The 72,089-nt window shown below is 41.1% G+C and overlaps 1 protein-coding gene, 1 long non-coding RNA gene and 1 pseudogene across 4 annotated transcripts; 2 read left to right on the top strand and 1 right to left on the bottom strand.

Moving 5' to 3' along the window:
* LOC132530897 (parafibromin-like) overlaps positions 1 to 2,620 on the top strand; it is a 5,856-nt pseudogene extending 3,236 nt beyond the window's left edge.
* A 1,685-nt stretch (positions 2,621 to 4,305) lies between these two features.
* Positions 4,306 to 6,620, top strand: LOC132530359 (uncharacterized). The gene is made up of 3 exons (XR_009543774.1): positions 4,306 to 4,434; positions 4,542 to 4,667; positions 6,495 to 6,620. It is a non-coding gene; the product is annotated as an uncharacterized LOC132530359 (long non-coding RNA).
* Positions 6,621 to 25,025: 18,405 nt separating this feature from the next.
* On the bottom strand, positions 25,026 to 52,384 carry ELOVL4 (ELOVL fatty acid elongase 4). 3 transcript variants are annotated; one of them, XM_060167856.1, is made up of 7 exons: positions 41,951 to 42,079; positions 39,975 to 40,113; positions 35,615 to 35,802; positions 34,149 to 34,229; positions 30,813 to 30,984; positions 29,605 to 29,732; positions 25,026 to 27,108 (listed from the first exon to the last, which is right to left on the bottom strand). In XM_060167856.1, exons 2-7 carry the CDS (start codon positions 40,051 to 40,053, stop codon positions 26,833 to 26,835), a joined length of 924 nt encoding a protein of 307 aa, XP_060023839.1. In that variant the 5' UTR covers positions 40,054 to 40,113; positions 41,951 to 42,079; the 3' UTR covers positions 25,026 to 26,832. The 3 variants fall into 3 exon arrangements, with proteins under 3 accessions (XP_060023839.1, XP_060023838.1, XP_060023840.1); XM_060167857.1 differs by lacking the exon at positions 39,975 to 40,113 and adding an exon at positions 51,920 to 52,382 and having other exon boundaries at positions 25,027 to 27,108; positions 41,951 to 42,077; XM_060167855.1 differs by lacking the exons at positions 39,975 to 40,113; positions 41,951 to 42,079 and adding an exon at positions 51,920 to 52,384.
* Positions 52,385 to 72,089: the final 19,705 nt, after the last annotated feature.

Here is a 72,089-nt window from a genome sequence, read left to right as displayed (position 1 = left end):
ACCAGACCCTTAGGTGCATTTCTTTTTTAATTAAAAAAAATTGTTTTTTAAAAAATGTTTTGGCTATGCTGCACATCTTGCGGATCTTAGTTCCCTGACCAGGGATTGAACTCAGGCCCTGGCAGTGAAAGCACGGAGTCCTAACCACTGGACCGCCAGGGAAGTCCCTAAGTACATTTAAGAGTACATTAAGTACACTTAAGAGTAGGAGACCAGGTTGTACCAGTTTGGGTTCAGGGTCCCTCCTGGCAGTTAAAAGATTGGCTGTGGCTTTTGCCTGATGGTTCACTAATTGATACATTTGCTAAAGCTAAAGATTGTCTCAAGGATGACGAAGTTTGTCTGCACCCAAATGTTCAGCAGCGTGATATAACGGTATTAGAGCTATCACAAACATCCTGTGGATAGATCACTCTTCTTACAGCTCTGAGAAACCTTTACAGCTACACAGTAAAGCACACATCCCACCTGAGATTCTGAATTAGTTGGTTTCTCCTTTGTCTAGAAATTGGGATTAAGAAACATGGATATATTTTATACAGGGGATATATGTATACGTGTGGCTGATTCACTTTGCTGTATTGCAGAAACTAATACAACACTGTAAAGCAACCATACTCGAATAAAAATAATAATAAATGTTTAAAAATTAAAAATTTTTAAAAATTAAAAACACGGATATACCTTGACCTAAAGGCTAAGAGTCAAGTTTTATAAATTGACTAAAAACTTTAAAAAGGTGAAGTTCACAGATTGCTCTCTTACAAGACCTAATTTAACCCTTTGTGGAGAACCCTGATGAACATACTTAGGTTCTGTGACTTTTATCTTTTCCCGTTACCTCCCCCAACTTCTGATAGTCTTTATTTCTTCATCGTCCCAGAAGTCCCTCCTCTCCTCCCCCCTTGGGTTCCGGGCCTGGCACAGAGTAGACGCTTCTTCCAAACTACCACCACTGTGGCACAGGGAAGCGCAACTTGAGAAACAGGATATTGTTTGTTGTTCTTATTCCAAGTTTTGTGATGACCACGATTGCCATTTAGAACATGTTAGCCTCACCACTGGCCCATAGTCTAACCTCTGAATGATCTGCGTCTAATCACAGAGCGGAGTGGTAGGGCCGTAAATGTCACCCCACTCCATGGCTCTGATATGTGCCCTCGTTAAGGTCGAGGAGAGGAAAGTTAAATATCAGGGTTGAGCTCCTGAGCAATCATGTCATTTCTATTGATCATCTAATGAAAATTTATGGCATTTCACAGTGAAGAGATAAGTTTACCTGGGGCTGCCGGCTGCCACAGCTGTCCTCAGCTGGCTACAGCCAAGAAAGGCTTTCACCATAACTTTAATTTTAACTTTAAGATTCTCCTGTTACCAGGGGGAAGGCGGGCGGGGGAGGGATAAATTGGGAGATTGGGATTGACATACACACACTGCTGTATACAAAAAAAAAAAAAAAAGTGCTGAAAACCCTGCTTCTCTGGAGCAGTTTCTCAGAGTCATCTGGGAAGTGGGACTGCTCCTTGGTTTGGGTCAAATCTCTTTTCTATTCTTATTATTGATTGTTTATTGATTATTTTCGTCGACATTACTCAGCATGTTTTTTTTTTTTTTTTGCGGTACGCGGGCCTCTCACTGCTGTGGCCTCTCCTGTTGCGGAGCACAGGCTCCGGACGCGCAGGCTCAGCAGCCATGGCTCACGGGCCCAGCCGCTCTGCGGCATGTGGGATCTTCCCGGACCAGGGCACGAACCCGTGTCCCCTGCACTGGCAGGTGGACTCTCAACCACTGCGCCACCAGGGAAGCCCTCCACCTGCCTTTTGTCTGTAGAAAAACTTTAGTGAAAGAGTAAATTTAATCAGAGAAGTGAGAAAATGCAGAAAGAAAGGAAAACAGTCAAGCAAGACAAAATAATAATTGTTTAGTCATTAAACAAAGTCAAGGACCTTTAGTTCCTCCTCAAGGGCTATGGAGAAATATTCTGAGTCATATCTTTTGAGCTGCTTTGCAGATACTAAAACCTCCACCAGGTGGAAGAAGTTAACTGTATGCTGACCGACAGCACGTAGACCCCAGACTGGATGATGATGTTGACCCACAATTACCTCACCACCAGCCAATCAGAAGCATGCCCATGAGCTCATCACATCCCCCCCTCAAAACCCCTCCCTCACCCTTTTTAAAACTCTTTCCTTGAAAGCCTTCGGGGAGTTTGGGTCTTTTAGGCACTAGCTGCCCTGGACTCCTTGCTTGGCACCTGGGCCTGCAGTAAACGCTGTGCTTTCCTTCACCACAATCCGGTGTCAGTAGATTGGCCTTACTGTGTGTAGGCCAGGGGACCCCAGTTCGGTTCAGTAACAGTTTGGGTTAATTACTTTGCCTTCACCAGTACCACGGGGGTGGTGAGGTTCAGATCTTCAGTTCCCTTCCAACTCAAAGAGCATCTATTCCACTCTGCAGTAAAAAGCCCATCTTGTTTATCTCCCTGTGGATATCCAGGATGAGTCATATACAGACATCATAAATTCTACTTCAGGACATTAAGGTGATATGCTATGAAGACTTTGAATCACGAGTAGCAGTAACATCTCCCGATGTCGTAGGTGTGACAGATGAATAAGCGGTGCTAGTTAGGGTGAAAAATGAACAAGGCTTGTTACCTGTGCTCTGTTTTGGCAGTGATTTGAGCTTTTCTTTCGGGCATGAAGAGGCGATGGCTGTAGAAATGTTTCTTTTAAGGCTTGTTAAGATTGGAATGTCACATTTCAACATCTGTATGATTTATTTAAGAAATAAGAGTGAGACGAGCCAGTTTGTACGGCTGAGGATGAATTTGAACATGTCATAAGACACATCACTTCTGAAAGTCAGATGCAGAAAGTAGGTTGATACAGTGTGTTGGGGTTCTGTGATGTGCGCTGCTAATGTTTCGTCTGCACACACATGTTTGCGTACACACACACACACACACACACACACACACACACACACACACACTCTCAAGACCTTGGAATCAGTCCTTGCCAATGCCTGGGGATGTACTTCGACACTACCTTTGCATGCAGGGAAATGTCCTTGTAATTAGTCTTATGAGACACTGCGAAATATTTCAGCAAAAGATAAAACTCTAAACAGAATATATTATTCCTCTGAAAAACATGTGTCCTTTAACAAGCTTAAGTCCTTTTTCCCATGCTACCTTGGGATGAGAACTCTCTCGATCAGAAAGGCTTTTATCTGCAGTTTGTAGGAGGCCAGCTCTGCCGTGGTTCCCTCATGCCAGGTCCTCCCACAGGCCTCGGAGGCAAGGCCCAGCCGCAGCCTGACTTGTCTTGGTGAATGTCTGTCATCCTCTTAGGAACTCAGCAAGAGAGGCAGTTTTGACAGGAAATGTCACCAAGCTGTTTTCCATCCACTGCCCTACCTGTGGGAGATGCCACAGGCAGTTTCTCATCTGTTCCCCTGGTTCCCAGGAGGCACGGGACTTTCCACCTGTCCCCTGTCTTCAGAAACAGATGCAGACTCTAAAACTGCTTGGCTGTGGTCCTCAGGAACGGAGTGTCCCACTGCTCGTGTCACCAGCATCGTTGGGCCCTTTCTGTTTGGTGTAGTCCTGTGGGACTGGGACACAGGTAGCTGACGCACGCTGATCTTGTCTAAATCCACCTGGGCTCGATGTCTCCTTCAAAGTGCGGCAAGCCAACCTCATCACGTTCTAAGTGGCCACCACACTGCTGCTTGACCACTTGGTAGAAAACCTGATCAACAGTAGCTTAAGAGAGGGAGGATGTTTATTTTACTCACATGCTAAGAAGTCTAGACATAGGCAACTGCTATGTTCAGTTAGCAACATGATGTCAGGGCTGATGTCCCTGCAAAAATTCTGCAAGCTTCTTGGTCACAAGATGGCTGCTGCAGTGGCAGGCATCACACCTGCATTCAGGGCAGGAGGAAGCAGTGAAGGCAGGCACCAGCTATCTTGTCTTTTTTTTTTTTTTAGGAAGCAATAGCCTTCCCAGAAACCTGCCGGCAGACTTCCCCTTGTGCATTATTGGCCCTAACAGGGTCACACCACTCTGAACTTCAGTGGAGGCCAGAGATCCAGTTTTGCAAGAGAGGAACTCGATTGACATGATTGGCCTAGAGTAGACCAGATACAGTCAGAGTATACTGCTGAACGGGTCTCCTTGCCTCTCTGAACCAGACAGGAGCTCCATTGGTGAAACAGAGGGGAGAACGGGTTGGGTAGGCAACAACCGTGTTGCCACTTGAACCAGTGTGGTAAGTCCCAGCTTTCCCCACTCACGAAGACCAGTCAGCATCTGAGTCCACTCTCTCTCCCTGCTTGTGATTCAACTTTAGCTCACACTTGAACTGGCCAGTGAAGAGGTGATTTGGGGCCTTGTGAAGACAATTTCCAGTTCTGCAGAAACTGTGAGACTCACCTAAAAGAAAAAGCTATTAGAGTTGCCATGATCAAAGACTATAGACACACCAGCCCTAAATGCCTTTTCAGGCCTTTTTTCTTCTCTTAATTCTAGAGCTGAAATACCAGAGCTGACATCAGATGGTTAGAAGAGAGTGACATTAGGTAGACATCGAGAGTCTGAAGCCACCACAAGCTTACTCACCTTTGCAGAATTCTAACCATAGTAAGTTTCCTTCAGGTAAGAGTACTATATCACTTCTTATTTAGTTAAGAGATAGTTGGGATTATTACCTGTGTTTTGGCAAATTGATACAAGAAAAATCAAACTATCTTGCTACCAATGGACCTAATCCCTCAGGAGATAAGCTATGAGAACTTAACCTACCCTTACCTTCCCTTTCATTTGTCAAACTCCTACACATCCCTCAAGACCCTGCTTAAAAATAACTTCCTTTCACAAGTTTCTCAAATCAAACCATCTGTAATCTTATAGCCCCTTTTCATATTTCTCTTGTCACTCTTACCACTGGCACCCTGGAATAATTTACTTATCCAACCATCTCACCCACCAGATTAGGAACATTCCCAGGGGAGCAGTTTTGTCCCAAACATTTAGCACAAGGTGGGAAGCACAGTAGTAAGCTCTCAACGTATTTTTATTGAATAAATCTATTTAAACTTTGAATAATTACTAACTTATAACATTAAAATCCTAACTTTTTTAAACTGAAATGTAGCTGCTGTACATTATATGTTACAGGTGTACGATATAGTGATCCACAAGTTTTAAAGGTTATACTCCATTTATAGTTATTATAAAATACTGGCTATATTCCCGGTGTTGTACTATATATCCTTGTAGCTTATTTTATACATAACAGTTTGTACCTTTTAATCCCTTACCCCTGTGTTGCCCCACTTCCCTCTCCCCACTGGTAACCACAAGATTTTTCTCTATATCTGTGAGTCTGCTTCTTTTTGTTATATTCATTAGTCCGTTGTATATGTTAGATTCCCCATATGTGATATCATACAGTATTTATCTTTGTCTGATAAAGTCCTATACCTTAATTCAAAAACAGAAAAATTAAAAATGCACTCGCAATATCAAAATTAAAAGCAGGGGCTTCCCTGGTGGCGCAGTGGTTGAGAGCCCGCCTGCCGATGCAGGGGACGTGGGTTCATGCCCCAGCCCAGGAGGATCCCACGTGCCGCGGAGCGGCTGGGCCCGTGAGCCATGGCTGCTGAGCCTGCGCGTCCGGAGCCTGTGCTCTGCAACGGGAGAGGCCACAGCAGTGAGAGGCCTGCGTACCGCAAAAAAAAAAGCAAATGCAAAACAAGAAAAATATTTGCAACTCCTATCATGTAGAAATGGTTTATTTTTCTATGTATATAAACTTCTAGAAATTGAGATTAAAAAAGATCAACAAGCCAAAAGATAAACAGGCAAGGACATAGACAAATCACATAAAAAGAAGTATAAGTGGCCCTTAAGCCAATGAAAACATACTCAAACTTACCATAATTTTTAAAATGTTAATTTAAATTATGCTGAGATGCTGTTCTCACTTATATTGGCAAAAATCCAAAAGTTCAATAACATACCCTGTGAGTGAGACTGTTGGGAAACGAGCAATCTTAGCGTTTCTGGGGGCAGCGCAAATGGTACCATCTTGGGAGGGGACTGTGTGGCGATATCTATGCAATACATATCTCAAATACTGTCCCTCTTTAAACCAATTCTCCTCATTCTGGAAATTCATCTTACAGAAGTCTCTGCACAGTTACAAAAGGATACACATAAGGCACGTACGTGGAACTAATAGTGTAGAAGCCATTTCTGTAGGTGGAGGGAGGATGGTTAAATAAACTAGGGTAGGTTCTCACAATGGAACACTATACAGCTGAACGTGAAGGAGGTTGCCTTCTCTGTCGTGCTCGGGGAAGGTCTCAGGACAGATGGTTCAGTCGAAAAGCAAAGTTCAGAGTAGGGACCACAATTTTATGCCTTTGTTTCATGAAGGGGAGGATAAGATTTTGCATTTGTTTTTGTTTGTAACTGCAGAAAATACTGGATGTGTGTACTGCAAGGGAGAGAGCAGATGGCAGAACAGGGTGGATGCAGTGGAAGCAACACTTCTCACTGTGTACCATTTTTGCTTTTGAAACCTGTGAATTATTACTTATTCCAAAAATTAAAATTTTAAAATCCTACATCTTGCCCGTAGGTTTTAGAGCCAGATTGTGTGTCTTTGTATCTCTGCTGCACCTTTTACCACATCAGTGAATCTGGGCAAGTTTCTTAACCTCTCTGAAGAAGAATCTGATGAGTTGAAATATGCAAATAAACCAAGCCTGAAGCAGAGTAAGTTCTTTTCAAGTCTGGGCTGTTATTAGTACTGCATTTACTAATAATTTTAAAGAGCTCTTAGTAACCCTTTAGTGATGAGGTTTTTGGAATCTTTTCAATATTCTTGTGTGATAGGGATAAGCTGTTTCTGTTTGCGAAGAAAATAAAATTAACGCCAAGAGAAACAAGGTGATTAATTCAAGATAGCACTGAGTGCAGTACAAGTGCAGGAGCTGACAGCGGGGCACTGCATGCCACACATACGGGCACAGCTAGAGTCAAGTGCATAGATTCCTATTCTTCTTTAGCACATCAAAAAGAGAATATAGTCAACCTGATTTGGAGGTATTACAAATTTGCAAACTGTTTCGAAATGTGTAAGACAGCTGCAAAGCACAGCCCCTGCAAGTAACTGCTCCAAATCTTGACAAAATCAATCATTTGAAATCTTCCTCATAATTTTCTAGTGGCAAGGGGAGGTCACCATCAGGCTGGGAGTTTCTAGGGAGGAACTTGAAATAAATATGGGCAACAGATTCCCCTGCAGGGCTTTGCATGTACAGTCCTGAACATGCCCACTCAACAATTGTTTGTTTTTTAAAAATAAAGAATTACTGGGGCAGAAATAATATCATTAGCAGGGCACTGTCAGTACATTCACCTACCCCTTTTAGAGGGCTTAGTTTACCTTTTTCTGGGGAAAATGAATACGTGCGTGACATTTTGAGATTTGGATTATTTATCATCGGGTAGGGCCAATTCAAAACAGCACAAAGAAACAGCTTAGGTGTTTTTCTTTCGAATAAAACAACAACAAAACCCCCCAAGCCTAATACATTGTGAAGAAATTGTGCCCCCTGCTGATTTAATTTGGTATTAACGTCACCTTAATTTTTTTGGAAAAATCCTCACCGTCTAGGACTGCAGGAAGGTGCTGTGAATTCAAGGTCATTTAAATATCCTCTCAGACATAGCCTCTCTCAGCAATTAGGAACTCTGCTTGATACTGACCTTGGGAAAAAGGAAGCAAAGAAGAAATGCTGCCTTTTGTGACTCTTATAAAGATATTTGTCCTAAGAACCTCCTCGGCATTCCATGTACCTTTGTCGACTCTGAAGAGGAAACATGCGCAAAACGAAAAGCGTGTGTTCGCTGATGGTGAGCACAAAGCCCTTGTGTTTACTTTCAACTTTATTAGGACGCAAAGGACATTAGAACTCTGTTCCAACTACCCAGAGAAATTAAAATGCTCCTTGAGACTGACTGAGATGATTCAGTCTGAGAAGACTAATTACCGCCAATGACCAGTAATCATGGCCATGCATTCGGGGCCTCAGAAGTCACTGTTAACTTGCCATGAGCCACCGATTCAGATCCTAAATGCTAAATCCTCCAAAAGGGCTCCAGCCCTGGACAAAATGAGCAGCTGAAAATGTAGCAGTTGTAACACTGGCCCCCCTCTTCTTGGGGTCCTCATTTTTGTCTTGACGCCTCTCAATCTGGGCTTTTAAATCTATACCTTTTTCTGGTCTGGTACTGATTTCCCACGGGTTGCCAAGCACTCTTTCGGGAAGTTCATTGACAAAGCTTATATTCTTTTCCTCTGCTATGGACTAAATGTTTGTATTCTCCCCAGCTCCATACGTTGAAGGCCTAACCCCAACAGGATGGTATTTGGAAGTGGGTCTTTGGGAGGTGATTAGGTTTTGATAAGGTGATGAGGTGGGAGCCCCCATAATGGGCTTGGCAACTTTATAAGGGGACGTAGAGAACAGAGCTCTTTCTCCTCCATGTGAGGATACAATAAGAAGGTGGCCGTTGCAAACTGGGAAGAGAGCCCTCACCAAGAACCCACCCCGCTGACACCCTGATCTCTGACTTCCAACCTCCAGAACTGTGAGAAATATAGGTCGGTTGTTTAAGCCACTCAGTCTGTGGTATTTTGCTATGGCAGCCTGAGCTGAGACATTCTCCTAAGAAGATACTTACATCTTTTGGAGAAACGCTAAACATAGGAAGGACTTGAATGGTGCATTTGGCCTTGGGGAAGATAATGAAGGTGTTCCGGGGTACAGAACCGTTCCTCATGCCTTTCCTAGCCACGGCCACAGGCTGCATGCCTGCTTTTCTGCCAACAGCAGAGAGAACACGGCCTTCTAGTCTAAAGGATGCACAGCTTTGTTCTAGAGTCAAGTAACAAGAAGGTAGTAAAAACTGTCTTTTTTTCCGCATCCCCTAGAAAGGCTTTCATTCTTCCTAGGCCCCTTTGACCTTTGGAGGGTGTTGCCAGATTTAGCAGAGAGAAATATAAGGCACCCTGTTAAATGTGAATTTTAGATAAACAAGGGATGATTTAATATTCGTATTTGTTGTCTAAAATTCAGATTTAACTGGGGTCCTGTATTTTGTCTGGCAACCCTGTCTTTAACTGTCTTCATGGTTTCTGTTTCCAGGGCATTCTAAACACACATGAGTGACTCCTGAGCCGGGTCGGGGTAAGTGGGCCCTGGGCTCAGGTGGCCACAGGGGTCCCTCAAATGCTGCTGCTGTCCGGGAGCTGATCGCCCTCTAGCGGCCAACAGGGACATCAAACCCGCCGAGCGGGGAGCGGGTCTGGGGAAGGATGCTCAGCCCACATCCTCACGGTGGTCCTCGAGGGCTGGGGAAGGGGCCTGCTGAGCTCATAGCTGGCTAAACTGAGTTCTGTTTCCCCAAGAGCCTTTGCACAAGAAAGTCACCCTATTCCCAGTAGCAGAAAGGGAGATTCCCTTCTTTCGGTTAAAAGTACCCTGGAAGAGTACCCATCTGGAACAGCCTAAGCTAACGGTGATGATCTAACCTTGGACTGCACTCACTTCGTCACTGATGACTGTGGGATAGATGTCGTCACCACCTGCTGTGGAGAAGTCCAAGCCCTTCACCCCACTGACCCCAAGTGATTTGTCAAGGTGTGTTCTTTTAGACAGAAAGCTCCAGGAGACGCTTATCTGTAATATGCCTAGCGCTCAATAAATATGTTTAAATGAACTGATGTTGAAATCCACTAGCAGCTTTGAATTAAAAATAAAGAAGAAACCCACTCTTACCCTCAGAGAATGACTGCTGTATCAGGAGAAGAGAAGGCAGAAGTTCTTACCCTCAGCGATGACTGTGGAATTAGGCCTTAGAATTTCAGTTCCACTCTTCACATAGTGACTTGATGGCTGGAGTCGGGCCAGCACTGAAGGATTGATAAATGTGAGATGGTTTTACAGGACATGGCTTGTAATGTTTCATGAAACACGTGTGATGTCTAGGGTAGTGGAATTGAGCTAGAGCCTGGGTTCTAGAATCCAGAGGTGACTCCCCGATTATACCCTGAGCTCCTTGAAGGACAATTTCTTCAGTATAGATGCCCCATGATTGCTTGTTGAATGAATGAATGAAACTGTATCTACCACAACCTTCTCCACACCAAAGATTATCTGTCACGGAGCATGCTCACTGGCTTTAGCGGGGTCACGGCAAGGCAGGTATAGACTAGAATGACAGAAGTCTCGTGTCAGGAGCCCCGACCATCAGTGGCAGTACTAAGGGGTGACTGGGGACAAAGGTGACCTTTAGTCTCCATCAGTTTTCCTCAATCCCCCCAAAGAGCACAGAATCCAAGCAAAAGCAACCATCTTGCTTTGAATTTTCAAGACAAATCCCCTAAAAGGGAAATCTGGTTAAAACAATCATTACTATATTCTGGTTCCCAAATCATTCTTTTCATGAGGTTAACTATTCCTTGGAAGGTATGCAGGTTCAGAGCACTGAACTTTCCTAACTTCGTTAGGAAAGGAAAAGTTAAGGCACTTGGTGTTTGAACTGGTGTATTTCTAGAGAGCAGGACTGATACGTGGACATTCTGATGGCATTTTCTATGTCATTTCACCAGCATTTGGCTACTTACAGCCCCGATGAAGATATAAACCCCTTAAATCCAATAATTCCACTTGATACTCGATTATAAAAGGGGTAGAACCTGCATACCTTCCAAGGAATAGTTAACCTCATGAAAAGAATGACTTTGGAACCAAAATATAGTAATGACTGTTTTAACCAGATTTCCCTTTAGTCATTAGATGCTATATTCATTCCTTAAACACGCATTTTCTTTTAAGTGCTTACCATGCTTCAGGCTATTCTGAGAGCTGTGAATAGGATGAATAAGAGTCACTTGAGGGCTTCCCTGGTGGCGCAGTGGTTGGGAGTCCGACTGCCGATGCAGGGGACACGGGTTCGTGCCCCAGTCCGGGAAGATCCCACATGCCGCGGAGCGGCTGGGCCCGTGAGCCATGGCCGTTGAGCCTGCGCGTCCGGAACCTGTGCTCCGCAACGGGAGAGGCCACAACGGTGAGAGGCCCGCGTACCGCAAAAAAAAAAAAAAAAAAAAGAGTCACTTGATTTCATTAACCTTAGCATGTATCACACTTCCTCAAATTCTTCCAGAAAGGGTCTGAGTAAAATTAAGTCAATAAGTAAAAATTAAACAGATTATAGAGACGTTCCCACTATGAAAATGATCACTGTGCACGCTGGGGTTTACGTTAATGGACACATGAGTGGAAGTGGTGTCAGCAACACTCTTTTTGAATATCATCAGTTACAAGGAGTCCAGAATTTTTTGAAAGAAGATAAAGAGGCTGCCTTTGAACCCCATTTTGTTTAATCACGTAGTCATCTGGTTAGACTTACTATTAGAACCAAAATATATAGAATGGATAGACAACAAGGGCCTACTGTATAGCACAAGAAACTATATTCAATATCCTGGGATAAAATAAGTATATATATATATATATATATAAAAATATATATATAACTGAATCACTTTGCTGTACAGCAGAAATTAACAATATTGTAAATCAAACTATGCTTCAATTAAAAAATAAAAATTAAATTAAAAAATAGAACCAAAAAAGGATAGTTTCAAGTCCTTTGACTAAATATTCCTTTTCCTCTTACCAGCTTTTGCTTTTCCTCATTATTTAATTCTTGAGCCCTTCAATTCTATTCCTCCTTGGCTATTTGCACCATCATACTCTTTAAATATTACTATTTCCTTCTTTGGTCATCACCCACAATACGTATACTTCATTATCTTATCTTGGTGTGAGAAACTCATCTAATACACCGATACACTTCCCTCTGAAGATGGTATCATCACGTTAGCAATTTTTCTCTCTTGTAATTGAATAAGCTACCTAGAAAGTGATTCTTACATCTTTTTCTCTCTTTCCTTATAAAAGCTCTGTCTATATTGCTGACATGGCATCTGCTTAAATATCCAAGATTAAATCTACTGGTTGGGCAGGAGAGGAGTTGATATATAACAAAATGGCACTTCTCCTTCAGGAAACTCAAGATTGTGTAAGTATGCCTGACACACCTGCTGCAATGGCGTTGTGTAATAACAGAGGGGCAACAAAGGATGGCGATGATGACAGCCCAGCCCAAGCTGTGGCAACTGGTTCTCTAACTCCATAAGCCAACAGAGAAATTATGACCTGGTGAAGCAGGTCTCACAATCACTCCAGAAATTCCAAGGTGATTTTTCATCTCCTGCTTGCAGTGAAGAGACTAGGTTGTTCGATGCTTTTCTTCGCTTGTTCCATCGTTTCCGTACTTGCCTTACAAGACTCTTCACTGTCATTTAATCCAATTTGTGTTCAACAAAGATTTCTTGGGACTTCTCTGGTGGCGCAGTGATTAAGAATCCTCCTGCCAATGCAGGGGACACGGGTTCAAGCCCTGGTCTGGGAAGATCCCACATGCCTCGGAGCAACTAAGCTTGTGCGCCACAACTACTGAGCCCAAGCACCGCAACTACTGAAGCCCATGCACCTAGAGCCCATGCTCTGCAACAAGAAAAGCCACCACAATGAGAAGCCCGTGCACCACAACAAAGAGTAGCACCTGCTTGCTGCAGCTAGGGTAAGCCCACACACAGCAACTAAGACTCAACGCAGCCAAAGATAAAATAAATTTATTTAAAAAAAAAGATCTGAAGATTTCTGAAGCCCTTTGTACATGCTAGCCACTGAGTTAGGGGCTGGGAATGTAGCCGTAAGTATCAGTAAGTGGACAGAGACACTAGTGTCTTCTGTTACCTTCTTCCCTATTCATTTAATCAAATTCATCTGTCTTTAAGATTCCCGTTGCGGAGCATAGGCTCCGGACGCACAGGCTCAGCGGCCATGGCTCATGGGCCCAGCCGCTCCGCGGCATGTGGAATCTTCCTGGACCGGGGCACGAACCCGTGTCCCCTGCATCGGCAGGCGGACTCTCAACCACTGTGCCACCAGGGAAGCCCCTAGGATACCATCTTATACCGAGGAAATGCACAATAAATGTTTATTGATCTGAAAGAAATTTTCATTTAATTGAGAATATTTATAAAATAAAATGCTGATAACTTATGTGGATAATTTCAAATTTCTGGCATAAACAGAGTAATGAGGCAGTGTTGAGAAGGCCATAATAGGTATTCAGTCAATAGAAGTAATAGTAGTTAATATTTAATAGTAGTTAATATTAATAGTAGTAATAATAATCATTATATTTCAGAGACTGTTGATTTTATTTCCAAGATCTGAAGCTTTCTGAAAATGGGACACCTATTTTTCTTTTGGTCCATGGATGCAGTGCAAGCTGCATGCCGCGGAGCGGCTGGGCCCGTGAGCCATGGCCGCTGAGCCTGCGCGTCCGGAGCCTGTGCTCCGCAATGGGAGAGGCCACAGCAGTGAGAGGCCCGCGTACCGCGTATAAATCCTATTTATGTTCAAACTGCAGGAGATTTATAGATGTATAGAGGGATCGGCATGGTATTAGTAATGTTCCTTAATCCAGGCATCCATGGCAGGCCCCTCTGGATTAAAAGTCATTAATTTCTATTATTGTCACAGTGCCTGACCAGGAGCCCCTAATCTGATTATCTCTCCTGCTATTCTAACCAGATCTATTCCAGCACTGTCTTATAACAAGTGCAAATTAATTCCTAATATAAAACAATAAAAGCTAATATAGAAAGTTCTTTGAATTTATTGTGCTATTAAATAAATTCTGAAGCGCTTCAGTTCTTGGTTAAGAAATCACGCTCTTTCCTTTCGTGATTTTCTTTGCCTGAATTCAAATTACAGTCTATTAGTCCACAATCAGTAGTATCAGGACAGAAAAGGTACAGTTAACACCACAACAACTCTTTAATTTGAAGGTTTCCCTCTGCACTGGAGATTTTATTTCCATCTCCTTATAACTATTTTCTAAGGAGGTCCCAAATTCAGAGCATCACTATAAGTGATTTGTGATGAATCATAATACACTAGCTAAGTGCCAATACACTGAATGCTTTACTAAGCAGTTAATATATACAGAGTATTATACTATCTTTAAATTTGAAGATGAAGATGCATAATACAATCAATTCACAACAGAGGTTCTACTATTTTCTAACTAGAGCAAAACCACTTCAGAAGTAGGTTTTAAGCTATGAAGAGAAAACAAGAAGAAAATCATGAATTGTCTTAAATAAGTAAAAAACTAGTTTGTTTCTTTGGGAGGGAAAAATTATCTTTTTTTGGAGATGAACATAAAAACAGATTGTGGATAATTTGCAACTAGAAAAAAAGCCTAGGGCAGTGATACTCTTTCTTTTTATGGCTGTGGAAAGAGTAACAACCCTGCAAACTACCTAACCCTCCCCATTACTACCACAAAATAAATTAAGAAATAAAAATAAAACAATTCTATCAGATCTGAGGAAGAATGAACTTTTAAGGAGAGGTCAAGAAAAATGCAAGTTCACATTAAGCAATTTCTATGAGCTAGACGCTATACTAAATATTTTGTATACATTCTTCTATTTAATTCTTACATATTAACTCTTTGAGTTAGATATTATTATCTCCATTTTATACATGAGGAAACAGAAAGATTGAGTAACCTGTTGAAGGTTATATCAGTAACACAGCTCAGATTTGAAATCCCCCCTTGTTTCAAGAATGTTTTCTTTTTTAGAAATATTAAAAAGCCTTCTGATTCAAGATGGTAGATCAAGGTCACCTGTTTATATTCATTCCTTCTCAAGGCTCTATTTCAAAGATAGTAAAAGATTGGTAACATGTCCAAACCCACAACAATGGGGGGAATATGAAGGGGCCACAGCAGGTGAGAGATTTCAACAATTTTCTGGAAGATGGAAATTGGGTAGTTAACGGAAGCGTGAGGCAGAGTAGAGGAAGCTGTCACCAAGCCACAGGCAGAGGTGGCTCTAGTGAAGCAGGGAGCTGGCTGTCCCTCCTTTACCCCCAGAAAATGCCACACTGATGGAGGCTAGGGATGAAAAGTTGAGTTGAAAAAAGGGGTTTGGAAAGCCTGTATATGGAACAATCAAAACCCCCATTCCTTTCTACCGCTCTCATCCATAAAATTCATAGTATTACAGCACCAACTTTCACTTCTTATACCCTCACTGAAAAAAAGGAAAGCTTACCTCTTGAAAAAAATTATGGTGAAAACTAATGCAAATAATATAGGTGTTGGTGCCTCAAAATACAGCCCTCCTCATTGTGGCATGGGGAGGTCCCCAGCATGAGAGCCAGCTCCTGTTCCAAGTACGGATCTGTATCACCAGGTCAGCACTGGCCTCTGCGGACAGCAAGCTGGGCACTCAGCAGTGGTCCAGCCAGACCAGACTTGCTAAGTCCATACCATTTAAGCCCCAGTACAACCTTCCTTTTTGTAGGTATTGGTTTCCTGTGGCTGCTGTAACAAATGACGACAATACTCTTGACTTAAAACAACAGAAATTGGGGCTTCCCTGGTGGCGCAGTGGTTGGGAGTCCGCCTGCCGATGCAGGGGACGCGGGTTCGTGCCCCGGTCCGGGAGGACCCCACATGCCGCAGAGCGGCTGGGCCCGTGAGCCATGGCCGCTGAGCCTGCGTGTCCGGAGCCTGTGCTCCGCAATGGGAGGGGCCACAACAGTGAGAGGCCCGCGTACCGCAAAAACAAAACAAAACAAACAAATTTATTTTCTCACAGTCTGGGGGGACAGAAGTCTGAAATCAAGGCGTCAACAGGGTCATATTCCTTCTGGAGGCTCTAGAGGAGAATACGTTCCTTGCCTCTTCCAGCTTCTTGTGGCGTCCAGCATTCCTGACCAGCATCGCTCCAATCTCTGCCTGCATCTTCACATCACCTTCTCCTCTTTGTGTGTGTCGCATCTCCCTGTTATCAGAACACCTGTGATGGCATTTAAGGCCCACATAGATAATGCAGGGTTATCTCCTCATCTTCAGATCCTGAACTTAACCAGATCTACATGGACTCTTTTATCAAACAGGGTAACATTTACATGTTCCAGGAATTAGGCCCTGATATCTTCGGGGGCCACCATTTAGCCCATTACATTCCACCTTGCTCGTTTTGTTTACGAGCCCAGTGAGCAAATATAGGGTGGCTAGGAAAAGAGGCTAATATCCATAGAACATCCAGGTCACCCTGTCCCTCTGTTTCTTGAGAACCTCTTCTACAGTGGGTGCCTTTGCTAAGCATTTACAGAGAACACAAGTGATGTCACACTCAGAGCTTCTCAGCACTTCTTGTCATCATTCCTCAATTTTACTCCTTACAAGTTACTGAACACCTGGCCAAACCTTTATCAACTACCCAAAAGCCAATGTAAATTCATAACTTTGGTAATTTCTAGGAACAGTGGACAACCAGATGTACTGCCCAAAGTCCTTCCATGGGGAGGATTTTCCTTCCACACATCTTTCAGGGCCAAGTCCTAAATGAAGCTGTAACACTGCCACTGTGCACTTCCAGCTTGTTTGCATATACTATGTGGTATAGTTTGTAACCAGGCTCAGTTATTCTCTTTTTCAGTTTCTCAATCAGGGTTCCAGCATAAACTAAAATTTATCCCAGATGGTTTAAATGAAGAGCCTTTAATAAAGAGATTGTTTATAGAGGTGTAGGCAAGGTTAAAGGAACAAAGGATGGTGGGGTACCCAGACACTAGCAAGGGTATGATGTTACTATCACCCTTAGACGTGAAGAAACAAGAGAAGAAAACAGTGCTCCTGGAGCTCCGTGAGAATTAAAACTATGGTAAGAGACTTGCCAGCAGTAGCTGTGGCTGTGGAGAGAGTAGCTAGGGCCAGAGATGTAACACCCAAGCAGGGAGGAAGCATGGAACAAATGTTCTACCCACTCTATCCATCCATCCACCCACGTATTGATCTCCTATTGATTGGAACCAACTGGAAGCCAGCTGACAAGGGAGACAAAGTGATGCAGTGTCCATATGGGTCAGTATCCTAGGACACAAAACAAGGCAGAGGGATCAGAGGTGTGCAAACACAATCGACCTACACTTCAAAGGAACTTTCAAGAGGTCAAACGTGTGGGTTGACGGAAAAGTGACAGTGCAGCAGGAATGATGCAGTGGTAGTCTGAGGCACTGCCCATGCCACTTACTTGTGGCTTCATAACCTTCCACGTGATGAAAGGCTGCTTCTGTGCATGCCTTAATGACATGGTGAATCAGATAATACCCAGTCCATGACAGGCAGCTCTGCTTACGTGATCATGTGATAGTCTGTGATCAGATACACAAATTTCTGCCATGGTCCAAAAGTGGTCCAGGATCTGTTTCTTAAAAGAGGAGTTATTTGGAGACTAGGTTGTGGCTTTGCTCTAAAACCCAAGAGGACTGCACTGTAATTCTAAATCAAGGCTGGCTAGAGGCCCCTATAGGACTGCTTTCTGTCAGATTTTTCAAGAACCATTTGATCTGTTGGATCTTCAGGCTGAAACAGCAGAGTAACTTGCACTGCAGTCCATAGTAGGAACAAAGCCGTCTCTTCCTCTGGATCCATTCAGAACTGGCAGCCTGATGGGTTGCTTGATGAGTGGGTCAAAGCAGCTCCCTCAAATGTATGTATGTTGTTTCAAAGGTCCAGTGAAATTTACCAATCAAAGAAATTCACCTCTTTAACAGTGATGGGTAACAAAGTATAGCAGTTGTCTTTCACTGAGGAGGAAAACTCTCAACCTGCTACAGACCACTGGCCTGCCCCAAACTATTGATGTCATGGCCGTTGAATTTACATGCCTCCCTCCCCCACCACCCTTGGGCACACCTGTTCCTCACCAAGGAATCATGGTACTCTCTACCTCCTACTCACCATATCTAATAGTATGATGGACCAAAGCAATATCTTATGGCATGATGAGACAAACAGGGTTCCTAGATTCCTACAGGATACTGGATAATTGACACTCTCCTGCAGTAAGATCACAAAGGAATAAAGGGGAAAGAAACTACTTTTGTTATCTCTGTATTGGAAAGGAGAAGAAAAACATTTAAGAGATTAAGAGCTAAATATCACATGCCAAAATTACACTGATTTGCTTCCGTTAACTGACTACGTCTAGAACAGCCATTGAACTCCGACTTACGTGACGTAGTTGATGATAATCCACTGTCATTCTCCAAGACTCTCCGATTTCTGGTCAGGTCAAAGAGGAGAGTTAAATGGGTGTATGATAAAAACCATCACTCCTGAACCTCCATGCCTGTGATGCTGGCGTGCACCTCTAACATTCACCTAGAAATGTGGCACTGCTTTTGGTCCACTGTTCCAAGAAGGAGGGGATATTTTAGGGGCTTTGACTTGGGCCTTTAATACGTATTAGCCCTCATTCCATGAGACGGGGAACCAACGTCGAGATTCAGCCAAAGACTGAGAATGACTAATCCACTATACGTTCAGGAACCAGAGAGGATAGGTTTGGGGATCCTCAGGGCCACTGGTGAGATGGACTCAGGCCAAAGTTACACTTATCACCTGGCCTCCTTACGCCCCTGTTTGGACTGACGGTCACAGTAGCAATTTGGCTGCCCAGTGATCAGCATCTACTCAGTGCCCCAGTAATTCGCCCAAAGTCTGCTTATTACCCTTCCCTTTGGGCAAAAGCTAGTAGAATTTACAGTGCATACTTGTGACAACGTCACAGGGAATTTTCTCAAGGGGCTCCAACATTCCCTTCATTTAGGAAGCTCGGGGTCTATGAACTGACTCAGGAACGAAAATTGGTGAGGGGACTCTATTGTGGTGACTCAAGCCATGCCTCTGTTCACTAACTTTAGAGTGCAGAATAGAAATCAAGTAGGTTGCCTATCTATTTCAGTCCTAGGGACATCATAATACATTAGCGGCCACCATAGATACTCATGGATAAAGCCATTTTAATAACCACTGAGGGGAATTCCCTGGAGGTCCAGGGGTTAAGACTCTGCGCTTCCACTGCAGGGGGGCACAGGTTTGATCCCTGGTCGGGGAACTAAGATCCAGAAAGCCACATGGCGGGGCCGATAATAATAGTAAGCGCTCAGACTCAGCTGCCCATTACCGTAACCATGTCCACTTTGTTTCTGGCATTTAAGTACTGGCATTTGGCCTTTGGCAATCTGCAATACCATCATTCCTACTGAAGTCAGGGAATGCATTTCAGGGACAGCACCTTCCCTCCTTCATCATCCTGAGGGGGATCAGAATACGTCACCCCAAAATACGCCACTTTGACATAAAGATTATTTTGAGCTGAAGGCAACTGAGGAAAAGCAGACACAGGGAAGAGCTCTCTGCCCTCCCTCTGACTGCCTAACAGCAGGGCATCAATTTCCCTTGTGAAGCTGCCCCCTCCTCTCCTGTATCAGGAAAAGGAGAACAACTCTTATCCCTGAAAACAGAAGGCACAGAGATGAGTCTGCGTAAGAAAACCTTATGAAATAACCCTTATCTACCACGAGTTTCCCCCATATGTCTCCTAGTTACGTTCCCACAATGTATCAGCCCTAGAAGCCCAGACTCCCTTTCCTTTGTCTAGTCACTTCTCCACAATTTATTTCCTTTTGTTAACATGGTATATAACCCTCAAGTATAACCACGTCTTTGGGTTTTTCACTTCTTCACCTATGCATGTAAAATTTAAAATATTAACAACAAAAGCTAAAAACCTTTTCTCCTGCTAATCTGTCTTTTATCAGTTTAATTCACAGGTCTTAGCCACCAATCTAAGAGGGTAAAGTTTTCCTCCTTACAATACACAGCCTACAGAGAACATAGCCACTACAGAAGCTTTCAAGGACAGATCACCAATGTGCATTTACCAATGTATTTCTCAAATACAGTGAGAGAGTTATCAAGTGGGCTGCACATGATAAATAATCTCCAGCATTCCTAATGCCCTGAGCCTTTGGTTTCTCTCCTCCATTATTGCAATGAATTTCTAACATATGTCTCACTTTGATGTAGGCCATCAATGATTCCAGGTTTTCCTGATTCCATGTTAAACAGTTGACAGATCATTAAAGCTACTCCTCACTGTTGAGCTATGTCCTCAAATTAAGAATTTCTGGTAAGTGAAACTATATTAATAATTTCAATCCAACCCAAAGATATGTTTCTTTCTGCTTGCTTTGCACTCATAGAATCAATTCTTACACATTTCTGCAGGGGAAAATTAGCCAAATCCTATAATTCTAAGCTATCTCTTCCCAGGATGGATTCTGTATTTTTCCCCCCTGGGGCACGCCGTGATCTAATTCCCCTTATAGATCTCATGACACTGAAAGACCAGAAAGCAGACACAAGGAAGATCAGCGTTGCTTTGGAAGGTAACTACCTTGGTTGAAGTCCTTACAGGATCTCAAGCAGCAAAGGACTAATATCTGACAAGGAAGAAAGTGCCGCTTCTCTTGGCTAGAAATATTCAGTGGGATTTAGAGATTCAGGTTCTCGGATTCATCCAAACCCATCCAAATGTCCCCATTCCAGTTCTTTGGGTCCCACTCTTTCCCAGTTAATACCACAGCTTTCACTTATTGTGGCTGTGAACTTCAGTGGTAACTCTGCAGCCCGCTTTGGATCACACTTTGGATCTCATTTTAAGATGTTTCAGATCTGTCGCTGCAAGATATGAGAGGGCCTCTTAGGGCAGCAAAGAATGAGCTACTTTTCTTTCTGTAAGCTCTGCAGGACGATCAGAAGTAGCCGTCTCACTCAAGTCTTTATGTTCCTCATTTCCATCATAATAGTTCAATGCTGCAGCTACTCAGTCTGCCGAAGACCTTGCTTTCAATAGTTATTTCGTTCTAGGTGACCGCAGGTGAAAAAGTCAGCTATTTGCTTCATGGAAAACAGTATCTTGTTTCCCGCTGGTCATGAAGTTGTCACTGCCTGTAAACTCAGCTAGGTCAGATAACCAATTCCATATTCTTACCTTAGGCAGTCCATTTCCTGATTACATTCTGGTGCTGAATACTTAATTAGGTAAGGTTCACTGCATGAAATTGATACCACTCAAGGTATTTCAAGCAGAAAGAGCTTTAATTCAAAGGATTAGATGCTTATACGATTACTGGTAACTTGGAGGAATAAAAGTCAGGAGGCCACTCCCTAAGCCTTTGACCTCAAATTCATATGACCACATCTGCCATGATTGCTATCACCATTACCACGTCCTGCCTTCACAAAGTTGGTGCCAAGATAGTAGAACACGTAGTTCAGCTGTTGCCAACACTTATTTATGTCTATAAGGAGTCTATTTATATGATTGCATTATTACAGAAGGATGGCATCCACCTCCAAATTCTGCCTTCCAAAAATGTCATGAGTGCCTCACACTGACAAAACCTAAATTTGTGAGTCTGAGAAATGCAATTTGTAGTCCTCCAGACTGTAACACCAGGAGAGGGAAGGAGGAAGAACATTTCAAAGGGTTAGGAATGGATTCAGAGAGCCAGTAAACATCTAGCACACTAACCTAAAGATGGGGCTGGATTTCTGAAGTCGTCAATATGTAGGGAAGACTCTAGGATGTAAACTCCAAATCTCACCTCTAAGTTAGAAATTTGTTCCCCCAAGTCACCTGGCTGCACTTTTGCCTCACAAGCTCCCATACTCCTTTTTTTTTCCTGGCAAAAAAGACCAGATACCACTTTTACAAGGGCTGGCAGTAATAATTCAAGCCCAATGAAAACATGTAAATGTTGTTGAATAAATATAGCTTTGATGTGACCATGTAACATCTTTATTAAATTTTCACTATGAGAACTGAACTCGGAAAATATTTGAAATCCAACCTTATGTGTACAGTTGATAAACCCTCTCTCTCTCTCTCTCTCCCCATATGTATGTGTGTGTGTGTATAATCTGCTTAGAAAAAATTTAAAGTTGTAACTGATTCCCAGATTTATTAGTGAAATTAGAACACAAGTCATATTCAAAGGTGAGGTGTGAATGTCACTAACATAATACTGTGCAAGACTCATAAGCTACCCACCCTCTCATTACCAAATAGCTTGGTAATCATTATTCTTGAAAGACTGGTTCTTAGGATAGCTTCCTCACAGGGAGGAGAAACTTTAAACTTGATGCATCAGGGATGACAAAGAAGGAATCTCAACTGGATGCTTTCCTTTCACCTAGTGGCAAATTCAAAGAAAAAAAACTTAAACTGAGGAAAGGAACCACCTAACCGGCTTCTCTAAAACTGCAGAAAAGGGATTCAGGGATACGTGGAGCCTGACAGCAGATACGGAACACTCCTGTGGGCTGACAGACACTCTTTACAGCCCACAGTCTTGTATTTAAAGTGGGATATCCAAAAAAAATAAAAAATAAAAAAAAATAATAATAAAGTGGGATATCCAAGAATTTCAAGACACTATCTTTTTAGAGATGGCTGTATTATTTAAAACTTCCAAGAGTTTTTAGTCTTACAGTGGCTTTTAACTGGGACATATCCTTTGTGCAGATGTTCAGTTACAACATGACCTTCTGAGAGCTGCATTAGATTATTATAATTAGGTAGACAGATATCAAGTGATTTGTTTCAGCATGCATTTATTCTTAAAGGAGATAACTGCTTTAACGTCACTTTCGCTGGGAAAACCTCACCTATGAGAATGGGGAAAATAAAATTCTAGTTGAATTTTCAATTTAAGACGAGGCATAAAGGTGGGGAGGAAAATTTGTTCACATGTGGACATGTAAACATGTCTTTATGTGGTAAAATGAAAAAGACAAAGAAAAAAGGAGACCTAACTTCTGGGTTTTTTTTTTTTTTAACAGGTAGAAAAATGTTTAATTTCTCAAAGGATTCAGCAAAACTTAGACCTACAAGTCTAAAAGAACACCAAGAGATAATTCAGATCACCCCTTGCCCACCTAAAATTCCTGGTAATTAATCACCATTTAAACACAGCTATTACCATCTCTTAATATGTCACAATGCTCTTTTAGTGATATATTCCAAAACCTCAGTCTTCATCTGGTATTTGTTCTGCATATCAATTATAACCTTTAATTTAGACCTCTGAGTCACCTTCAGGAATATAGTTGTTACCTCCTCCTATTTTAAAAACTTAAAAAAAAAAAAAATCTGTGCCTTTCAATTCACGGCCGTGCCTTCCCTCTGTAATTTATATCAGGAAAACCGACTTGAAAAATACTCGTGTGACTTGTAGTGTTTTGAAACAAGAGAAATGTTTCTACATCTCTCCCTTTTCACAGTGATTCTTCTGGTTCAGCAGTCCTCTGTCTAAAATACCTAAGATTAAGGATGGATTCTAAAATACACTATTAAGGACTTGCTTTCCAAGGTTACCTGTCAAAATTGCTTACATGCTGAGTGGCAGGTGACCAATCTCATTAAGCAGGTTTTGCGTTTACTGCTCAGATGCTGGGCGCCTGTGCAGCTAGCTCAGCATCTCGGTGCCCCTCAGCGCTCTGACCCTATTTACCATCCAGCAGGATCCTAAGTCTGAGTCACCCAGTACTGTACGGAGCATGCCACTTCCATCCTGTACATCTGTAGTCATCTTTTTCTCAGTAAGGACAGTGCTACGAATAGGGCTGGCTGAAATTAAGGCTATAACAAGGAAAGCTGAGAGGCTGTGAACAGCTCAGCGTGCTGTCACATTCTTATGAAGGTGAGATTCAAAAGCAGTGCCCCAACGGTCAATATATAATGCTTGAATTATATTATCAAATGGATACAACAGCAAAAAATCACCTCCATCTCTAGGTTCTCTTTCTTATTTACAGTGTATCCCTATATGGAGCAAGTCTGTAAATTAAAATATTCCTGATAAATAACAAAGCATTGCTAGATTCCATGTTCTGAAATGTGAATATAATAATCCATACGGAAAAAATTCTGAATGCCTCAGAGTGTGTGTGGAAAGAGAGAAAAAGAGAGTGACTACATTAATAATGCTAAAACTGAAACTAGTCACCAGGCAGCATCCAACGGCAAAATGGAGCCAAGAGTAACACAGAAAAGGGAAAAAGGCAGAGCCACAGTTGTCGATGCTATTGGAAAACGCGCTGCTAACGTGCCTCAGCTATTTCTAGTCGATGCAAGTATTTCATAAATTCCCTATTTTCTACAACAGGAAAACGTTTCTTTAGTTAGTGACAAAGTTTTACCATAAAGAGGATGCAATCTTCCTTCACTGATTTTTACATATGAGGCATGCATATTTAGTGGGGTGATAGAGAAATTATGAAGGCTACCAGAAAAGGCTACATTTATCACATCTTAAAATCATCTTTGGTAAAGAAACTTGAAGTATAGTAAGGATTGAAGGGTTTAAATATCAGAACAGGAGGGCTCCCCAATTTAGTTTTGGAACAAAAAAAAGCACAGCACTAAAAATGTTAACATGTACACACTGCTATATTTTAAATAGACAACCGACAAAGACCTACTGTACAGCACAGGGAACTCTGCTCAATATTATGTAACAACCTAAATGGGAAAAGAATCTGAAAAAGAATAGATACACGTATTATGTATCACTGAATCACTGTGCCATTCACCTGAAACTAACACATTGTTAATCAACTCTACTCCGATATAAAATAAAAAGTTAAAAAAAAAGGCTTACGTTTAAAGTGACAAATGTACGAATTCAGAAGAAAATGATATGTTTTATGTCTGGAGCCAAAAGTTCTTCCAAAGACAGCTAAGTTTTAAAGTAAAAACACGCTACCATAAAGGAATAAGCTTTTTACCAGAAATTGTTGACACCCAAGTTCTAGTTTCATTTCTTTTCATTAGAAATTGGCAGCAGGGGAGAATTTAGAATATTAACAACTGAATCAAATAAATAAATATCTAGCAGGTAATTTACATTATAATCAACTGATTAACCAAAAAAAAAAATCATTTTTCCCACAGCAGTAGTATATTTATTGTGCTGAAATCAGGTAGCAGAGAAGGAGTAGCTCTGGGGAACCAGTACAGAAAGCTCACAAAGATTTACACATCTCTAGTCATTACACACTGAGCAGCAAAAACAAAAGTGTTGAATCCTCTTAGACCAAACTATTATATACGCGGCAAATTGTCTGTAATTCTCATGTCTGCATGCCTTGGGGGGAAAGAGTGTAATTTTAATGCACAATAAATATTTTCTGGTTTACAAAATATTCTGAAATACTCTGCACAAACAGCATTACATCCTGCACATGCAGTTTTGACATGTTAAAGATACTTATACTTAGAAATATTCATGCCTTTTTTTTTTTTTTTTTGGTCACATTTTCTCGAACGATCCCTGTGCGATACCCACTAGCAATTTAACCTATGTAATAAGACAGGGTGCAAGTTCTTTCCTAGTGAATTTCCAGTTTTTTTTTTATATTACATGAAACACTTCTTTTGTAAACAACAAATTTCATTTTCTGATTCTGGCTACTCTCACTTTCGTGTTCATCTTATGTCTTAGCAAGTAACACTTTGTAACAATCAAGCACTGAATTTAATGATCTTTAGCACCAAGGAGTCAAGAATATTGCACCAAAATGGGTTTACACTTCATATCTAGTTACAGATAAGATCTTGCAACTTTGTCACAAGAAAAGTATCACTCCAAAATTAAACACGTTAAAAGAGAAGGATAGTTTCACAGAGAAGCTTGCTGGACACTACTTGTAAAAAAACACAAAACAGTGTTAGTGAATTTGAGAGTTAATATTAAAATCTACATTAGAGGACTCCTTGATTTTTTAATTAAAATTTATTTAATTTTAACTGTTCTTTCCAACAGAAGAGGTAGGTATATTTCCACATATGAAAAATCGGTAACAGCCACAAATCAAAACAAGGAAAGCCTGATAAAAATCAACATACTCTCTTCTAACAGCACATAAATGTAACTATGATGTTACTAATAGAGACATGAGTTGTTTCATGTTCCAATCAGACAATAACCTTAATGTTTATCATATATATATGGTAGTAACAGGAGTATTGAAAGGCTGCCTTTTCATCACAAAAATTGTTTCCCACAGTGATCTGTGCTGCAGGTCACGGTGACCTTTGAGTCGCCGGGCAGGATTTTACTGTAATTCTTATTTTCCCCAACACCATCATCATCAAGCCTCTAAGAGTCTACAGAGATCATCAGATTTTTAAAATTTAATTCCAACCAAGAGGGTATCTTCAGACTAGAGGTGGAGAGATTTGACCACTCCAGTCAGCAAATGAATTCAAACGTGCACGTTTTAAAGTAGCTGCATTTCCAGTTTGGGACCAGAAGATGGAAGGTAACTGATTTTCATCAGTAGGTAAGTAGCAATTTAGCCAAAAAAAAAAGGCATAAAGACCATGTTTCTGTGATTATCAGTCTGAAGAATGAAGAGACATGAAAACTCTCATACATTGTACACATGAATATGAACAGGGAGAGGGGCCTCCAAAGTCACGTGATGATTGCTTTGGTCTGACAACATCAAGGCTAATAAAAAAAATGTTTAAAATAAAAACTTCATAAATAAAACATCTGGGTGTTGTATTTAACACTTTACTCAATCTAAAGGTCACTAATACATAGAGCACGTTTGTCTTTTTCTCCCTATCCCCAAACCCTCATTTGCTTCTGGTTTCCCTGAAATCGTATGTGAAGTGGGAGCTTCCTTGCTGTCGACACCAGGTAAGGCCCAGTTCACTTTACTCTCCTTTTGCCTTTCCATTTTTCTGCTTTCTTCCATCTTCCACCACTAGGTGGTTTTCTGATTTGTTCACACCGTTTGCTGAAATACCATTCGCAGCTGTTTTTCCGGTTTTGGCTTGCTTAGGCTCTTTGTACGTCCGAACATAGAAGTTAAGGAAGAGACATATGAAGCTGACTGCATAGGCAATGAGAGCCCAGTGCATCCATTTGGGGAAGGGGCAATCGGTGTAAAGGGACAGCGCTGTGTGCCCAATGGTCACGTGGAACTGAATCTGAAAAACAAAACAGCGCAGGTACGTTTACTGTGGGCAGCAAGCAGCTCGTCACGACCTCAGCATCTTCTGTGCGGCTGAGCCAGGCCCATGCCGTCGCCCCACGGTCCAAGGCTTAAGAGTTCTCTGGTTCCTCCTTACTCTGCTCAAATGACGTCTCCTCAGCTAGGGCTTCCTGCTAAGACTCAAGCACCTCCACCCAGAGGGTACCTCCATCCCTTTAACCGAAGGGTTCTGTTTTGTGTGGGTTTTTTCGTTTCATAGGAATTGTGTCTTTTGCATCTGCTGACTTCTGGACTGTCCACCTCTCCACCCGTGTACAACCGAGGGCGGGGCTCTGCGTTGGTCTCCATGATTCCCGAGCCCTTGGCCTGGTGTCTGGGCTCAGGGAATTATTTTTTGCATAATGTTGAATAATTTTACCTCATGAGAGGGAATATCAGTGGCCTAAGAGAGTAAAGTAGTAGTACTATATAGGCTCTTCAATTTTTGTTTTCCTCCCTTTTTTTTTTTTTTGCGGTACGCGGGCCTCTCACTGTTATGGCCTCTCCCATTGCGGAGCACAGGCTCCGGACGCGCAGGCCCAGTGGCCACGGCTCACGGGCGCAGCCGCTCCGCGGCATGTGGGATCTTCCCGGACCGGGGCACGAACCCGTGTCCCCTGCATCGGCAGGCGGACTCTCAACCACTGCGCCACCAGGGAAGCCCTCCTCCCATATTTTTGACTGATTTCTTTCCACAAAGTTGTCAGCAAGCCGGTACATATACGTCTAAAAATGAGCTTATCAAAGTGGTTCATTACTTGTTTCCTACAAAATAGCAGACAGGTAAATATGCATTTGAAGTCTTTAAAGACTAAGATTTTTTGGTAAAATTTTGTAGATATTTGAAAATAAGTGTAAAAAGAGTGAATGGTTCTCAAGAGTTATGAATTCCATGGTATTAACAAGGGTTAGCTTTTTACAAGATTAACATACACGATTAACTGTTCTGAGAACTTCTCGCTTGGAAATACACTGCCTTTCATGAAATTAACATCCTGTTTGGAAAGGGCAATTGTGGTTTCTCTTTAAAGGACAGCATTATCAATATTAATTACTATATTAAATATTAGTTTTAAAATTTATCCCATGTTAAGCCCCAAATTTATATCAGACTAAAAAACTTTAAAAGGTTTCCATGGCAAAATCCAGATTTTAAGAACTTTTGATTTCACAATGGTTTTTAGGACGTGCATCACGGAAGAAGGGTGAGTGTGAGGGGCGGAATCGCTAAAGGACAGTCAGGTGCGGGCTCCAGCAAAGCAGAGATGGAGAGTTCACGTGAGTTTTGTCACCTCCTCATTTTCTTGGGACCATCTAATAATTACTGAGAGAAACGAATTACACAAACTATATAAATGGCTTATTACAAAAACTGGAGGAAGCTTCCTGTAGCACTTTACTTACAGATGAATCCTGCACACCCAGCATTTCCCAAAGGTTGTGCTTCCTGTTTGGTTAGCCTATTGTTTAGAAACTTAAAGCAGAGATGAACAATCTTTCCAAATGTGATTCCACTGTACACTGAGAAAACTGTGTACGTGCTATGATTAAAGCAAATTATAATAAATGCCAAGGCTTAAGAATAGCTACCAGGTTGGTTTTGGATTTCCAGTTTGGCTACTGGGCTAGTGCTTGGCTTGGAAGGCTGCACGGATGCACCCAGATGCTACAAGAAGTCCTACTGGGGGTAGGTGCTGAGAACTGCCTGCTCTGAAGACTAGCATTTGAGAATACCGAGCTCTGCTCGCTAATGAGTGTGTGTCGGGGAATTAAGAGTTCTCTGGTCCTTGGTCCCTTCCTTTTCTTAAATTTAATTAATTTTTAATTTTTTGGCCGTGCCATGAGGCATGCAGGATCTTAGTTCCCCAACCAGGGATGGAACTCATGTCCCCTGTGGTGGAAGCTGCTGGACCGCTAGGGAAGTCCCCCTTCGTCCCTTCCTTTACCCCACCCCTTCCTTGGCTCTGTGCCTTTCCTACAACTTTCATATTCTAAACGTATGGGATTTGTTCACAAGGATGGAAAAATGGAATAGACAACAGAAAATTTACATAAGGGCAGGATGAAGAGAGGCAGTAGTAACATTTTAAGGGGAAAAAAAAAAAGCCTAAGAAAGAAGTTAGATTATTTTTCTAATCATAAATGAGTCTGTGTACTTTGTGGTGTGCTTAGGTCTTTACTCATCCATTTCACAAATATGTTTAAAGGATATTTCTCTTAGACAAGAGCTGAGTCTGGTCTTTTAAGGACATTTAAAAAACGAGTGGCCATGACCACTAGGTCTATGAACAGGTAGCTCAGAACCAAACAGCCTAAACTCCTATAGCTGGAGCACAGAGAAAGTCGGTTTGGTAACAGAAAATTGCTGAAAACGACTCAGTACTTTAGAATTAATTAGACTCAAACATTCTCAGTGTTTCACCAGAAAAAACTTTAGAAGCATTTAACTCACCAGCTGCAGCATGGTCAGGTATCGTTTCCACCAAAGATACTTCTGAATCCATGGGCCAAAGGCGGTTAACCCGTAGTATAAGTACATAATCACATGGATGAAGGAATTCATCTGGGCTCCGAAAAATGCTTTAGAAAAACAGAGGTAATTAATTACAAGACACGGAAACCTGTATTAGGTGATAAACCATTTAGACATAAAATAAATGAATCTACATTATTTTCCAACATTTAATCTTGAGTACAGATGAGGAATAAAAGTTGTAAAATAGTTCTAATGGAAACGCCTTCTCTTCAGATCATGCCAAGTATTTTTAAAGTTTAGACTCAGGCTTTCACCATATAAATAAAAAAGGGTGTCCTTCAAATGCAAAGGACTTTCAAAGTGGCAAGTTTTCAAATGAGGGTACTCCAGTGGCTTAAGTAGGCCCCAATACAGAACTACTGCCAGTATTACTTTGCATTCTATTACTCTTGGGGAGAAAAAGTCATGGTACATATAATTGTTTAAGCAGATTTGTAAATGTTTCGTTATTGCCTTTACATGTGCTGATATACATAGCTACAACAAAATAGTACTTATTTCTTAGTTTCCTAAATAGTTTTAAATGGAAGGTAGCAAGGTGAACTGTACTATTATATACTGACTTGTACCCTGAGGTACAAGTCAGTATGTAATACTATAAACAGAGGAATGGTCTGTTTACAGCTCAATGATGTGAATCATCTCCAATGTACAGGCCTGAAAAGCTGGAGGCAGACCTTGGCCAAACTGTGAATTCAGATTCTCTTCAACACTGAGAAGGCTACACACAATTTCCTCTGAGTAAGAACCAACAGGTGCACTTGGGCCTGTCTGACAGCAGGAGTGGGCTTTGGGCTTGGAGAGGAGACAAAGCCTTCAGACTGAGAAGCTGTATCTTGGTATCCTCTGGATCAGAACCACTAGAACTGTTCCCTATCAGAATATAACTTGCTATGTTTGGGATTGTTTATGCTTATCTCTGGGGTAAATCTGTAGGTGTGAAAGTAGTCACAGATAAAAAGCTAAAGCTTTGCTGTCTTCAAATTTCTTTAAAGTGAAATTAACACAGAAATAATTAACCATGAAAGTAAATTAAATTATAGACCAAGTCAAATTCTCACTACTTTCCATCTTCCACATTTACATAATTTACTGCCTGGGGATATGTTCCTGAAAATGCTCACCCTGTCCCCCTGCGACCCACTTAATTCCAATCCACCACAATGTAAACATTGTACAGTGATGATACACGTGAAGGAAGGAGACTTGGTTGTTTTTCTTCCTCAGGATAAAAAACACTGTGTCCAAATACTCAATTCCTTTAGAAATAAAGTACCACCACAGAGCAGCAGCTATCTGTAGAAAGAAAGGGAAAAAAGCATTTTACAAACACCAGAATGACACTATCACATGGTTTTCTACACATTCTAAGTCCTAAACAATCTTCACTGCACAAAATGTAGGAGGCACAGAATCATTTTTGTCTAAGTGGGTGTGAAACCTAGGCATCTATTCACAGGGAAAATAATGGGAAAGAAAGAGTCCAAATCTATATCTACACAGTGCCAACAATTCAGAGAAAATTTTCAGTCTGTTCCATAGCTGGATGTCACCAGTACCCAACTGCTGAATGCAGCGCTGTAAACACTTTCACATTGCTGTGATTTTCAACATGGTAGAGAAACTGAGATATTTACTTGGTAAAGATATTTCACTTGTTCATGCCTAGCCTATATCATACCTCAGAGATGCTTGCAAGTGTGCTTGGGTATCAACTGGGCTCTGTGAGTGTCTTGTCTCTCTCTCTCTCACGTATGTTAATATGCAACAAAATACTTAATCACAGTTTTTATTAGGCAGTAACATCTTTAAAATGATAAATTGCAACAAACAAACACACACAACAAATATTTCTTAGGTCATAAATATAATCCTGCTTACATAAATAAGTCTTTTCTTTTCCTGGGCTCTAATTAAGACACCAGATGGTGCAGAAAGATTACATTACATGCTGAGATTCAAGATCCTAGGATCCAGTGAGAGGTGACCTCTGTATATATGTTTTAAAGTATTTTCCAAGGATCCTACTAAAATAGTAACCTCAATTCATCTTTTTTATGTCAAGTATTTTCTATGACATGTGTCCTATGTACAAATACCAAAGGCAGCGGTACATAACTGAAATCTGTTCGTACACCTCTGTGGGTCAGGGGTTTGGCAGATTCACTCACAGGCAGGCTTAGGTGTTTCAGAGCTGATAGAGACCTTCCTCATTTTATGCCTGCACCTGTTGGATGCCACGGGTTTTTGTTTGTCTGGGTTTGGCTTTTTGCTTTTGAAAAACAAAATGACAATTTTAAAGTGTAGGCAAGGAAGAAAGAGAAAGGCCAAAGAAAAATTAGTATTGTATTTACAAACTGAGAATTATTTACTGAATTTGCTTGAGTAATAATATTGTTGAAAATGATAAAGTTGTTTGAAAATAGGCTTGAAATAGGGAATTTCTCACAGCAACACTATAGTATTCACTATTATGTTAGTACTTTAAAGTATAACATTTTGGTGCAGCAAACTTTATCTAGAAGGGAAGAGATAATAATGTCTTATTTCTCCCCCCATCTGGGCCTCTAAATTAGCCACAACTCATGAATAGTAATAAATAATCCTTCTCTTTAGTTTGTAAACTGAATAGCTACATCAAAGTGAAGAGATCCTTCTTGGCTACATAACAATGGATACAAAAATGAGTCTTTGGGTAAAACACTTATTCTGCCACATCTCATATTAGAGAGGAGGAGAGAGCCAGGAAATTTTCAAATGCAATCTGCTGCCGCTCTGGTTCTTTCTTCTACTTGATTTCAGTTCTCACAATAGCTCAATTTTTTTTTTAACATCTTTATTGGAGTATAATTGCTTTACAATGGTGTGCTAGTTTCTGCTTTATAACAAAGTGAATGAGCTATACATATACACATATCCCCATATCTCTTCCCTCTTGCGTCTCCCTCCCTCCCACCCTCCCTATCCCACCCCTCCACGAGGTCACAAAGCACCGAGCTGATCTCCCTGTGCTATGCGGCTGCTTCCCACTAGCTATCTGCCTTACGTTTGGTAGTGTATAGATGTCCATGCCTCTCTCTTGCTTTGTCCCAGCTTCCCCTTCCCCCTCCCCATATCCTCAAGTCCATTCTCAATTTTTAAAGAACTGACCATTTATGAATGCCAGGATGGTAGGCTCACAATGACCAGAGTGGTATTTTTAAAACTTTATCCCCAAAATGTTAGCATGTTGTTTTGTCCAAGGGGTTTACCTAGGTTCACTCCTCAGAGAAAGCAAGCCCAGCGCTTTTCCCTTTCCTTCCCCCGGCCTGAGCAAGACCAGAATCAGCGCTCCACCCAGGGAGAGGCTCTCTAGCGAGGTTACCTTAGCCAACAAATCTGTATAAAGGGGCTCCTCTCATTCCCTCTCAGTTGCATCACGGGTCTTAGGTTCTTGTTAACCATTTGTTTACATGACTAGTGTCTGCCACTCCCACCTTTGCTAGAATGTCAGCTCCACAAAGGCAGGGATCCTATCTGCCTTTCCACCTGGGTCCCCAGGGCCCCCTCACACTATCTGCATACAGCACATGTTCAATACACATTTGTTCAATGAATAAAACCAACATGACAACCAAGAGGGGTGATTTTTCTTTCATCGGCGCATTATATCTCCTAATAGGGAAATGAACACAGAGACATAAAATGGTAACTACATGAAAGCAATCTGGTGCTGGGTCTTGATGAATACTGCTATTTATATTGTCCAACCCCAATGCTAAAGAGCTACTTTTTTCCAAGGGCAGCTACTACAAATTATATTAATACATATATTACATGTAACATAAAACACACACATACATATAACATATGTTATATATGCTATATAAATGTTTTATGTATATGTAATGTTTAATATGAACCACAGCACACAAGAGGAGTTCAATAAATAGTTAATAAAATAAGATAATTTACTGATGCAGGTGACTGCAAAGTACAATATGATAACACTATATTACTAGTCTACTTTTCTGCAAAGATGATAAAAACTGAGTTTATACCTATACAAGTTGTGCTGTGCTTAATTTACTAAACAGTACATAGTTTATAAGATGTTCGTTTTCCTCAGGCTTTCTTAAAAAATGAATTCAGCTTTCTTTAAGAGTTTCTATTCTTGACCGAAAAACAAAAATCTAAAACATCATCTTTATACTATACATGGAACTTCTTTTTTTATTTTTTTGAGTACTGCGTTTTAGTAATCCAACACCCCTTCACTCTCACATCACCAAATGAGAGAAGATACTGGAGGGATGAAAACAGATTTTCAATTATGTACTTAAAAAAAAAAAAGCAAAGCTTTGTTGACTCGAAACAATCCAGTACACTCTTACCACTATACTGAGGAATGTTTTTCACAGACTGGGGACTACAATATTAAACCAGCTTCTACTGATTAACAGTGTTTTTAAGGTACTTACCCTGACTTCGTGAACATTATCCGAATAATCCACACTCTGGCAAATATAGCTATATCCTGCATTATATGATCCCATGAATAGCTGGAAAAAGGGAAGGATATTTGGAGTAAAGTTTCAGTAGATACAGCATGTATAAGCACTACCTACAATATGCAAACTTGCAAAATATTTTTAAAAGCAATACGGTCTTAAAATTTTTCAATGCATTAAACATTTAATATGTTGGAATTTCTAAAATTTACTGTCAATTTATTTTAAAATTGAAATCTAAATTTAAAATGACATGTGACATGTGGACTGAGACAGAGACTCTCTACCTCATAATATTGAGAAACTGTGATTCCTCATATGCAGCAAGAGTTGCACGGATTTCTAGTCTTGAACCAGAGTGGGTTGCATCTAACAAATTGGGTAAAGTATCCAAAGAAGTTAAAGTTTTTTATGAAGTTGAGCTTCTGTAGGCTAAGTTGTCAATTAAAGAAAGGTTTTTTAAAAGGAGCATACTTGGGCTTCCCTGGTGGCGCAGGTTGAGAGTCCGCCTGCCGATGCAGGGGACGCAGGTTCGTGCCCCGGTCCGGGAGGATCCCGCATGCCGCGGAGCGGCTGGGCCCGTGAGCCATGGCCGCTGGGACTGCGCGTCCGGAGCCTGTGCTCCGCAACAGGAGAGGCCACAACAGTGAGAGGCCCGCTTACCGCAAAAAGAAAAAAGGAGCATACTGTTCTTTTCCCTAGCATCACCAGTCCAGTACTCTGGGTTCATACAGAACATTAATGAGGAGTCTCGTGGAAAACAAATTCCTTTCACTCTTACAACTTAAGAAATGGCTGTGCCAATCCAGCCTTTAGGATTTTCTTTCAAAATGCCATGGAGGATTTGCTGCTGCCCAGAAAGGTGGGCAGTGGTTAGTAGCAACAGCTGTATAACAGTTAACTCACTTCAGTTCCAACATAAAATACAATTACACTATGTAATAGGATTTAAACTTGAGATCGGTATTCTACATCTGCATATTTTCATCAGTTACCAAACCTGAAACTGCTGAATAAGAATTATAAACATATAGCTACAACTATTTACTGAGCGCTTAATAGGTTCCAAACACTATGTAAAAATTATCTCACTTATCTCTGATACCCTAGAAGTTAGGTATTATGCCCATCTTACAGATGGGGAAAATGAATCTCAAAAAAGTTAAATAACTTCCAGTGTCAGAAAAGCTAGTAAGGGTTATTTTAGAATCCAGTCTGTCTGCTTCAAAATCCCACTTTAAACAACTGTCTTACACTTTACATATGTTTCATATTTTTGTTATCCAAAAATGAAAACTGTCAATAACATAAAATTTACTCTTAGAGTAGCTAACATTTATCTTAGGGCACAACATTACAATGATAGTTTTACACTTTCTCCTTTTTTAATTTGCAATAGACTTGGGGAATTATAAAGTGAACTTTAGTAAACCTACCTCTCTAAAGATAAAAAGGTTAAGCAAAACCATCCCGAAATTATAGATAATGAGCGCTAAACGCATCTGGAAAGGTTCTCGGTCCTTCATCCATTTTGGACCCAGCCACACGAACAGGAGGTAAAGGGTACTTATACAAAGCGTAGGCAACGGGGACTGCATCAGAGGCCAATTTTCCACGCGTTTATCTACAGAGAGAACATAAAATTCCTTATACAATAAATGTTCTATAAAATGAACTTATTAGGAAGCATAATGTTTCAACTTAGTTTTCCTAATTTGACCAAATACAGATTCTTAGAGGCCCAACAAAAATACATGACGTAAAAACCAAAGAAACAAGACCAATTCCTGGGAGTACCTTTTGAAAATGAAGTTTCATTACATAAGGCACACGTTATATGTTTTACAGAGAACCTCGAGAACAGAGAGAAGAAACAAAGCTCATTGAAAATTCAGAAGAGGCTTGGGATGAAAAGTTAATCAAAGGTTTTATAGACAGAAAATAAATACTTTAAGGAGAAACCTGACTTTCATATTAAACATCTGAAATGTACTAGCACAGTTTGGAAGCTGCTCCATCCTATGCCGAAAGCAGGAAAAACTTAGTAAAATGAAGAGGTCTGGAGCATGGAAGCTGTGCCCCGCAATATTTCTGGATATTGAAGACAAGAGTACAGTTATATGTGTATTAAGTTGAGGATTAAGTTAGAGATCATTACATTTCTATAACTTAAACAGCAACCACATATTCAAGACATTTTTTTTTCCTTGAGAACATGAGTCTACCTTTTTTCCCATGAATATAACCAACTTAAGTACTTTTCTCTAAAGCTATAAATCATTTACCTTGCATATGTGTGTGTGTATATATATATATAATGTAACATATTATTTCATTTAAAATGAATCAACTGTTTTTAAATTCAAATATGCAACCCTGCATCAAATTTATAATAGAATCTTGCCACAAATAAAACATTTCTAAGAGAAGCATGATGATGAAATATGAGGTTGACAAAAATTTACATTACAAAAGGACACTGAAGTTAATTTTTATATTTCTAAAAGCTAAACAGCATTTTAAAGGTTGTGAATCTAATGTCTAGCTTATTCTTGGTAATGCAAAACACTTCTATGTTCTATTTTGAGGAAAATAATATATTTTTTTAAGTAAAAAAAAAAAAATTTATCTTTCAGCCAGTTCGTAAAACCTAGACTAAATGAATTTAACTTAATTGCTCATTACAATGTCCCCCTATTTAAACTGTCAGTTTTACTAAAACTATATATGCAAAATAGCTCTGGGTAAGTTAACTGTCTTTCAAAATACTTTACCTAAAAATAAATTAGTCTGTTTCTATATGCTGTCAACAGAAAATAAGATACAAGACATGAAACACAAATACAAAAATATTTAATCACATAGCTTCTGAAGTTGGGGCGTGACACAATAACCATGGTTTCTATAAAATAAGAGTTGTTAGAAGGGTGGGATAGTGACTTGAAAGAAAACAACAACAAAAAAACCCCAGAAAAACTGATTTTACTTTATCGTTTACAGAGGAGGCCTACTCTGTCTATTCATGGAAATTATGGTTCTGTCATTCAAATCAAAACATATTCTAGAATTAAAAATAAACTAAAGTACTTAAAAGACAGGAGAAAGAGTAATCCTCTTACAAGGAGGGGGTGACTTAAAAGATGGGGGGCTGATTTTGTTGAAGGCACTGTGCCACTATGGTCTTACCAGTGATTGTTCCCTTTTTTTTACTGTTGTCATATTATTCTTCTGTGCATATCTTTCTACGCCAAAAGCCAACCTAAAACATGGGGTATTCATCGACTTAGATCTTTATTTTTCTATATTATAGAAAAAAAAAAACTAATACAAACCCCCTAAATCCTAAAGCTTGGCTGTACTTCAGGTGACTAGTGAAGGAGCTGCCAGGGAGCTCCACCTCCATCCACAAACTAGAGAGAGGGCAGATGCTACTTTTCCCATGGATACAAAGAGCAAAAGGACTCTGTTATGAGAGAATCTATGTAACAGAGACAGGAAGATAAATCCACCTGTAAGGAGACTATAATTTCTGACATCACGGATTATGTCTTACTCTTTTTATTATTACTATTTTTTTTTGCGGTACGCGGGCCCCTCACTGCTGTGGCCTTTCCCGTTGCGGAGCACAGGCTCCGGACGCTCAGCCTCAGCGGCCACGGCTCACAGGCCCAGCCACTCCGCGGCATGTGGGATCTTCCCGGACCGGGGCACGGACCCGTGTCCCCTGCATCGGCAGGCGGACTCTCAACCACTGCGCCACCAGGGAAGCCCTGTCTTACTCTTATACACACAGAATTCCTCTTGACTTCAAAGGCAGTTCTGAGCAGCAAGCAGGAAAAAACTAGGGAAATGGGGCCAAACTTTCCCCTAAATCAAGAATCAATAAATAAGCTCCTTCTTTCAGATGCACAGTATGAGTAACTCACTCAACAGAGGTATTTTTTTTTAATATTCTCAATATGTTTTTCTTTTTTTTTTTAACATCTTTATTGGGGTATAATTGCTTTACAATGGTGTGTTAGTTTCTGCTTTATAACAAAGTGAATACATATATCCCCATATCCCCTCCCTCTTGCTTCTCCCTCCCTCCCACCCTCCCTATCCCACCCCTCCAGGTGGTCACAAAGCACCGAGCTGATCTCCCTGTGCTACGCGGCTGCTTCCCACTAGCTATCTACCTTACGTTTTCAACAGAGGTATTTAAAGAGACACAAGTAAGAAGCTGAAGGTCTGATGAGATGAAGCACTGACAGAGGCCAAGAGAAGGGTACAGAGGTGGAGGGGAGCGGATAAGGAGTAGCAGACGTATCCGAGAAGGCACAGGAGGCTCCATCAGTAAACAGCCGGGCTGAGTTTCAACGCCAGCTCCGCAGCTGTGGGTAGGACCTTAAGGACATAATCGGTCCTCATCTCCTGACGGAGAGATGAAGGGGAACTAGATTAGTGCTTCTCCAACTTTAATGAGGAGAAGAATTACCTGGCGGCACAGTTACAGTGCAGGTTCTGACTCAGCAGCTCAGGGTACAGCCCATTTTTAGGAAGATTCTGCATTTTCTAGGAAGTTCCAACTGACTCTACGCCAAGAGCGTCATGAACCGTCCTTGAGAATCAGAAAACTAGGGGATCCATTGGGATTTTTTTTTTAAACTTTTGAAAATTGTTACTTTTTAAAACAACAATTAGGAGGAAGAATGGAATTGAAGGTAAGGAAAACTGGATCAAGAAAATAGGCAGTTTCCGCTGGCCAGGGGACCCACCTCTCACGGCCAGAGTCCCTGCACGTGTGTTCCCTTACAGGGCATCACACGGTCCTGTAAACTTCCTTAAAATGCCATCTCCCTCAAGGCAGGGCTGGGTATCTCGCTCTTGTATTACCAGGCCTGCTGAGGCGCCTGAACATTTATTTGATGAATAAATGAGGAGTAGATCTTTTTTTTTTCATATTACTCCCTTATTGTCTATCCCTTCAGTGAAACCCAACAGTACAGTTACTGATAGTGGAGGTTTCTTCAGAGCCCAGCAGCCCTTTCCCACAGCTCTTCCCAAACCTCCTCCACACCAGCTCACAGCTTTAACCTGAAGTCAGTCAACACCACCCCCTCCCAGTACTGAGAGCATGTGTGCTCCACGGGGCTCAACGTCTTTACCACATTGCCTTCTCCAGGGAAAAAACACAACACCCAACAGTGCAGGTCATGCCTTCACTTGACAAACACTTAACAGAGCCCTATGTCCAGCCTATAAAAGGCGACATTTCACACCATATCCACCTCACATTAGCCCTCCAGTTCACAAGGGTCAGAGAACTCTCAAAACGTCTACCCCCAATGATTATCACGGAAGTTGTAGTCATTGTCAGCAACGTGAGTCACAGTACAATAGCAACCTCCACTCTGTGATAACATTTGCATGAAATTTCTCCATGTCTTTGCAGTTATCTGTGTCTTTCTGAATTTGTGTGCATTAATATTTCTATCTGACAAGATAGCCTACACTTCTTTTACATGTTCCCTTTTCCACGAAAAAGAAGGACTGAGTAGGTCACAATAGTATCAAACGATGATATGAAAATTCACCATTACTAAACAGTCCCCCAAGCCTCGAACCAAAAACAAGTGATGGCAGATTAGGACAGTAAAGAAAAACCACGAGTACCGAAGCTTTACCTATTTTATATTAATAATGAACTATTTTATATAAAATAATGAATTATCCAGCTTTTCATTAACACAAATGTTTAAATGACATTTTTTATACGTTGCCTTTCTTCTAAGAAAGATGTGTGCACTTGCTTACATTTTTCTTTTGGCTTTTTTCCAGTTTTATTGAGAAACAACTGACATACATCACTGTATAAGCTTAAGGCGTAGAGCATGCTGGTTTGATTTACAAAGACTGTGACATGATGACCACAATAGGTTCAGCTGACATCCGTCTTCTCACATAGAGAAAATAAAAAGAAAAGAAAGAAGAGAAAAAGGAAAACATTTTTCCTCCTTGTGATGAGAACTCTTGGATTTACTCTAACAACTTTCCTATACACCACGCGGTCGTGTTAGCTACAGTCCTCACGTCGTACACCGAACCCCTAGTGCTTATCTCATAACCAGAAGTCTATCCCTTTTGACCACCCTTCCTCCAATGCCCCGTCCCATCACCTTCCACCTCTGGTAACCATAAGTCTGACCTCTCCTCCTGAGTTTGGTGTTTATTTTTTTTAATAACCTTTTGAAGGTAAATTAAATCCTCTATTCATTTGAGTTACACTGAATCCAAATGTAGATTAGGCATATTAGAGTAAAAGAAGATATATTTCTGGTACACTGTCAGTACCCTAATCCTACACAGTTATGGGTGAGACTCCATACCATGAATTTATTAGGAAAAAAAAAAAAAAGAAAACTTCTGTTGAAACCCTATCCCTCCCGCCACCACTGAAGTCAAATTCTGTCATCAAGGAATACCGAGATTCAAATGGGTTTCACGTAACACTCTTGGGAATTCTCTCTTTGAAAAACTCTTTTTGGTGGGGGTGTGGGGGAATCAATATGGTAGAAATACAAATTGGACTCCAGTCGATCTGTTTGCCAAATTGTCTTCTCTCTGTATTTCATATTATTAATATGTTTATCAACAGGTCTACGCCTTCGTATCTTGATGATTTTGCTCTTATTTTTGAGCCTGTTTAGTAACAATTTTAAGCCTTTCATGTTGCATGGAAGCCTTGATCTAAATCAGATGTGTAGAATTTTAGATTTAGAAATGATCCCTTTGCCTCAAAAATGAGATGCAGAGAGGCCAAGAGACTTGCTGGAGAAGGTGGAGCAAAAAGCCTCCTGTGGCCCAACAGCTCCTCCAGGACCACTCAGTCACCATGCCCACTCATTCTAAGGGAGAAATGCTCCCATCAATTTCTTCCTAAATTACAGGTTTAAAGAAAATTTTCCAATAGAATTGTGCCTGTCAATCATGTTCCTTCAGGAGAAAGAAAACAAGAGGGACCTACAAAAGTCCTCTTAGCGGAAAGAAGGACAAGAGATAAACAAACCAAGGCGCACGTTTTCACGGGTGGTGCATCTGGCAGACCTGGTCCAGGATCGTGATGCTTTGGGAGACGTGACACTAAATGCTGGGGAAGGACCGAGGATGCCTGGCCTGAACGAAGGAGGCCTCATCAAATACTAAAGAGCTATCAGACTTGTGCTCTATTGCCAGAGGGCCAGTGAGAAGAGCTTTAGGGAAATAAATTACACCTAAGTTCAGAAAATTTCTAACCATGGGGTCTCTTCTTCTGTAAGTAGAAAAGCTGTCTCCCTTGGTAATGAGTTCCCTCTCTGAGTTTTAAAGTTAAGCAACCCTAAAGCTAAATATTATAGCAAATCAAGTTTAGGAACAAGAAACTTTATTTCAATAATAAGAATTACTAAGACACATTACCTTAACCGTCCAGACCCTTAAGAGTTAACTTCTTTCTCAGCAAAGAGTTTCCACTTAGAACATTTTGACTGTTTCATAAAGCTCACGCCCAGCGGGACTGATTTATTTACAGACATTAGCCTGGATAGCAATCACACAATTTTATCCACGTTAAAAGGCCATGGAATGGTTACACAGCCGTATGCGTTTGTCAGAACTCACGAACTGATCCTCGGAAAGAGTTCTTTTTATCACGTATAAATTTACACCTTTATTTTAAAAATGGGAGGAAAAATGGTCCATCTGAAGTCGGACTTCCCTTGAACACCCTCCACCAAGAGTCTTTTATTCCTTACCTGATTTATATCTTAAAATCATCCAGCATGGTATACAGAACAGCTTTTCAAGTCAGACCCTCCATCCTTTTTGAGCTAAGTGATTTGCAACAGGTTATTTGGCCCCTGACCTCTCAGAATTCGCCAGCTATTGGAGGAGACAGACATGAAAAATCAATTGCTTTGCAGGACGATGACAGCAGTGTCAGAGGCCAGTCTGAGAACAGTGGCAGGGCAGGAGAGAGGCGACGAGGGCAACTTCCAGAGCTGACATCTGAACTGCTCCTTGAAGAAAAGAGGAGGGGCTTGCCAAGCAGACAGGGAGGGCGGAAGGCTTTCTTGCAGAGAGAACCGTATGTATAAAGAGCCCCAAATGAAGAGATAAGGCACTTATTTTGTAAACTAAGCAGGCCTGATGTAGAGCATATGTTCAAGCAAAGATGGCAGGAAATGACTAGAGATTTACAGGTCAGATCAGACCTGGGAGAGTCTCACAAACTATGCTGAAGACGCTGGAACTTATCCTGTAGATAAAGGGGAGATGCTTCATTGGTTAGAAACAGGAGACCACATTCGGCTTTTAGCAGATCATGACGGAGGCAGTGGGAGATGGACTGAAGGGGAAAGGCAGGGAAACCAGCTGGATCATGGTTCTCAGGTATCTGTCTGTTGCTAGGCTGCCCGCAGAAGGATCATCTGCTTGTTAAAAATACAGATTCCTAGGCTCCACCCCAGTATCTACTGTTCCCCTGGTGATGCTGACGGGCAGCCAGCCTTGGAGACCACTATAATGCAAGAAATGAGGGAAACCTGGATTCGGGGTCTGCACTGGTGACGGAAAAGATAGGCAGATATGAAAGTCACGGGGGCACAATCTACAGACGTGGTGGCTGACATGGACGTGAGAGGTGAGAGTGAAAGAAAAGTTCAGGATTACCCCCAGATTTCTGACCTGCCTGGTGGCACAGATGGTAAAGTCATGGATCCAGGACAGAGCATAAAGGAAGAGGAACAGATCTGGAAGGAGATGATAAGGTGCATTTTTTAAAATTTATTTATTTTGGGCTGCACTGGGTTTTCGTTGCTGCGCGCAGGCTTTTCTCTAGTTGAGGCGAGCGGGGGCTACTCTTCATTGCAGTGCACGGACTTCTCATTTCTCATTGCAGTGGCTTCTCTTGTTGTGGAGCACGGGCTCTAGGCGTGTGGGCTTCAGTAGTTGTGATATGCGGGCTCAGTAGTTGTGGCTCGCGGGCTGTAGAGCGCAGGCTCAGTAGTTGCGGCGCATGGGTTTAGTTGCTCCGCAGCATGTGGGATCTTCCCAGACCAGGGCTCGAACCCATGTCCCCTGCATTGGCAGGCGGATTCTTAACCACTGCGCCACCAGGGAAGTCCGATCAGGTGCATTTTTAAACAGCTTGTGTTTGAAGCACTCATGGGACACCTAGGTGGAGGCATCCAGTAGGCTCTCGAACTGCAGATGACTGCCAGGGCTGCAGATGCACAAGAGAGTCACCGGCAGTGAGAACCCCAGCAGAAGTTCAGGTCACAAGGGAAAGAGCGCATAGAATGAGAGAATAAAAGGAACAAAGATTGAACCCTGGGGAACACTTAAGGGAAGAGTGGGATCCGTGGCTGCGAAGCAACCAGAGAGGAAGTTAAAGAGAAAATGATGTTGTGAGGACCAAGAGAGTAAGGTGTTTTGAAAGCGATGGGGTGGGCAACAGACGCTATGGATGGAGAGTCAACTGTTCTCCCCTCTTCTGTTTAATGAGGAAATAATAACCATCTCACAGGGTTGATGGGCGATGGTTAAATGGGAGAGTTCCCAGCACACGTGGACACCGCAAAGCCCTTCCTTACGCTGCATCCCGTTCCCTCTGCACCCATGCCTCCACGCAGGTGTGTCCTACGTCAGGGATCATCTGAGCCCCTCCTGCTAAGAGTCAAGCCCTTCGATGTCTTCCAGGCCTTTTCTTCCTGACCTAGAGGAGTTCCCTAGGTTCTGGATATGGGCATTCAAGTCAGACTAGCAGCCTGACAACCCCAGCTTCCTCATTTAGCAGCTGAATAAGCCTCAGCAAGTTACCTAGTCTCTCTGGCCTTATGGGTGATGACAGGGTTGTTGGGAGGAATAAGACACTGCGTGTATAGTGTCTGACACAGAATAAGAGCTCAATACGTGTCAGCACTGTCATTATTACTGACAATAATCAAACCACTAAATCCTCCTCTGTCCCAAGAGAAGAGTTAAACCAAATTAAAGAAAAATTACCACCAGTAATTTTTATGTTCTATAGAAAAAAATATAAAGATTAAGTTTAGACTACCTAAGCCATTGTTTTAGGAGTTATTACAAGGATTCAATAAAATGGCCTTAAGAGAACATGTAGTCTCAAACCTTCTAATTGTACAGGTAGAAATATGAGCCCCAAAGAATCAGGAATAATTTGCCCAAGACCATGTAAAAATGTAATAATTTGCCCTTGGCCATGCCCAAGACCATGAAACCACCTGCAGAATAATAAACTTATTCTCTAATGTTACTGTTATTATTTTTGACAAAATAGTTAAGTCTGGGTTGTTCAAGGAATGTGTATATTATTAAATGGGTACAGAATTATAGCAACAAGCACAGTGCTCTGTCAAAACAGGTGCTTAAATATCCGTATCCCTTTGTTTTTCTATTCCTTTAACTATTTCCTATGGAGCAGGTAAGAGAAAGTGAAAAGGACTAAATATGTTTTTGTTTTTGTTTTGTTGTTTTCGGTACGCGGGCCTCTCACCGTTGTGGCCTCTCCCGTTGCAGAGCACAGGCTCCGGACGCGCAGGCTCAGCGGCCACAGCTCACGGGCCCAGCCGCTCCGCGGCATGTGGGATCTTCCTGGACCGGGGCACGAACCCGTGTCCCCTGCATCGGCAGGCGTACTCTCAACCACTGCGCCACCATGGAAGCCCAAAAGAGGACTAAATGTGAATCTGTTATTTTCACTACTTGGGCAGCACCAGTAACAGTCTTGCTGGGAAAGATTGGCATTGTTGCACAGAATGTGGTTTTTCAATTACTTATCAATATATGTTTGTTTGAAATTGCTTTACCTATTTAAAGAATTTTTCAAAGTTCTATCTATATCCAGAATTTAAGAGCCGGATGAGACCTTAGAGATTACCTAATTCAACTCAATTAAGAGATGAAAAAAGTTGAGTTGGAAAAGCAAAGGGACAGCTCCAAACTCTCATGGCTAATTAGCGGCAGATCTGGGGCTAAAGCCTCGGTCATCTAAACACAAGTCCAGGATCTTTTCCATCCCCTACACCAGGCTGCCCTCCTCACTCCCACACACATCACAAGGCTTCCACACAGACTATGAAGAGAGAGGAAGAATTACATCTGATTTTATATCTCTTGAAAGTATTTCGTGCTAAGTGATTTAATGGTTTGATTCCTTCATTAAATTTAGTCAACATCAACTGAATTTATGACTACCTTTAAAAATGATAAAGATCATTTTTAAAACTCTCTGTAATTTAGTGTAGCCCAAAACCTTATTAGTATTTAGCAACCAGAATATATCACTATTTGAAATTATACTGGATTAAGAGGGTTGTATCAAATCAACAAATGTATGGGCACTTCCTAGTGTTGGGGAGAAAAATACAAAGTGAAAAGATAAATAATAATGAAGGTTAAAACAGTACAAGACAACAGAGTCCCAGAAGGAACAGCACAAGGATGTACATGAGCAATTGTTTAGGATGATGGGATCAGATGCAGCAATGAGCTGCTCCGGGTACCACGATGGAGAAAGGCTCCGTGTGGGAGGGAGACTGAGCCGGGAGGGTCTTGGTGACGGGCACGTGTGGCAGGAGCCAGGGGAAAGGGCAGTAAAGGCAAGGGCAGTGTGATAAGGGACGTCAAGCAGACGTGCACACGTTTTACTCACGGGTGAGTTATCCAAGTTGGCTAGAGCTGCACGTCTGTGGGCAGGGAAGTGCTGACTGACCAAGTTAGAACGGAGAGCTGGAAACTGGTTTTGAAAGACCATGTATTTCTTCCTCCCTTCTCTTTTCTAAAAGTCAAAACCCATATGATTTTTTAAATATATATTCTAATACATTCTCATTCTAAGGTAAAATAAAACAACAGCACCTTAATTGAAAAACGTCCTAATAATGAAAAAGAAAAAAGAGCCATGTAGCACGAGAAAAGACAGATGCTTCTGTTACCCAACTCTTCTGTATGTGCTAATATATGTCTAATTCAAAATAATAAGTGACTCAATAAATGTAAAATAATACTTATGTTAATAATATTAAATCATTCACTAATGACATTATCATAGGACAAAAAAAATAAAACATCGAATTTTAAAAGGATGATCAACTTCTTTGTGGCACTTAAGATCACAAAAGCACTGCCTGATATAACTATCTACGTAATTCTTAAAACCTTGTTTCCCTAAGCCAAAGAATCTAACTGTATAAAACGGTGTCCTGGGGGCTTCCCTGGTGGCGCAGTGGTTGAGAGTCCGCCTGCCGATGCAGGGGACACAGGTTCGTGTCCCGTTCCGGGAAGATCCCACATGCCACGGAGCAGCTGGGCCCGTGAGCCATGGCCGCTGAGCCTGCGAGTCCGGAGCCTGTGCTCTGCAATGGGAGAGGCCACAACAGTGAGAGGCCCGTGTACCGCTAAAAACAAAAACAAAAAACTGTGTCCTGACACTAGTTTTAGAATTTGCACTGTTTTCCCCTTCTGGAATTCCATCTGTGATTGGATGCTTTGCTACATGCTGCTGGGGAATGGACAAGAGCATCAGACATTAGAATCCAGGAGTCTGCCACCAAAAACCACTGGTGAGGGAAAAAGTAACAAGAATCAAACAAACAAACAACCCTAAAATGGCAGGGACCTCCTAGAGGCTTCAGGGAGGTTATGAAAGAAGGATAAGACCAGGACCCCATTGAAAATGCTGCCTAAGGGAGATCCCACATTAGAAGATGGACATGTTCCACATATTTGTCTTTAATTAACTGCCTAGAACTTAGAATGTCTTTTCTCAAAGAAACATTGAGAATGGTAAGTGAGTTTCCAGGCTAGGCCAAACAAAAAATCTGTTTTAGATAATAGTGTAGATAAAAAAACTCTAACTGTGACAAATAACAAAACCAACGTAACTATAATAGATGATATTAAAGACCCGTGCTCCTCTGGGGCCCGGCAATCTGTGGGACAGACCCGACGTATCTGAGCTGAGTTAAACATCCCCTCCCATGGGCCCCCAGTTTCAGCACGCCAGGCTGACTCACTGGCCCTTAAACTCATTCCCAGTTTCCATGGGTTTTTAGTTTTGACACCCCTTTCCTTAGTCGACCTTTCAAATACTCTCCCCAACAGTACCCACATGAACTTCACGTGGTGAAACAGCTAAAATACTCTAAAGGCAGAGCCCGTACATTCCTCTCACGACTCAAGACTGCGGTGCAAGTAGAGGTGGAGATGAGGAGGGTAGAGAAGCAATCTCCTGACCTTCCCTAGGCCCCAACTAGGCCTGACTCTGACTCTGATCACACTGCCTGCCGACCATGATGCCAAGGAAGGTGGAATGGCCGTACGCTGCGTGGGGCGGTGACCGAGTGTCCTCATTCTCTGCCCGGAGCCCAGAACTGTGCCTGTGCAGTGGCAGGTGATGAGGTAAGAGGGAAAGATGATACAAGCCCAGCTTCTGAGCTCCCTCATCATCCCCCAGGAGTCCTCCCTCCTCCTGAACCACTCATCCCCTCTCCCTTCTGCCGCTCCAAAGTGAGGGTAAGGCCAGCTAGACTGGCCTTTCATGCTCTAACTTCAACTCCCAAGTGGACACTCATTTTTCACCCAAGTCTAGGGGGCCATACGTGTGAACAGAGAGCAGTGTCAAAGTCCCCCACCAAACACACATGCATGTACAAACATACTCCAAGAACAATGGCTGTTTAAAAACATGTGGTCAATGTACACAGTGCTGTATTTAAAATAGATAACCAACAAAGACCTACTGTATAGCACAGGGAACTCTGCTCAGCGTTATGTAACCTAAATGGGAAAATAATTGGAAAAAGAATAAATACATGTATATGTATAACTGAATCACTTTGCTGTACACCTGAAACTATCACAACGTTGTTAATCAACTATACTCCAACATAAAATAAAAAGTTTAAAATAATTAAAAAAAAACATGTGGTCAAAAAGAAATATGGTAGTTCAAGAGACATCTGGCCTTATTGTGGGCATGCTGGCTACTAACTTTCTAGGATGTTTCTATGTTAATGTCAGTTACACAAAATGGTACTAATAAGTATTTATTAAAATAATAAATGCAACGGAAAATATAAGGTACAATTCGGGTACAAGTGGGTATTAATAAGTTGGGGGTATTAAGACTCATTGGTTTTCAAATTTTACATACAATTCTTTTTGAATGGATGTACACTTTGAGCCTAGGACCCCAGTCCTAATAATTTTAATGTTCTCATAAAGTGAAAAAATAGAAGAAAAAAACACAATGACATCAGAGTACCTACTCTCATGCCACCAACGGGTGTAAAAATGTCCTATACCAGTCTATAGTTTCCTATATATTATAAAGCAAGACTCGCTTGTTCAAAATATCTAAAAATATAATATAGAGAAGGGAAAATTTATTTTTGCTGTTTTTCTAAAAGTACAGCTCTTTCAAAGTTTTGACTCCAATGTATTAATGATGTAGTAAAAGTAATACTTTCTGTGTTTATACACTGTGGCACATATTCTGTATTTGCTAGATATGTGTCTCTGAAAAGCCCAATTTTTTTTTTTTTTTTGCGGTACGTGGGCCTCTCACTGTTGTGGCCTCTCCCGTTGCAGAGCACAGGCTCCGGACGCGCAGGCTCAGTGGCCACGGCTCACAGGCCCAGCCGCTCCGCGACATGTGGGATCTTCCTGGACCGGGGCACAAACCCGTGTCGCCTGCATCGGCAGGCGGACTCTCAACCACTGAGCCACCAGGGAAGCCCAAGCCCAATTTTTATACATTGCTTTGGACATGTTTTATTAAATAACCACCATTTGGGAGACTTCCCTGGTGCTGCAGTGGTAAAGAATCCGCCTGTCAATGCAGGGGACATGGGTTTGAGCCCTGGTCCAGGAAGATCCCACATGCCACGGAGCAACTAAGTCTGTGTGCCACAACTACTGAGCCTGCGCTCTAGAGCCTGTGAGCCACAACTACTGAGCCCATGTGCCACAACTACTAAAGCCCGCGAGCCTAGAGCCCATGACTGGCAACAAGAGAAGCCACCAGCCCCCATTTACCGCAACTAGAGAAAGCCTGTATGCAGCAACGAAGACCCAATGCAGCCAAAAATAAAAAAAGAAAAGATAAATAAATTTATTTTTAAAAAAAACATTTGATATAACAGCGCAAAATGGTATTTTTGCAGAAACTGCCCTAGGGCAAAAACCTTTGGGCTCATCAAATGTACTCTACAAATGTGTAACTATTCCTGTTCTGAAAGTCCAAAGTAGATAAGAGTTAGGCAGAAAACTTTACACTTAACTTTACACTTAGGCAGAAAGCTCAGTGGAGAGAAGTATTTAATTGATAAAACAGAAACAAAGAAGCACACAACTACAGTGTGAGGATGAAAGCACTCAAGGGCACAGAGCCTTGCTCATTTCTTTCTCTCCCTGAATCATCTGCATTCTTTCACCATACTCATAGCTATTTCTCAACACCATCTTTCTCTCTGCCCACTTTTATCTTCCCCCCTGACTCATCGACTTCTTCTTCAGCCTCATCTCATAAGCTACTTTCTACTTTGAAACTCCTTCACCCAGATTTTCATGAAACTATAGCAAGGAGATCCTCCTGGAATCAGAGTAGTGCAAATGAATCAAAGACCGGAGAGTGGGGCAGGCCTATTCTGCCTGAGTCTGAAATAGCCCTCTTACACAGCAGCAAGGTAGAACCCACTAAGCCTCTAAGTTGGCTAAGAAATACCATCTACCTACACTAGGTAGCTCATTACAGGAAGCAAGGAAGCAGTCTCAGGTTTCGTAAGTGGATAGCCAGAGCATGGGTGAATACCTTCCCTCTGATCTGCTAGTGAGAGGTCACTTCGTTCTAGTGGCTACTCTCACTACTCCGGCTTGGCCCTCAATATTATATTATTTGCCCTTCACAGGCTCGTGGACAGCTTTCACATGAGGCAAGTGCACAAAGCTTCCCGTTTCATTTGTGATTTTTTTTATACAAGCATCATTAGGAAGGAATTAACCATCACAGAAGGCATATTCTACCTTTGCTGTCAATTGCTCTGCGACTCCAGAGGTGGGAAAGCTCTGAGGTAGGAAGGGAAGACAGACAGGAATGAGAACTCCTGGGTGTGGCTGGCTATATGGAGATTTGAGGACCTTGACGAGGCCTGAACTCTGAAGCATGCAAAGTGCAATTATCTGCCAAAGAGCTTGCCTGATGTTCAGCTCTGTACAATTGTGTCGTGGGAAACCCTGATACAATGTTTAACTAACCAAAATCACAGAGACGAAGGGAAGGATACATCTTTCCCAGTTTTTGTAGGTATAGCAGCATAACCTCAGCGTACACTACATAGAAGAGACACTTAAAAAGGAACGACTCCATTAAAAAGTGCTTTTTAACCATTTGCAAGTGCAACAGCTAAATAAGTAGCTTATTTCTCAATGTCAAACTTGAGATCTGAAAAAGAATACACTTTGCTAAAGAAGTTAAAGCCATATCAATGCCAAAGAATCATTTTGTCTCACACATAAATAATTCCAGCACACGTTTTTTTCCACGACATATATCCCATGTATTGTACTGTGTTCATGCTGTAACCACTGTCCCATTGACTCTAACAACGAACACCAAACTATAGGAATATATTTCCATTCCTTGGGAAGGGAGGCACAGTCCTAACATGTAAGGTTAACCTCCTCCGCCGCTGGGATGCAGGGCAATACTGCAAAAGGACTGGAAATGGCAAAACATAAGATCATTTCTAAAATCCTGTTAGCTTAACTGTTTATTTCAAAAACTTGTAAATGCTTTAAACCCAAAAGTAACTGAAGTAAATGAAGAAAATAAATGGTAAAATATAAAAATAACATATTAGCACAACTCTTCCCCTTAGAAAAGCTGCCTAGCTCAGCCAACTAACCATCCCTGTCAAACTGCAACACTGAAAGGGAAAAGTTTGCCAATTTAAGACAACTGTATACGTATAGGCTTCTGGGACCACCTCTAGGTGCTGCTGTAGAGACCCCCTTTCCTAAAGATTCCCTACTTCTTTCCCGGTGTTTTAACCTTCCCCCTCCCCCTGACCGCACTGCACTGCGCAAAGCCATCACAATCACTTCAAGCCTATCTGTTGTTGAAAAAGCCTCGGAAACTAACCTCCTCCAAGGTTCAAGGAGCCGAACAATGGCTTTTGACTTTTCATTCCAAATTATATTCTAGATGGACGAGCTAGACAAGAAACTATTAGCAGGTGTGTCAAAGCAACCAGGAGGCCAAAAAAAGCAAAAGGACAGCGACCACTGGGCCCTCTGCCCTCCCGAGCCATCTCACCGACGGAATATTGCTAAATGTTAAAAATGATCCCTGTGCAAAAGAGAAGTGTCAGAGCTCGGAAGATGTGGGACCACAGGGTGGGGCGGGCCTGCGCCGAGCTCTCAGCAGCACAGACTCCATCTGAAATGCCAGCTCCCGCATCCGAGAACCTGACGAGAGATGGTGGAAGCTCAGAGGAAAACCGGGCAAGCGTCGAGGGGAGGGGGAAGAATTAACGTTCGGATCAGATTAACCAGTGCCCTAGCGCGGTCTCCGCGCCCGGCACCTCCTCGGATCCGCAGCATCCCAACAGCCGCAGGGGGCGGGGGCGCTGCCGGGCCGGGCGCTCCGAGGCCGGGGGCTGGTGTCTTCCGCGGGGCCAGGCGAGGATGGAGAGCTTTACCTGTGATGGACAAGGTCCAGCGGTAGAGCTCCACGGTGTCGTTAAGCGCCGTGGACACGACGTTCAGGACGCTGCCCGGCTCCGAGTCCAGGAGCCCCATCGCGGCGGTGAGCGGGCGCTGGCGTTGGGAGGAGGAAGCGGAGACCCCGCGGGAGGATCGACCTCCGAGGCGACGGCGGACCGAGCGAGCGGCAGCCGGCGACCACTCTAACGGCGGCGGCCCAGCTGCGTCTTCTCCCCTTCGTCGGGGCGCCGCGGCGGCGGCGGCGACGAGCCGGGCGAAGGAGAAGGTACCGTCAAAGCTCCCGGGGGAAGGAGGAGGAGGTGGTGGAGATCCTGCCGTGAGTGCCCGGTGCTGCACCCGTCTACAGCCACGCGCCGCCGCCGCTCCAATCTCCTCGGCCGGCGTCACGTGGCCGCGCGCGGGGAGGAGGGGCCGGCGCGCCCCTCCTCCCGCCCGCGCGCGGGGACTTTGCGCAGGGATACTGCGGCGGGGAGGGGCCTGCGGGGGCCGGGGCCGCGCAGGCGCTGGCCGTTTCGCATCACTCGTCCTCGCCCTCTACGCATGGTCTGGGGTGCGGGGCACCGCGGCCTCCCCTTGCCACCTCCCCCCGCGGGTCTCCCTGCTCCCCTTCCCCGCCTCCCTCTCCCATCGGGCCCCTGCGGAGGAGTATGACGCCTTCCCACGCGTGACCTCGCATCCACCCTGGATGCGCCTTAGGAAACTGGACAGGGAAGAATGGGCGTTTTGTGGGGAAGGCTGAGGTAGGCGACGTGCTTTGGTCCTTACCTGTCATTCACTTCGATTTCCCTTGGGTTCTGTTTCCTTCACCTCCACCTGCACAGACTTGTCACCATGACAAGGGAGATACCGAAGTTACCCCTCTACATTAGTAAAGTGATGTTTGTCTTCCCAGCTACAGTGATGGAGAATGGACTTTGGGGTCTAATCGTTAGCAAGTTAACAAATAATTTGAATGAATGCTTGTATGTGTTCCGTAGGCCCTTTTAATATACAGAGGATAGTCAAAGCAATTTAATTGTTAAATAAGGTTCTAATAATTAAATGAGGTCCTGAGGAAAAGAGAGAGGGCCGAGAGAGGCCTTACAATTAGAAAAGTCCGCTTAGACCTGACGGAGTTGTGGTGAGTCTAAAAGAGTAATTGCCCAGGAGACAAAAGACAATCTAGGTGAAAGAGGGAAAAGTATTTTTTTAAGTTGTTTAGATAATAAGAAGATGATGGGAGGTAACAAGATAATCTTACCCCTGAAAAGGAGCAAAACTACATACAGTTCGTAATTTGATAGTTTCTGACAATGAACAAGACCTTTGAGAATAGTCCAATAACCTTTTCACCTACTTGGTATTTAAGCATGTCACCTGCTTTTTGTGTAACCTTTTCTCCAGTTGATTTAGGATGCTATATTTAAAGGCCATTGAATGCAGTGTTAATTGCTTCTGCTCTTTGACACTGTTAAAATAATCTGAATACTATCTTTTATCATAGTTACTTGATTTATTTCTTTTCCAAGTGACCCGTTATATGTTCTTTGATTTTATTTTATATTGGAAGCATCCTAGAGTATAAGAATTATTTGGGGTTCCTTTTTGAGGATCCAACCCAGTGCTATAAATAATAATTAATAAGTATTTATGATGATGTCAAAATGATAACATATTTTTTCAGAACATAACAAGGACTATAAGTGGCAGACACTTTAGGGAAAGAAGAGATAACTAAAAGTAACTGATTTATTGTATCGCTCAAGCAACCATAGCCTTCATTAAATGCTCTGTTTTTGAAATTAACAAAATAAAATGTAATTTATCAAATATATTTATCAGATTAAAGTTTTTTGGATTGAAATTATGGTTCCTCAAGTCTCAACTGCAATTTATGTGTGTCAGTCTGATCCTAGAAGCTATTAGCTATATTTTTTTTAAAAAACCCAGTCAAGTCTCTATATTTGGAGAGTAATAATGTTCAACAATCTACTTATGTACTTTGGTGGTCTAGCAAGGTTCAGATTAGTTTGAACTTCATCTAGAAAATTGATGACTACTTCTGTATTGTGAGATCCTGGATGCTTTCTATGGAGAACAGATCCCCATCCTCTCTCCCATTCACATGCACGAAATCGCAACATCTCGTTTAATACAGTGTGAAATTCTTAAAACCATTTCAGAGAGTATTTCTCCAGTCTCCCTTTTATAGTGAGGCCAACTTAAGTCCCTCTATTCACTAGGGGGCGCCTGTCACGTATAAGAAAATCCTAGACAAGTGAAGACAAATATGTCAGGAGTGGCACTTCTGACTCCTTCATGCTCTACTTGGTGCAGTAGTATGCTTGTTTGCATTTATGAGCTATCCAAACATACACCAAGAACCAGAGCCCTAGAACTTACCTGCTCTGGAGCCCTATCACCCAGCACTGAGACTGACAGGCCAGTCCTCAATTCACAAGTGGTTTACAAACACCACTGGCTGACCAAACCCAAAGCCTACCTAATGGGATTGTGCAAAGGGAAGGAGACCTGCTGTCCACTCAGCTAGAGTGACAGCCATCTAACAAAGATCTTGGTGGCATTGTGACAGAACAAAATCAAATACAAGCATCCATGTTATCTGCAAAATTTTAAGAACAGAGTTCTTTGTTGAGGACTGAATAAAAATGCAGTACAGTTACCTACAAAAGCTAAAGAAGAGGATATGATTATAATAAAATGATTTTACATAAAACAGCAAAAAAAATTGTGTGTGTGTGTGTAACTCTAAAGGTTTTTTCCTTGTCTTCACCATGAGGCTCACATGAAATAGGTTAAAATTATAACACCCTATTTTACACTGATAACTTCAACTAAATTTCTTTTTTTTTGAATTTATTTTATTTTATTTTTTTGTATAGCAGGTTCTTATTACTTACCTATTTTACACATATTAGTGTATATATGTAAATCCCAATCTCCCAATTCATCCCACCACCACCACCTCCCTCCCTGCTTTCCTCCTTTGGTGTCCATACGTTTGTTCTCTACATCTGTGTCTCTATTTAGCCTTAAAAACTGGTTCTTCTGTACCATTTTTCTAGATTCCACATATATGCATTAATATATGATATTTGTTTTTCTCTTTCTGACTTACTGCACTTTGTATGATAGTTTCTAGGTTCATCCACGTCTCTACAAAATGACCCAATTTCATTCCTTTTTATGGATGAGTAATATTCCACTGTATATATGTACCACATCTTCTTTATCTTTATTGCTTCCATGACCTGGCTATTGTAAATAGTGCTGCAGTGAACACTGGGGTGCATGTGTCTTTTTGAATTATGGTTTTCTCTGGGTATATGCCCAGTAGTGGGATTGCTGGGTCATATGGTAATTCTATTTTTAGTTTTTTAAGGAACCTCCATACTGTTCTCCATACTGGCTGTATCAATTTACATTCCCACCAACAGTGCAAGAGGGTTCCCTTTTCTCCACACCCTCTCCAGCATTGGTTTTTTGTAGATTTTCTGGTGATGCCCATTCTAACTGGTGTGAGGTGATACCTCATTGTAGTTTTGATTTGTATTTCTCTAATAATTAGTGATGTTGAGCAGCTTTTCATGTGCCTCTTGGCCATCTGTATCTCTTCTCTGGAGAAATGTCTATTTAGGCCTTCTGCCCATTTTTGGATTGGGTTGTTTGTTTTTTTAATAGTGAGCTGCATGAGCTGTTTATATATTTTGGAGATTAATCCTTTGTCCGTTGATTTGTTTGCAAATATTTTCTCCCATTCTGAGGGTTGTCTTTTCATCTTGTTTATAGTTTCCTTTGCTGTGCAAAAGCTTTTCTTCATTAGGTCCCATTTGTTTATTTTTGTTTTTATTTCCATTACCCTAGGAAGTGGGTCAGAGAAGACCTTGCTGTGATTTATGTCAAACAGTGTTATTCCTATGTTTTCCTCTAAGAATTCTATGGTGTCAAGTCTTACATTTAGGTCTTTAATCCATTTTGAGTTAGTTTTGTGTATGGTGTTAGAGAGTGTTCTAATTTCATTCTTTTACGTGTAGCTGTCCAGTTTTCACAGCACCACTTATTGAAGAGACTGTCTTTTCTCCATTGTATATCCTTGCCTCCTTTGTCATAGATTAGTTGACCATAGGTGCATAGGTTTATCTCTGGGCTTTCTATCCTGTTCCATTAATCTATATTTCTGGTTTTGTTCCCATACCATATTGTCTTGATGACTGTAGCTTTGTAGTATAGTCTGAAGTCAGGGAGTCTAATTCCTCCAGCTCTGTTTTTTTTCCCTCAAGATTGCTTTGGCTATTTGGGGTCTTTTGTGTCTCCATACAAATTTTAAGATTTTTTGTTCTAGTTCTGTAAAAAAATGCCATTGGTAATTTGATAGGGATTGCATTGAGTCTGTAGATTGCTTTGGGTAGTATAGTCATTTTCACAATATTGATTCTTCCAATCCAAGAACATGGTAAATCTCTCCATCTCTTTGTGTCATCTTTAATTCCTTTCATCAATGTCTTATAGTTTTCTGAGTACAGGTCTTTTACCTCCTTAGGTAGGTTATTCCTAGGTATTTTATTCTTTTTGTTGCAGTGGTGAATGGGATTGTTTCCTTAATTTCTCTTTTTGATCTTTTGTTATCAGTGTATAGGAATGCAAGACATTTCTGTGCATTCATTTTGTATCCTGCTACTTTACCAAATTCATTGATTGCCTCTAGTAGTTTTCTGGTGGCATCTCTAGGATTCTCTATGTATAGTATCCTGTCATCTGTAAACAGTGACAGTTTTACTTCTTCTTTTCCAATTTGTATTCCTTTTATTTCTTTTTCTTCTCTGATTGCCATGGCTAGGACTTCCAAAACTATGTTGAATAATAGTGGCGAGAGTGGACATCCTTGTCTTGTTCCTGATCTTAGAGGAAATGCTTTCAGGTTTTCACCATTGAGAATGATGTTTGTTGTGGGTTTGTCATATATGGCCTTTATTATGTTGAGGTAGATTCCCTCTTTGCCCACTTTCTGGAGAGTTTTTATCATAAATGGGTGTTGACTTTTGTCAAAAGCTTTTTCTGCATATATTGAGATGATCATATGGTTTTTTATTCTTCAATTTGTTAATATGGTGTATCACCTTGATTGATTTGCATATATGGGTGAATCCTTGCATTCCTGCGATAAATCCCACCTGACATGGTGTATGATCCTTTTAATGTGTTGTTGGATTCTGTTTGCTATTATTTTGTTGAGGATTTTTGCATCTATATTCATCAGTGATATTGGTCGGTAATTTTCCTTTTTTGTAGTATCTTTGTCTGGTTTGGGTATCAGGGTGATGGTGGCGTCGTAGAATGAATTTGGTAGTGTTCCTCCCTCTGCAATTTTTTGGAAGAGTTTGAGAGGAATGGGTGTTAGCTCTTCTCTAAATGTTTGGTAGAATTCACCTGTGAAACAATCTGGTCCTGGACTTTGGTTTGCTGGAAGATTTTTAATCACAATTTCAATTGCATTACTTATGATTGGTCTGCTCATATTTTCTATTTCTTCCTCGTTCAGTCTTGGAAGGTTATACCTTTCTAAGAATTTGTCCATTTCTTCCGGGTTGTCCATTTTATTGGCACAGAGTTGCTTCTAGTAGTCTCTTACAATGCTTTGTATTTCTGCAGTGTCTGTTGTCACTTCTCCTTTTTCATTTCTAATTTTATTCGAGTCCTCTCCCTCTTTTTCTTGATGAGTCTGGCTAAAGGTTTATCAATTTTGTTTACCTTCGCAAAGAACCAGCTTTTAGTTTTATTGACCTTTGCTATTGTTTTCTTTGTTTCTATTTCATTTATTTCTGCTCTGATCTTTATAATTTCTTTTCTTCTACTAACTTTGGGTTTTGTTTGTTCTTCGTTCTCTAGTTCCTTTAGGCATAAGGTTAGATTATTTATTTGAGATTTTTCTTCTTTCTTGAGGTAGGATTGTATTGCTATAAACTTCCCTCTTAGAACCCCTTTTGCTGCATCCCATAGGTTTTTGATCATCGTGTTTTCATTGTCATTTGTCTCTAGGTAGTTTTTTCTTAAATAAATTTATTTTATTTATTTATTTTTGGCGGCATTGGATCTTCATTGCTGTGGGCAGGCTTTCTCTAGTTGCGGCGGGTGGGGGCTACCCTTCGTTGTGGTGCACTAGCTTCTTATTGCAGTGGCTTCTCTTGTTGTGGAGCATGGGCTGTAGGCACGCGGGCTTCAGTAGTTGTGGCTCGCAGACTCTAGAGCACAGGCTCAGTGGTTGTGGCGCCTGGGCTTAGCTGCTACACAGCATGTGGGATGTTCCTGATCCAGGGCTCGAACCCGTGTCCCCTGCCTTGGCAGGCAGATTCTTAACCACTGTGCCACCAGGGAAGTCCCTCTAGGTAGTTTTTTATTTCCTCTTGATTTCTTCAGTGATCTCTTGGTTATTCAGTAATGTATTGTTTAGCCTCCATCTTTTTGTGTTTTATAAGTGTTTTTCCCTGTAATTGATTTCTAATCTCATGGTATTGTGGTCGGAAAAGATGCATGATATGATTTCAGTTTTCTTAAATTTACTGAGGCTTGATTTGTGACCCAAGATGTGATCTATCCTGGAGAATGTTCCATGTGCACTTCAGAAGAAAGTGTAATCTGCTCTTTTCAGATGGAATGTCCTATAAATATCAATTAAATCTATCTGGTCTATTGTGTCATTTAAAGCTTGTGTTTCCTTATTAATTTTCCGTCTCGATGATCTGTCCATTGGTGTAAGTGAGGTGTTAAAATCCCCCAGTATTATCATGTTACTGTCAATTTCCTCTTTTAGAGCTGTTAGCATTTGCCTTATGTATTGAGATGCTCCTATGTTGGATGCATATATATTTATAATTGTTATACCTTCTTCTTGGATTGATCCCTTGGTCATTATGTAGTGTCCTTCCTTGTCTCTTGTAACATTCTTTACTTTAAAGTCTATTTATCTGATATGAGTATTGCTACTCCAGCTTTCTTTTGATTTCCATTTGCATGGAATATCTTTTTCCATCCCCTGACTTTCAGTCTGTATGTGTCCCTAGGTCTAAAGTGGGTCTCTTGTAGACAGCATATATATGAGTCTTGTTATTGTATCCATTCAGCAAGCCTGTGTCTTTTGGTTGGAGCATTTAATCCATTCACATTTAAGGTAATTATCAATACGTATGTTCCTATTACCATTTTCTTAATTGTTTTGGGTTGTTTTTGTAGGTCCTTTTCTTCTTTTGTGTTTCCCACTTAGCGAAGTTCCTTTAGCATTTGCTGTAGAGCTGGTTTGGTGGTGCTGAATTCTCTTAGCTTTTGCTTGTCTGTAAAGCTTTTGATTTCTCCATCAAATCTGAATGAGATCCTTGCCAGGTAGAGTAATGTTGGTTGTAGGTTCTTCCCTTTCATCACTTTAAATATATTGTGCCACTCCCTTCTGGTTTGTAGAGTTTCCACTGAGAAATCAGCTGTTAACCTTATGGGAGTTCCCTTGTATGTTTTTTATCGTTTTTCCCTTGTTGCTTTTAATAATTTTTCTTTGTCTTTAATTTCTGTCTATTCAATTACTATGTTTCTTGGCATTTTTATCCTTGGATTTATCCTGCCTTGCACTCTCTGTGCTTCCTGGACTTGGGTGGGTATTTCCTTTCCCATATTAGGAAAGTTTTCGACTATTATCTCTTCAATCATTTTCTCGGGTCATTTCTCTCTCTCTTCTCCTTATGGGACCCCTACAGTGCGAATGTTCGTGCATTTAATGTTGTCCCAGAGGTCTCTTAAGCTGTCTTCATTTCTTTTCATTCTTTTTTCTTTATTCTGTCCTGCGACAGTGATTTCTACCATTCTGTCTTCCAGGTCACTTATCCGTTCTTCTGCCTCAGTTATTCTGCTATTGATTTCCTCTAGTGTATCTTTCATTTCAGTTATTGTATTGTTCATCTCTGTTTGTACTTTAATTCTTCTAGGTCTTTGTTGAACATTTGTTGTGTCTTCTCGATATTTGCCAACATTCTTTTTCTGAGGTCCTGTATCAACTTTACTATCATTAGTCTGAATGCTTTATCTGGAAGGTTCCCATCTCCACTTCATTTCATTGTTTTTCTGGGGTTTTATCTTGTTCCTTCATCTGGTACATAGCCCTCTGCCTTTTCATCTTGTCTATCTTTCTGTGAATGTGGTTTTTGTTCCACAGGCTGCAGGATTGTAGTTCTTGCTTCTGCTGTCTGCCCTCTGGTGGATGAGGCTAAGAGGCTTGTACAAGTTTCCTGATGGGAGGGACTGGTGGTGGGTAGAGCTGGGTGTTGCTCTGGTGGGCAGAGCTCAGTGAAACTTTAATCTGCTTGTCTGATGCTGTGTGGGGCTGAGTTCCCTCCCTGTTGGTTGTTTGGCCTGAGGTGACCCAACACTGGAGCCTACCCAGGCTCTTTGATGGGGCTAATGGTGGAATCTGGGAGGGCTCATGCCAAGGAGTACATCCCAGTCCTTCTGCTGCCAGTGTCCTTGTCCCCATGGTGAGCCACAGCCGCCCCCCGCCTCTGCAGGAGACCCTCCAACACTAGCAGTAGGTCTGGTTCAGTCTCCTATGGGGTCACTGCTCCTTCCCCTGGGTCCCAGTGCACACACTACTTTGTGTGTGCCCTCCAAGAGTAGAGTCTCTGTTTCCCCCAGTCCTGTCGAAGTCCTGCAATCAAATCCTACTAGCCTTCAAAGTCTGATTCTCTGGGAATTCCTCCTCCCATTGCCGGACTCCCAGGTTGGGAAGCCTGACGTGGGGCTCAGAACCTTCACTCCAGTGGGTGGTCTTTTGTGGTATAATTGTTCTCCGGTTTGTGAGTCACCCACCCAGCAGTTATGGGATTTGATTTTATTGTGATTGCGCCCCTCCTACCATCTCACTGTGGCTTCCCCTTTATCTTTGGATGTGGGGTATCCTTTTTGGTGAGTTCCAGTATCTTCCTGTTGATGATTGTTCAGCAGTTAGTTGTGATTCCTGTGCTCTCGCAAGAGGGAGTGAGCGCACATCCTTCTATTCTGCCATCTTGCAAATGTTTTACAGCCCATACAGAGTTAACAACATAAATCAAGCTATCAATTTTTTTCCTAGTGTTTCAACCTTTCCATGTTGTCAATATCATCAGCTACCTGTGCTTTCAAGGTGAACCTAGGAATCTGTTGAATCAGAAGTGAAAGGGAGGGCTTCCCTGGTGGCACAGTGGTTAAGAATCCGCCTGCCAATGCAGGGGACACAGTTTCGAGACCTAGTCCAGGAAGATTCCACATGCCGCGGAGAAGCTAAACCTGTGCGGCACAGCTACTGAGCCTGTGCCCTAGAGCCCATGAGCCACAACTACTGAGCCCACGTGCTACAACTACTGAAGCCCACGCACCTAGAGCCTGTGCTCAGCAGCAAGAGAAGCCACCGCTATGAGAAGCCTGCACACTACAACGAAGAGTAGCCCCCATTTGCCGCAAGTAGAGAAGGCTTGTGCACAGCAACGAAGGCCCAATGCAGCCAAAAATAAATATTTATGTATTTATTTAAAAAAATAGATACAAGGAAGTAGTCTGATAAAGCAGAGCTATAGAGAGACCTTAAATCTTACAGAAGTAAATTTTGCCAAGTGGATAATACTTACAGAAAATGCAGAAAATCAATGGTAATAGTAATTGCTGTCTATTAGTTCCAGTCTTCTGTTTAATTCCACTCACCATTTTGCCCTTACTCCAAAAAGGTTAAAAAATATGTAGTACCCATGACATAATACAGGTTCTTAACTAGTTTGGAAGTACAATCTTTGCCTTAATGCATATTTCATTAAAAAATTTTAAGATATTTACTTTTTTGTTATCTCATATACAATTATTTTTATTATATTAAGTGGATATAGATTCTCCTGATAATTCATGAGTATTGAAATAGTAACAAATAATACAGTGAAGTGAAAATCCCCCATAACCTCATCTCACTTAATTTTTCCAGATTTTTATATGCCAATATAAGCTCTCTTTGCTTTACACAAATGTTTACTTATTTTAATGTTATTCTATAATCTGCTTTCTAAAAACTTAACAATACATCAGGAGCACTTTTCTATGTAAAAATACTGACTACTTAATATTCCATTATATGGATATTCCATAATTTATTTAGCCACAATTTAGCTTGTTTCCAATTGAAGCTATTATATCAATTTAACTATTAGTATCCCAGTATACACAATTTTGTGAATTTGTCTAATTAAATTCTTAGCATAAATTTCTACAAGGGAAATTTCTGGGTCAGGGAGCTTTAACTTAAAATTTTTGGTACATGATTGGTTACATCATCCAGAAATACATCAATTCACAATTCCAACAAAATCTATGAAAGTGTGCTCATTTCTTTACACCCCATTCTTCTTACTGAATTTAATTATGCTTTATAATCATTACGGGTCAGATAGGCAGATAACGATATTTATTGTTGCTTAACAGTTTATCATGTTTTTTGGCATTTTAGCTTCTTTCTTTTGAGAATTGCCTGCCTGTATTCGTTGCACACATTCTATTAGTTGTATCTATTTTTCTTACAGATTCATAAGGGATTTTACATAATAAAGTTATTAACAGTTTGCTATATATGTTGCAAATGTATTTTTCCAGTTTATTTGTGTTTTACTGGATTTATGATAATAATTTTTAACTGGGCATATTGGAGGCTGGGGTTAGGTTAGCCTCACTCATCACCATCTCTGCCAGAATTATGTGTCAGAATGGTCTTTTTCAAACTGTGTAACCTCTGGCAGTTCTGATCTACACTTCTAGGAGCATATGCTATCCATTCCCAAGAATCTCAACTACAAATATCTTGCATTGGGTATTCATTATTTTGAGGTCCCCAGTATGTACACCCAGTCTAGACTCTTTCTGTTTTATAGATCAATGCCATTGGTCCAACCTCTCTTCACATAGCCATACTTCAAAGCCAAGTTGTGCATTCAATGGCGTAGTGATGAGTGCCAAACCATGGTATCACTCCCAGTTCTTCCTGGCTTGGTTACACACAGAAAAGTTCTATCACGCTCAATTGAGTATTTCTGGGTTTCCAGTTCCTTCCTTTACTACATCCTATAATATCTCCATCTTCACCAGTGATATCAACCTTGACCAAGAAATCTGATAATAAATGGAAAGTGTTAAGGAGAACAACTCTTCACCCTGCTCTTATCCTCCCGTTACTGAAGGTCACTCTAATTTCATGTCATTGTCATCATAGAAGGCAAAAGGGACCCCTGAGAGAAAACTAATTCACGTGACAAAGAAAGAAACTGGCTGTATTTCAAGGACTTAGTAAAAAGCCTGACTCTTGGTTCCAGGCCAGCATTTAACTGACTCCAAGAGCCGTCTTTCACCAGCCATCCTGATATTCTGGGGATGCCTTCAGGGAAATGGCCATTTGTAATTAAATTTAAAGAAAGTTGCTAGTAATGAACTGCAGTGTTTGGGGCTCAGCAGCTGTAAGTGGGACACTCACGTGAGATGAACAACTACACAAAAATGAATGACCTCCCTCAGATCTTGGAGAAACAGCCTTGACCCTGAAGAATCCATGGATGAAACTAAAAGGAAATAACTTAAGCGAAGTCTTGGCTTCTATACCATCATTTATATCTGGTCCCCTTTCTCATTCTTCTTTGCCAGCTCCTCTTATTTCTGACCCTTGAATGTCAGAATTCTTTCTGGTTGCTTTCTAGTCTTTTTCTTATATTATACGTCCTGCTTGACTTATGTGATCCATCCTCATGCCATTGGTTGCCATCTATTTATAACTCCCAAGTGTGTATCTCCAGCTTACATCCTTCTTTCAAGCTCGTATATCTCACAGCTTGTGTGGTATTTTGTCTTTGATGGGCCTCAGGCATCTGAATCTGAGATCTTAGAACATATTCCCCCCACAATTGTTCTTCCTTCATATTCTTCCATTACTACATGTGCCCCAAGCCATCACTGACACTTTATCCTCCCTTACCACCCACATCCAATCCATGACCAACTCCTATCAATTCTCCTGCAAAACATATCTTGGGGGTTTCCCTGGTAGCACAGTGGTTAAGAATCTGCCTGCCAATGCAGGAGACATGGGTTCGAGCCCTGGTCCAGGAAGATCCCACGTGCTGGGGAGGAAGTAAGCCCGTGTGCCACAACTACTGAGCCTGCACTCTAGAGCCTGTGAACCACAACTACTGAGCCCACGAGCCACAACTACTGAAGTCCACGTGCCTAGAGGTCGAAACAAGAGAAGCGACCGTAATGAGAGGCCCGTGCACCGCAATGGAGAGTAGCCCCTGCTCGCCGCAACTAGAGAAAGCCCGCAGGCAGCAATGAAGACCCAACGCAGCCAAAAATAAATACATAAATAAATTTATTTAAAAAAATATATCTTGACGCCTTCCACTTCTCTCAGCTCCACTGCATACACTTTAACTTAAGCCTGCATCACCTTCTCACCGTAATCACCTCAACCACCCCTTAACTGGTCTCTCTGCACCCATTTCTTTGCTCCACACACAGCTTAAGTACTCTTAAAATTGCCCATCAGGTCATGGCAAATGATATATCTGATAAGGAGTTGGTAACCAAAATATACAAAGAACTCAGTATCAAAAAAAAAAAAAAAACCAACCTGACTAAGAAATGAGCAGAGGAACTGAATAGACATTTTTTCCAAAGAAGACATACCAATGGTTAACAAACACATGAAAAGATGCTCAACATACTATCATCAGGGAAATGCAAATGAAAACCAGAGATATCACCTTACACCTGTGAGAATGGCTATTATAAAAAAGACAAGAAATAACAAGTGATGGTGAGGATGTGAAGAAAAGGGAACATTTGTGCACTGTTGATGGGAATGTAAATTGGTGCGACCACTGTGGAAAACAGAATGGAGGTTCTTCAAAAAATTCAAAATAGAACTGCCATGTGACCCAGCAGTCCCACTTCTGGGTATTTTTCCGAAGAAAATAAAACACTAGTTTTATTGCAGCATTATTTACAATAGCCAAGATATTGAAGCAACCTAAATACCATCAATAGATGAATGGATAAAGAAGATGTGGTGTGTATATATATATATATATATATATATATATATATATATATATATATATGGATTTATTACTCAGCCATAAAAAAGAATGAAATCTTGACATTTGTGACAACATGGATGGACCTAGAGTGTATTATGCTAAGTGAACTAAGTCAGATGGAGAAAGACAAATTCCATATGATTTCACTTATATGTGGAATATAGAAAACAAAACAAATGAACAAACATAGTAAAACAGAAACAAAGTCATACATACAGAGAACAAACAGGTGGTTGCCAGAAGGGAGAGGCATGGGGGGATGAGTGAAACAGGTGAGGGAGATAAATTTCTGGTTACAAAAAAATGAGTCACAGGATGAAATATACAGCATAGGGAATACAGTCATTAATATTGTAACAGCTTCGTATGGTGACATGGTAACTAGACATCCTGGTGATCATTTTGTAATGTATAGATGTATTGAATCACTATGTTGTGCAGCATAATTGTAGGTCAATTATACTTCAATTTTTAAAAAAGACCTAGAATAGTTAACACAATACTGAAAAAGAACTAAATTGGGGAACTTACACTGCTTGATTTCAGGACTTGCTGTAAAGCTATAGTAATCAGGACAGTGTGATGTTGCAGAAAGGATGAACACACAGTAAAATAGAAAAATTATAGAGCCCAGAAATAGACCCACACATATACAGTCAACTGATCTTTGACAAAGGTACACAGGCAATTCAATGGAAAAGGGGTAGTCTTTTCAACAAATTGTTCTGGAAAAAATTGTATGTCCATATACAAAACAAAACAAAAACCTAGACAGAGACCATGTATCTTTCACCATGATTAACTCAAATTGGATCACAGGCCTATATGTAAAATGCAAAATAATAAAACTTCTAGATGAAAACATAGGATAAAATCTAGGTGATCTTGGTTTTGGTGATGAGTTCTTAGATACAACACCAAAGTCACGATTCATGAAAAAAGAATTGATAAATCATTAAAATTAAAAACTTCTGCTCTGTTAGAGACTGTTTAGAAAATGAAAAGCCACAGACTTAGAGAAAATATTTGCAAAACATTTTTCTGATAAAGACTTGTATCCAAAATATACAAAGAAGTCTTAGGATTCAACAATGATAAAAAAAAAACAGTTTAAAAATAAACAAGAGATCTGGACACCTCACCAAAGAAAATATGCAGATGGCAAATAAACAGAAACAGACTCACAGACTTAAAGAATGAACTTATGGTTACACAGGGGTGGGGGAAGGGTGAGGGAAAGGGGTAGTTAGGGAGTTTGGGATTGACATCTACACATTGCTGTATGTAAAACGGATAACCGACAAGGACCTACTGTATAGCACAGGAAACTCTGATCAATATTATGTAACAACCTAAATGGGAAAATAATATGAAAAAGAATAGATATATGTATATGTATAAATGAATCACTTTGCTGTACACCTGAAGCTATCACAACACTGTTGATCAACTATACTCCAATATAAAATATAAAGTTAAAAAAAAATAAAAAATAAACATGCGAGAGGTTCAATGTCATGTATCATTAGAGAACAACAAATTAAAACAACAAGATACCACTACATGCCTATTAGAATGGCTAAATTAAAAATAAAAACAAATTTTAAAAACCTTGACAATACCAGTTGCTGGTGAAGTTACAGGTCAGCAGGAACTCTCATTTACTGATAGCAGAAATGCAAAATGGTACAGCCACTTTGGAAAGCAGTTCAGCAGTTTCTTACAATGCTAAACATAGCCTTACTGTACAACCCAGAAATTGTACTCATGGATATTTGCTCAACAAATCTGAAAACTTATGTCTACACAAAAAGCTGCACATGGATATGTATAGCAGCTTTTTCATAATCACCAAACATTGAAAGCAACCAATCTGCTCTTCAATAGATGAATGGATACAGAAATTGTGGTGATCCATACAATGGAATAGTATTCAGCAATACAAAGAAATAAGCTAGCAAGCCATGAAAGACATGAATGAAACTGAAATGTATATTGCTAAGTGAAAGAAACTAGTGTGAAAGGCTACATACTATATGATTCCAATTATTTGATATTTCTGAAAAGGTAAAGCTATAGAGATAGTAAAAAGATCTGTGGTTTCCAGGGGCTTAGGGAGATGGGGAGAGGTTGAATATGTCTAGTACAGGAAATTTTGTAGGGTGATGTAACTATTCTGTATGACAGTTGTAATAGTAGATAAACAGCACTAAGCATTTTTCACAATCCATAGACCTTTTCTGCAAAGAGTGAGCCTTAACATATGAAATTTTTTAATCCATTTAGGAGGTTGGGGAATACCAGGATGGAATACAGACTGTGACAAAAGAATCCAATTGTATTATAAAATGTATTTAAGAAGGTCAGGGTGAAATTTGCTGACCTAGTAGATTTGGAAATGAGTAGAGTCTGTAAGACTAAAGGCAAAACGGACCGCACATGGGCAATGTACTCTAGTTTATAAGGTTGTTTCCCACAGGCGTACAAGTCAACAATTCTGATATTGTTCTATGAATCTGCTGGAACTAAACAATTAAGTAACTGGATGGTTGGCAAATGGTGTGAGCCAGGTTTCTCACTGTTGAAGTGAAAGTTTATAGGTAAGCAACAAAAGGAGGCTAGAGTAATCCATGTGGCAATAGATCACAGTTGGAGACACAAGTATAATGTCATGTTTAGGTTAATTTAGATACAGATGGTTCCGTATAGATATGTGTATATACACAGGTTAGTATACGCACACATATGTCTTTGATCTGTCAGCTGAGAGGGTTTAGAAGCATAGACACCCTACTGGCAACAAGCACACTTAGTACCCAGATTTTGGTTTCTAACACTATTCTCCAACCAAAGTAAACAAGGGATCCTTGGAAAAATGACTGATTCTAGGACTGGGGCAGGAAAGTATAAGAGGATCCCAGAACATCTTTTAGTACCAAGAACTAAAGAAGTGCTCAAAGAAAAAACCTGCAAATTGGTGTAGGTTATGGAGAAGGGACACAGGAAACAACTGGAAAAGCTCCCAGTGCCCAGAGCTGGAACACTTTGAGCAAAAAAATAAAGTAGTATTGAACTGTAACCCGAAGTGTAAAATAATACCCATGAGTCCATATGGATAGAAATAAGTGATTGAATGAATGAATACATGGGGAAGAAGAGAGAAGTATCTCTTGCAGAAGAATTCTAAATAATTAGGTAGCTACTCCACGCTCAAGGGGGTGGGGCATAACAGCCTGCTCCCTAAGAAAGGGCTGCATGTAGTGACTTCTTTCCAAAGAGTACAATGTGCAATGGGAAGAAAAACAGTAACTTTAGGGTGGATAAATCTGACAAACACTACCTCAGCCAGGTGATCAAGGTCAACAGCAATGGTGATAAGAAATATTGATAATATGTACCCTTGCTCTGATGTGATAAAGGTGGCATTTTACCTCCGTGGTCTTTCTCCCCCAAACCCATAACCCCAGCCTAATCATGTGAAAAACATTAGATGGTTTCCAATTGAGGACTATTCTACAAAATATCTAAGTAGTTCTCCGCAAAACTAAGTTCATCAAAAGCAAGGAAAGTCTGATAAACTGTCATAACCAAGAGGAGCCTGAAGACACATGAAAATATCCTGGATGGGATCCTGGAATGGAAAAAAACACTAGGTAAAAACTAAGGAAGTCTGAATAAACTACTGACTCAATATTGGTTTAATAATTGTGACAAATGTGCCATATGAATGTAAGATATTCATAATAAGGGAAAATGTGTGGAATACATGGGAACCCTGTACTTTGCAATTTTCATTTAACTTCAAACTGTTCTAAAGAATAAAGATTATTTTTAAAATCATAAATAAATAAAATGTGAAAAATAATTATAGCCTTTTGCAATAATTTCAATCATATGGTATATCTTTTTTTTTTTTTTTTTTTTTGCAGTATGCGGACCTCTCACTGTTGTGGCTTCTCCCGTTGCGGAGCACAGGCTCCGGACGCGCAGGCTCAGCGGCCCAGCCGCTCCGTGGCACGTGGGATCTTCCCGGACCAGGGCACGAACCCGTGTCCCCTGCATCGGCAGGTGGACTCTCAACCACTGCGCCACCCAGGGAAGCCCCATATGGTATATCTTAAAGAAATAACTACCAAATGTATCTTATGGTAAAATAGGTTGAATAGTACCTAAGCATAAGCATGTTGTGAAATTTAAATGATGTCAACCATGTAAAGTAGTATGACTACTCAGTGAATGTTGTTTGCTACTGTTCTTGTTATTACGGAAGCTGACTCTGACTCAGGTTCAATCCTCAAAGAATCAGCAGTGCAGTAGAGAGACAAGTAAGAAGATGAGTATAATAAAGGGTAATAAGTGATGACAAATGAGTCTTCCTTTACTAACTGTATGACCTTGTAATCTGAGTTAATCTCCCTTACTAACTGTGTGACCTTGTAATCTGAGTTAATCTCCCTTACTAACTGTGTGACCTTGTAATCTGAGTTAATCTCCCTTACTAACTGTGTGACCTTGTAATCTGAGTTAATCTCCCTTACTAACTGTGTGACCTTGTAATCTGAGTTAATCTCCCTTACTAACTGTGTGACCTTGTAATCTGAGTTAATCTCCCTTACTAACTGTGTGACCTTGTAATCTGAGTTAATCTCCCTTACTAACTGTGTGACCTTGTAATCTGAGTTAATCTCCCTTACTAACTGTGTGACCTTGTAATCTGAGTTAATCTCCCTTACTAACTGTGTGACCTTGTAATCTGAGTTAATCTCCCTTACTAACTGTGTGACCTTGTAATCTGAGTTAATCTCCCTTACTAACTGTGTGACCTTGTAATCTGAGTTAATCTCCCTTACTAACTGTGTGACCTTGTAATCTGAGTTAATCTCCCTTACTAACTGTGTGACCTTGTAATCTGAGTTAATCTCCCTTACTAACTGTGTGACCTTGTAATCTGAGTTAATCTCCCTTACTAACTGTGTGACCTTGTAATCTGAGTTAATCTCCCTTACTAACTGTGTGACCTTGTAATCTGAGTTAATCTCAGTGCCTCAGCCTCTGGCACCCAATAAATATAGCAATAATAATGATACTAATCTCAACAATACCATTGATGACAAATTACAACAGAAGTATGATGGGGCGCAATGGAAACAGTAGTATCTCCTAACCTAGACTGGGGGATGTCAGTGGCTTACTAGAAAAGGTAATAGCTAAGATATATGTCATGAATACATGTTAACTAATTCATGTATTCATTCAACAAACATTCAATGAGTTTCTACTTTGTTTATCAGGCACTCCCCCATCATTTTTTGAGAATCAAATCAAGAGTGATTTCCCCATCACATTTCAGCCTTCTAATAATTTTTATTTTTCTTTTAAATAATTGACATTAGTCAATTTCATATCTGGAGCTAACAGGCATTCTTTAAAGAAAAATGTCTTTGTAAATTGGACACTGTTGTCCAGAGCATATATAGAATTAAATTGCAGGGGGTTGGCAGTAAATAGGGCCTAAACGGTCATAAAAGTAACCCAAGTTTTAAAGTCAAGCTAGAAAGTGAAAGGAATATTATGCTCTCATGCCCTACTGAGAAGATCATTTTACCAAGAAACTAAATCAAGTCTGTAAGTAATAAGGTCTATCTGGTAGAGCTGGTCTGCAAACTCACAAATTTTAATTGTCAAAGATGAATTAGATTCACCAACATTTTTTAAAAATAGATTCAGCAACATTTTTAAAAAATTTTATTTATTTATTTTTGTCTGCACTGGGTCTTTGTTGCTGCGCCCAGGCTTTCTCTAATTGCGGCAAGTGGGAGCTCCTCTTCGTTGTGGTGCGGGGTCTTCTCATTGCGGTGGCTTCTCTTGTTGTGGAGCTTGGGCTCTAGGTGCGCGGGCTTAGTAGTTGTGGCGCACGGGCTTAGTTGCTCCGCAGCACATGGGACCTCCCTGGACCAGGATCGAACCCGTGTTCGCTGCATTGCCAGGCAGATTCCTAACCGTTGTGCCAGTGGGGAAGCCCTCGGCAACGTTTCTTATATCACTAGTAAGATTTCGGTCCAGAATCATACAAAAGATGTCCAAATAAAGGATGATATATGAATTAGTGTTGGCACAAAATCCTCAAAACTGTGAAATAACTGGTTTCTTGGTACATCTGTGGTGGTATGCATTCATTTGTTCTTTTTTGATCTAGAATAAGTAAGAATAAGACCAAAGGAAAACAACATAGTTTGAGCACATTTTATTAGGTCCTAACTAGTAGGTTGCTTATTTTACTGATAAAATTTTCCTTTGGCACTTTGTCTGCAACAGATCATAGATTTTTTTAAAATTTAATTTAATTTAATTAATTTATTTATTTTTGTGGTACGCGGGCCTCTCACTGTCGAGGCCTCTCCTGTTGCGGAGCACAGGCTCCGGACGCGCAGGCTCAGCGGCCATGGCTCACGGGCCCAGCCGCTCCGCGGCATGTGGGATCTTCCTGGACCGGGGCACGAACCCGTGTCCCCTGCATCAGCAGGCGGACTCTCAACCGCTGCGCCACCAGGGAAGCCCCAGATCATAGATTTTAAGAGCAACTAAGGAGATAAATACTATGTTATAATGGAAAACATCCTGGTCCAGGAATCAGGAGACCTCAGTTCTATTTTTATTTCTGGCCCTCACATGTGTGGGCATGGGCAAATCACTGGTCTCTTTAAGGTTCTCCTTACCTGATAAATGAAGATAATGCATTCCCTATCTTCTTCATATAATTGTCGTGTGGGTCAAATGAGATAATGACTATTAAAGTACAGTTAAAGCATGGCATTTTTATTTTTTGGCCAGTGAAAATAGTATAACACCATAATGATGGATATATGCCATTATCATGTCTAAACCCATAGAATGTATAATACCAAGAATGAACCCTAAGGTGTCTATGGACTTTGGGTGATTATGATGTGTTAACATGGGTTCATCAGTTGTAACAAGCGTACCACTCTCGTGGGAGAAGTTGATAATAGAG

Source organism: Lagenorhynchus albirostris, chromosome 12 (assembly GCF_949774975.1).
Source record: "Lagenorhynchus albirostris chromosome 12, mLagAlb1.1, whole genome shotgun sequence".
NCBI lineage: Eukaryota > Metazoa > Chordata > Mammalia > Artiodactyla > Delphinidae > Lagenorhynchus > Lagenorhynchus albirostris.
The sequence above is the reverse complement of the archived record's forward strand: the minus strand, read 5'-3'. Positions and strand labels throughout refer to the sequence as shown.

Excerpts from the sequence above, each read along its gene's own strand:
- ELOVL4 (XM_060167855.1), bottom strand. The coding sequence starts at position 52,019 with ATGGGGCTCCTGGACTCGGAGCCGGGCAGCGTCCTGAACGTCGTGTCC. Across the intron at positions 35,803-51,919 it reads CTGGACCTTGTCCATCACAG|ATAAACGCGTGGAAAATTGG; the intron begins GTAAAGCTCTCC and ends TTCTCTCTGTAG. Across the intron at positions 27,109-29,604 it reads ACCTGACCATGCTGCAGCTG|ATTCAGTTCCACGTGACCAT; the intron begins GTGAGTTAAATG and ends TTTGTTTTTCAG.